A 72,089-nucleotide genomic window follows, 5' to 3' on the forward strand; every position below is an offset into this window, starting at 1 on the left:
GCGGGGCAATGCGAACCTCTAAACTCCACCTGAGTCCGTTTTGTCCGATGCCGTTATGTCTGATGCCTTTGTGTCTGAGGCTGTTTTGTCTGATGCCTTTTTGTCTGATGCCGTTTCGTCTGATGCCTAATTGTACGAGACCTAGGCTACCTGACACCTGACATTGTTTTTATGAAAAAAATAAAAAATATGCACCAAACAAGCCACTTTGAAATTTTGCTGTTTTCATGCATAGGGCCTACAAAAGTTGGGTGACCCTCCCCCTAGACTTATAACGAGATTCTTACGAGATTCTCCGCCTCTTTTGTTGCATAGCTTGGAGATCAACCTCCTGTACAGCCACGAATTTTCGTGAGTGTTGCTTCCAGTAAAATGACCCTAAATGAGTACACAAATAACGTATGAATAAGAGCTAATTCGTGAGATTGACATGTGAATGCATATTAATTTAGCAGCAAAGTTTGACATTGTTTATGGTTATAGTTTGAAATGTGGGACTTCATAAATGTTGATGCAGCAATTTAAAGCCCACTATATTTGCAGCCTAATTGTGTAGCAACATAAACGTTCATCATCTAATTAGCACCGGTGTTGGGAGTAACGCGTTACAAAAGTAATGCATTACAGTAACATATTACTTTTTGCTGTAACGCAGTAATGTAAGGCATTACTAATCAATTTCCAGTCATATTTTACTCGGTACATGTTCAGTAACGCTTGCGTTACAACACACTTTTGAAAAATCAAGTATTACCTGTTCATCAGTCAATAGCCGCGTGTGGTGCACAAGTTTTTGATTTATTTAATTCATCTGAAAAATGAATGCCATTTTACAGTATTTTATTTTACTTTTTGTTTTTAAAGATATGGAATGAGAAATTTTAACTGTTTTTGAGATTATTATTTCAGCATAAAACAATTGTAGTAAAGTAAAGTGAATTTGGTGTTGTTCACATAAACACACTGACACAGGCACTGAGGGTTTGAATATTGAGTTTACTGAGGAATAAAACAGTTTTCACAGTTCCTCTATAGGCTACAGTATGGCAGCTCATTGTGTGTCTGTTATTATATCAGACAAACTATTTTCTGCATGCGGTCGGTTAGTGTTTAATTTTAAAGGGTTCCAGAGGGTCACTGGCGGTTTTAGGGTACTGGACTCCGAGCACAGTCAGTTTCTCTCCATGGCAGGAGAGAGCTTGAAATATCATCACATGAAGGTACTTCTCTACTCCGACCTTCACCTGAGAGAGAGAGAGAGAGAGAGAGAGAGAGAGAGAGAGAGAGAGAGAGAGAGAGAGAGAGAGAGAGAGAGAGAGAGAGAGAGAGAGAGAGAGAGAGAGAGAGAGAGAGAGAGAGAGAGAGAGAATACACATGCATTTATGTGATCTCTTCCAAGTAAAACTGTAGTCTGTTCACATTGATCCATGACACCGCGAACATATTTCTACGAGTTCTGCTACAGTGACCATTGCAAACTAGATTTGAGTGTCCAGCAACGCTACACAGTTGAGAAAAGTTTTCTGTTATACAAATGCAGAGAAACTTTATACAGTGAAGTTTTTTACAGTGAAGAAATTGTATCTTTCAGAGAGGACGGAAAAATGACACATCACACCCGTTTAGGACACACTGTCTGCCATAGTTCGCTTGTTGATATTAGAAACATACAAATTTTGCTGAAAGTATTTCTGTGAAACAATACAAAACACTCATTTACCTTGACCAGATAGTTTTTTCCTGCCACAATCTGATGCCTGAAGGTTTTAGGAATGCAAACATCAAAATGGACTCCAGCCTGCTTCCCTGCCTGAATAAACAAATACACATTTTAGGCCCTGTCCGCACGGAGACGCGTTTAGCTGTATACGTACAAATTTTTTTATCGGATCGGCGTTTCGTCCAGACGGATCCGGCGTTTTGGGACATATTCATCTAAATTATTATTTTAAAAAGATTTCGTTTATTGGTCTCTAGGGAGGTACGTCTAGCAGTCAGATATCATAAAACTCAAGTGAAATGTTTTGTGATTTGAAGTGAAAAGGAAAACATTTTTTTTTTAAATAACACATTTTACAGCATCAAAATAGATAATTTTACTTGGCTGTGTTTTAACAAAAACACATTTACTACAAGAGTGATTTTCTGTCTCTTACCTCAGTGCAGATGTTCTCCACATCTGCATTGACAGGCTCCTCTGTGCTCCATCCTCCCAAAATTTGCTTTGCATCAGTCATTGTGCTGGTGATCAAATCTGGATAATAAACTGTATTATCAGGCAGTTTGTCTCACAGATTGATTCTGATCCACTATTTATGCTGCCAAAATCGCATGACGTCACATTGTAATTCCATGTGTTCACATCAAAGGGAGTGAATGAATAGGCGGAGTTTCTCTTTGGGGTGTTGTGTAATATTCAGTTCCTGTGAAACAGAAAAGAAGATACTCTGAAGAACATTGGGAACCATTTAAACTAATATTGGTGCTGATTGACTTCCATTGTATGTACAAACAACATAACTGACGCATTTTTCAAAATATGTTCCAGAGAAGAATGAGTCACACAACTTTGAAACAACATGAGTGCGACAGAATTGTTATTTTTGAACGAACTATCCCTTTAAAATTGACCCACAAAAGGATAATGTTTTTTTTTAATTTAGTTAACAAAATACAGAGCAATGTTTAACAGTTTAGAGAATCTGAGATAACATGTTTTCTATTTGAATATTTTGTAAAATGTAATTTATTCCTGTGATAATAGCTGAAAGTTCACCATCATTACTCCAGTCTTCAAAGAATTGATGAATAAATTTTTTTTTTTTTTAAATAATCAGTATCTTCTACAGAGTACAAATTTTTAGAGTAAGAAAAGAAAAACATTAAAAAATGTGTTTTTGTGTACAGATACAGTATGTGTGCGGATCATCTGATCATGTCTTCTCGCTTAAATGTCATTATCAAATACAAATGTGGTTTGCATGATCTCTGTCAACATGAGCGCTTTACTCTTCAAAATAAAGCTTCTTTATTGGCATCGATGGTTCATGAAGAAACTTGAACATCCATGAACCTTTCTATTAACAAAAAGTTATTTATAGTGGATTTTTTTAAAAGATTTTTTTTAAATGTTTTTCACTCTAAAAGAAGGTTCTTTTAAAAACTGTTCACTAAACAAAAATAGTTCTTCTATCCGGCATCGCTGTAAAAAAAAACATTTTGGAAGCTTTATTTTTAAGAGTACAAGATGTTATAATTTGAGAAATGTTTCAGATGCTTCAGAAATAATTCTAATATGCGTAAAAGTGCGTATCTATACCACGAATTTAATTTCTCCATATATACGCCAAAAATGGTTTTTGCGTGCATATGCTACGCACTGTAAACCCCTTGGGTAGGATTAGGGTGTGAGTGCGTCTTACACGCCATAAAGTGCGTATCATATACACGCAAAAACTATTTTTAGCGTATAAATGACACGAGAAATTAAATTCGTGGTATAGATGAAATTGTTTACACACACATGACTATGTTGTTGTTGCCGTAGAATAAATAATCAATGTACAAATGAAACAAACTGGCACATTATTATCAGTGTGAATCATTGACGGTGACGAACGCAGCATTCATATAAATAATAATGTTAGGACTGTTTCAAAAAAATCATTTTATGACTGTATCATTTATCTCTTAATTCCTTTCATAACTTTTTTAATTTCCCTTGCTTTTATTTTGTGTTTATTTTCTATGCAAAGCTCTTTGAATTGCCATAGTGTGATTATTTTAATTCCTTTCTATGTAAAGAATTTTGAATTGCCACAGTGTATGAAATGTGCTATATAAATAAACTTGCCTTGCCTAATGGTGCGTTCACACCGGACGCGAATAGCGCGTCAGGCGCGAGTGATTTCAATGTATGTTAACGGTACTGATCCACTTGTCCGTGCGACACTTCAGTCGCGCCGCACTCCACTTTATTCCTATGGGTGACGTCACGCGACTTTAACGCGCCCGCAAAGCATCCCGGGAAGGCGGCGCTTCATTGTGAAAAATGCTGCGCGTCAAAAAGCTGGCCGATGCCCATCTTTATGCAAATGAATCCGTCAAACGCGACGCGTCTATCCAATAGAAGTAGTCTCTCGAGGGGCCTTTGTTCTAGACTGGCTGCTGGGTCAAAACCACGCCCATAGCGGTAAACTTGAGGAACGCCCATCAACTAACAAATGTGGAGAGGCGTGCGACACCACGCTTCAGTCGTGTCGCAAAAGTGGATCAGTACTGTTAAGTCAATGCAAAGACGCGTTACGCGCGTAAAAAATTCCTGCGGCGCGAATGAGGCGTAGAGCGCGGCAGACGCGAATACGCCTCGTTCGCGCGAATGGCGCGAATTGAGCGTATGGCGCGTTAAGCACGTTACGCGCGAATGATTTACGGTACTGATCCACTTTTGCGACACGACTGAAGCGTGGTGTCGCACGCCTCTCCACATTTGTAAGTTGATGGGCGTTCCTCAACTTTACAGCTATGGGCGTGGTTTTGACCCAGCGGCCAGTCTAGAACAAAGGCCCCTCGAGAGACTACTTCTATTGGATAGACGCGTCGCGTTTGACGGATTCATTTGCATAAAGATGGGCATCGGCCAGCTTTTTGACGCGCAGCATTTTTCACAATGAAGCACCGCCTTCCCGGGATGCTTTGCGGGCGCGTTAAAGTCGCGTGACGTCACCCATAGGAATAAAGTGGAGTGCGTCTTTGCATTGACTTAACATTGAAATCACTCGCGCCTGACGCGCTATTCGCGTCCGGTGTGAACGCACCATAAGCGTGCATTTCTGAGCGTTATTCCCTGTTCTGTTTCTCCGTTTCCCTGGACTCTCGACCTTTGCCTGTATCCTGGACTGTTTGCGAACCTGTGCTGCCTGTCTCGACCTACGCCTGTTTACACCATGAGTTATTGGATTGCCCTTGTTTATTTGTGTACCTGGTTTATTTCTGTTTATGTTCAAGTTATAATAAATTTCTGCACATGGATCCGACCGCCTCTGTCCGTACGTTACAACCAAAGTGAATGAATACATCTTATATATATATATATATATATATATATATATAGGTTTTCTTGTTTTTCCAGAAAAACAAAGCAAAAACGTTTTGACATATATTTCACAACATATGCATTTTGTGTGGGCTGCGCTTCAGTGAAGTTTCATCAGAAACATTTTGAAATCCATCATCCGTGACACTGTAGGCCTACATGTCAACCATGATGTCAACTGGCAAATGCAACTCCAAAGAAAAATATAAAACTGAAGATACTGAAAACAGCCGCATGACGTCTCATAAACAGCTTTCAGTTCACATAATCACAGGCTTTACAGGTAAAAAAAAATGCAATTTGGGACTTTATGTTTAGGAACATTTTGTCCCAATCTTCAAGCAGATCCTTAAAAAAGTAAAAAAAAGATGAAAGAAAAATATCAATAATTTCCTAACAATACTTAGAGTAAACCTCTAAAAAACATTGCTCAAAATATTTATTTTTTAAATAATATTTTTAAGTTCAACACATTTCACCACAGCAAACACTGCCTGAGACATAGTAAAGGGGGAACAATAAATAATACAAAAATCAAGTATGACAACACAATATAAATAGATGTATATATAAAAAAAAATGAAAAATACAATTGAACCAACAAAAAATGACAGGAAAAAAAAAAAAAAAATTATACCATTATCACTAATCCAAGCTATCAATTGTTTTTTTTTTTTTTACGAATAGTTAACAAGTAAAAAAGTCTTTTTTTACAAAAGGCTTTTTAATTTACATGTGACTTTAAATTACAATATGTGACTCAATTCAACAGCTTTATTATGTGACGGTCTCATAAACAACCGGTGTAATCTCCTGCATTTGAAGAAGAGATGAGAATAAACTGAATTAATAAGGTGTGATATGTAAGCTGTGTAAGATCTTTAGCTGAATCACTCTTGTCCTTTTGCACAGAGCAAGTCAGGATCTGAGGGGAAAAAGTTTTGCTTCTATATGGGTTGTATTTAAACATTACAGGCTCAAACATGTAAGTTATACATGAACAGAACAATTTACATATGAAATGTATGAACATTTAAATCACTTTATGCACAATGTTCAATTTATCCTGCCATTCGCACCAAAACTCCTGGGCCCGGTTCCCCAAAACGTTCTTATCGCTAAGTAGCCTAGTTCTTAACCTATTCCTTAACCTCTCTCTTAACCTGATGGCACGATTCCCGACACGTTCGTACGCTAAGTATATCTTCTGTAAGTCACACTTTCGTAAGGTTGGTCTGGACCATTCGTAAGCTCTCTCTTAGCGTTGTTTGAGCTCAAGACGCTAGTCGCCGCCACTGTGCAGCAGTCTTTAGAAATCAGCGCAGCGCAGTACAAGTCAAACTATGGTATGTTGACAATGTTGTGGCTCAACAATGATTTTATGTTACGGACATTTTAAGACTAATAATAAAATATGTTTGCAATGGATACAGGCCTATTTATGAAGTTGACTTTATTTGGTATCAGAACTAATATGGTGGTAATTAGCCTAGGCTATTTCGCAATGTCACTAAAGCATTTAAATTGGCAATCACTTTTGATAATTAAAATCTGGCAAACAATTTAGCTCTAAATGGCTAAGATCTATAAATGGGTAAGCATGGTGGCGTCCAGTAAGCGATCAACTATGGCAGCGATCCAACATGTCCTTGTATTGAATCAAAGACGGCGCCGGCCGCGGAGCCGTTTAGTCCACGGATGTCAATTTTTTTATTCGGCAAAACTTAAGCCCTTTTGACATTTTGCCTGACGTGGCTATATTAAAAAAAAATTCGCCTCCCAAGACAACTCATTATGCAGCTGCTGGACCTTCTCAGACCTGCGCTTACCACCATATTCTGTATCTAACTCTCTCTCTCTGTTCATGTAGACCAATGGCAATCAATAGGCCTACCGCATTAAACAACTGTAGTAAGTAACTGCAGCTGCTTGCCAATCAATTCTGATTGTAAAGTACCTTACCATTAATATAAAAGTGTATTACATAATTTTTGGAAGTCGTTAAACCCATGTCAAGCGGCACAAGTGGCACAACGGGATAAGGAGGGTGGATGATTAGCGAGGGATACCCGGTTCGTCTACCCGTCACAACATATCGTGTGAACATATACTGACAATTTGATAATTTAATTAATAGTCTATATTTTACTGATAACTTAAACTATGTTAAAATAAATGTTACTGGAATAATTTGAGGAATGTTTCATTTGCATAGAACGTGTTGTCTTTCTTAACGCCGTATTGCTCCTTCGCGTGAATTGGAAAATCGATTCCTGAGCAATCGATGCCAACTAATTCAGCACCTTCACTTGGGACAGCGCCTTTGTAACGTCGAACGTAAGAGGCAGCGTCTTAAGAAGCTTCCTAAGGGACACTTCGGGGAACACACATAAACAACTTTGGTATAATATATATTTTCGAGTCTTCTTAGCGCGCTAAGATTGAGCGTTATCGGGGAACCGGGCCCAGATTAGTAGTAGATTTTACTGAGACCTGTTCTGAGGCTGATTGGTGTATTCATCTGCATACTGCTGTAAGGATTGATTTTCCTGCTTAAATAAAATAACAAAGACATTTGTTTTATTGTTTTCCACCCCCTCTTTCTTCCACAAGGAACATTTGGAATTCCTAAAGACACAGGGGTGCTGACTGCTGATAAGACTCAAGGCCAAACTGGGTGTACTTCGGGGGTCTATGAAATTGTCCCACCTTTTTTACGTTGGGGGAAGTTGTATTTATCTGATTGGTCAGTTTAAATGTCTCACATTTGGGTTATAGTCACATGGTCAGAGAAAGGATAAAAGGGGACTCTTTCTATGCTCTGTCTTTTTCTATGCTCTGCTCTCTTCTGACTCTCTGGGTCCCTTTCTTGGGTCTCTCTCTCTCTCTCTCGCTAGGGATTGTGGGTAGTGGGAAGAATTAGAGTTCGGGAGCACATGAGAGTTTGTTTACTTTAATCTTGTTTTTTCGTTTTCTTTTTTATAAGATTTCGTTAAAGAGTTTAGTTTATTTAACAAACTTATTTTTGAACGCCGACTGAGGTCGGCAAACCTAGATAAATGGGGTCAAGCGGAGATTTCTCACGCTTGACTCTTAGACACGGTTTGAAATGCACACCTGATGATTCAATATCTGTGGAAGATGTGGTGGTTGCAGTCAGCGAACAGGTTGGTGGGTTAAATATCAAGTCAGCTTCAAGGATGAACAAATTGTTGTTGTTTTTCTTGCCGATGTTCAGATGGTTGATGGTTTGGTTGAACGCGGAATTACGATTAACGATATGTTTGTGCCAGTACTGCCGTTATCGAGTCCATCTAAGAAAATCGTACTGTTGGAGCTACATTAGTTTGCTTTCAGTAGTGGTAATTTTGTTAATTAATTAATTTGTTTATTATTATTATTTTGTTCACATTAGTAATATATATTTTGGTAATGTTCTTTTGTTTGTTTGTTTAGTTAATTGTTTTTATTTATATGTTTAGTCTTTATTTTTGGTTAGTTTAATAATTGCAATGTTGATTTAGACACCTGAGGGCAGTATTGGGCACAGGTGAGGGTAAATATAGGTAGGAAGTAGGAGGTGGCCTGTAGCACCTGGGTGATGGGCACATGGTTTTTTACCAGCGCGAGAGATGCTGTATTGCTTGCTCAGTTGGATCAAATAAACCACCCACAAACCCTGAATCCAGCCTTGAATTTGATTTATTTCTTGCCTGCGTACATCACCTGCCCAGAGTGCTAGAAGTTGTCGTTTGAAGGTTTGATTTAAGTTTAATTTCCTTTTGTTTGTTGACAAACGGCCACTACAACAAGTAAAAAACCCGCTCATTGATTAAAGAAAGAAGAAGAACTTTCCTTGGAATTAGCTTCGGATATTATTGGGATACCCGATGGAAAATCAGTATGGATTGTTTTATTTACCATTTATGGATTATCTGCTGGCATGAGACAGAGGCCTTGCCCGAGCTAAGAAATCTCCAGTTGGTATGTACTGCAAGAAATGCCGTATAGGAAAACGGTTTCATGAAGAGGTACGTGATCTTGAACTGCTTTAATTGGCTGTGCGCTTGTTGAATTATCAACCCACTGGGTGGCCTATACATTCATAAAAGGGTAAAGCCAGTGCTGTGTGTGCTTGTGTGGATGAAGAGGATTTGTTGTATAAAACAAAGTTGTTTCGATAAAGATCGCCATCTTTGCTAACCTTGTTGCCCGATTGTGAACATTCACTGATATTGTCAACAATTAGGCTACAAGTTTGCAACAAAATGACTGATGTGGAGAGGCCGGAATCAAAGCGGTCAATCAAATTGACTTCTAAAGGAATGTGCTTTTACATACAAACTTGTCAAGAAAAACGCACTGCAAAAACTAACCAGGCTAAGAAGCTTATGGATAAAATCCGTGCCTTAATGGAATTAACTGAAAATGCCGACGTGGTGAACACTCAGCTCGCTTTGTTCATTAAGTGTTATGAAGAAGCACTCGATATACATGAAACATTTATGGAATTGCCTCTACCAGATGATGAAATACTCACCACTAAAACTAAAACCTTTGAGGAGAAGATGAAATCATGTCATGCATTTGTTGAAGATGTGAAGGAGTGGCTGTCTAAAGCTGGTTATCCATACTCGCAGCCAAAAGAACCTATCGACGCAGGATGTGTTGACGATGGAATACAACCTGAAGACAGTATTTCTAACGTCTCAAGTGTAGGAGCAAGTTCTGTAAAATCACGCACCACCGGCATATCAAAGATTTCTGCAACATCCACGGCGCGCATTAATGCGGAGGCCGAGAGAGCAGCTCTTCTTAAACGCTCCGAAGCTTTAAAAAGGAAACATCATATAGAAGCGCAGGAGGAAAGGCTTCGTAGAGAAAAAGAGCAATTAGCGCTTGAAACAGATTTGGCAGCTACAACTGCAAGGCTTCAAGTTTTTGAAATTAATTCATCACAGTGCGGTTCAAGACGATCTGATGGAATGAACTCTTATTTGGAGAGGAGCAAAGCTCAAAGATCCATCTGTTTAGATCCTCTTGTCAAAGCTTTTGTCCCACATGAAAATGATGTTCTTGCTGTACCTGATCCTGCAACAGTTGTTAGGCCAAGACAAGGATTTGCTGAGCAAATGTATGGAAGGCCGTTTGGGCCAGAAGCTCCGTATCAAGAAGTACAGACTGCAAATGGACGTCAAATGGGACATATGTTAAACTCTCAAACTCAAAGCGGTAACAACAAAAATGACATGGTGGGCATTATGCAAAAACAAAACGAAATCACTGCACTGTTGGTTCAGCAAAATATATCCTCTGTTCTTCCTCCAAGAAATCTGCAAGTTTTTGATGGAGACCCTCTTCAATATAAATCCTTCATTAGAGCCTTTGAAAATGTAGTGGAGAAGAAAACGAATAATCCCAGCGACTGTTTGAGCTTCCTTGAACAATACACTAGGGGGCAGCCAAAGGATCTTGTGCATAGTTGTCAGCATATGCCTCCAGATCAAGGCTATCACAGAGCCAAGAGTCTTCTTGCTCAGCACTTTGGAGATGAACATAAAATTGCATCTGCCTACATGGAAAAAATATTTAACTGGACACCCGTTAAAGGTGAAGATGTAAAAGGATTACAATCATTCTCTCTGTTTCTCAGAGGATGTTCAAACCTAACAGAACAAGTAATGTATATGAGGGAACTGGACTTACCAGCTAACATGTGGAGTATCATTTTAAAACTTCCTTACAAACTAAGAGAAAACTGGAGGAATATTGCATGTGATCTGCAAGAAAGAAGTGGACAGAGGGCTACATTCATTGATCTTGTAAATTTTATTGAGAGACAAGTGAAAATTGTTACAGATCCAGTTTTTGGAAACATTCAAGATCCTCAACATCCTAATGTCAAGGCCTCCTGTAGCAGTCAGCTACGACAAAGAAGGAAGGAAAGCAGCTACGTTACGAATGTCACTCCTGTGAGGGAAGAAGCTATGGCACGGCCTGCAGAACATGGCACACCCTCCACTCATTGCTGTCTTTTCTGCCTGCAGAGAAACCACACACTAGGTCAGTGCTCACAGTTTAAGGCCAAGGCACACCGGGACAAGATCAACTTCATTAAGGACAAGGGTATTTGTTTTGGTTGCCTGAAGGTAGGCCACACGAGCAAGGACTGCAGGAGTCGATTGGATTGCCATGTATGTCATCAGAAACACCCCGGGGTCCTTCATATAGAAAGACAGGATAAAGGCACATCTGTAAGACAAGCCAAACTACCTGTGAGCCTTTCAAGTGATTCAATCGTAACCTTTCAGACGTGTGGCCATATTGGGGCCGGTGTGGAAGATGATTCTACCTTCTCTATTGTTGCAGTAAAGGTTAGAAGCAAACTGACTAATAAGATCATGCAGACATATGCTTTTCTGGATCCTGGCAGTTCCGGCACATTCTGTACAGAAACCATGGCGAAAAGGTTAAATTTGCGAGGTAAGAAGACAAGCATTTTGTTGAGAACAATGGGCCAACGAAAGGTTGTGAATGCTCATGTTTTGTCAGGTCTTGAAGTGTCTGGCATGGGTGTTGAAGATTTCATAGAGCTTCCTGATGTTTTGACTCAAAGAACTATACCTGTGTCTACACTTAATATTCCACGACAAGCAGATATTGATCCATGGCCGTATTTGAAGGATGTAACACTCTATGACATTCATGCAAATGTAGATCTGCTTATTGGAACTGACGCCCCTAAGGTTTTGGAGCCGTGGGAAGTAATAAATAGCCTAGATGAGGGCCCATACGCTGTCAGAACCAGGGTTGGCTGGGTCATTAATGGTCCTCTTCATGGTGGAAGCTGTAGAGGTAAGAGTGGTTATTCTGCTGTAACAGCAAATCGCATCTCTGTTGAACATCTGCAAGAAATGCTTGTTAAGCAGTATCACCATGACTTTAATGAGAAATCATCAGAAGAGCAGATTGAAATGTCCAGAGAAGATATTAAGTTCATGGATATTGTCAGTAGCACAGCAAAGCTAATTGGAGGTCATTACTGTATTGATTTGCCATTCAGAAAGGAAAATGTAACCCTGCCGGATAATCGTTATATAGCAGAACAGCGCTTATGTAGCCTGAAAAGAAAGTTTGACAGGAACAGTGTTTTTAAGGAGGAATATATCACGTTCCTAAATGCAATAATATCACAGCGACATGCTGAGCCAGTTCCTCTTGACCAGCTGACACAGAACAATGGGAAAGTGTGGTATATACCTCACCACGGTGTGTATCATCCTCAGAAGGGCAAGCTAAGAGTTGTTTTTGACTGTGCAGCCTCATACAAAGGAACATCGCTCAATAGTCAGCTTTTGCAAGGCCCCGATTTCACCAACAGCCTCATTGGAGTTTTAGTCCGATTTAGGCAGGAGCCTATTGCAATAGTGGCTGATATCCAATCTATGTTTCACCAGGTTCATGTCTCAAATAAGCACGTTAACTTTCTCCGCTTCCTCTGGTGGCCAGGTGGTGACACTGCACAGGCTTCGCAGGAATATCGCATGAAGGTACATCTATTTGGAGCTGCATCATCGCCAAGCTGTGCCAATTATGCCTTAAGGAGAACTGCAGATGACAACGCAGAACACTTCCCTCCAGAGGTTGTGAGTACAGTGAAAAACAATTTTTATGTTGATGATTGCCTCCGTTCAATGGCCTCAGAAGAGGAAGCTAGGAAAATGATCGAGGATTTAACTGCACTTTGTCAGAAAGGAGGATTCACTCTGTCAAAGTGGGTCAGCAATAGTCGTGCAGTGTTGCGCTCTGTCAGCGAAGTCCACAGAGCAAAAGACATGATGGAGCTAGATTTGGATACAGATCAACTTCCTGTTGAACGTACATTAGGACTACAAAGGTACGTTGAGACTGACCAATTTGGATTTAAGGCCTCAGCACACGAGCAACCACGGACGAGAAGAGGAATTCTTTCGGTGGTCAGCTCCCTTTATGACCCATTGGGCTTCCTTGCTCCATTCAGCATGATGGCTAAGTTGTTACTGCAGGAACTCTGTAAAAGAAACCTAGGATGGGATGAAGATATTCCCCATGTTCTCGCTAAGCAATGGGCTGGTTGGTTGGAAGATCTCCGCAAGGTGGCAAAGTTTAAGATCGATCGTTGCATTAAGCCTAACGACTTTGGCAACCCTGTCACTATACAGCTTCACCACTTCTCTGATGCCAGTGAGGTTGGGTATGGAGCTGTCTCTTACTTAAGACTGGAAAGGGATAATAAAGTGCATGTTGCATTTATGATGGGGAAGGCCAGAGTTGCTCCGCTGAAGCAGATGACAATTCCTCGCCTGGAGCTAACAGCTGCAGTCCTCGCTGTAAGAGTAGACCGCATGCTACGGAAGGAGTTGCAACTTAGGCTGGAGAAGTCAGTTTTCTGGACCGACAGCACAACAGTCCTTAAATATATATCAAATGAAAACCGGCGATTCTATACCTTTGTGGCCAACAGAATTGCAGTCATCAGGGAGGCAACTGATATTGATCAGTGGAGGTATGTGGGGACAAAGGAAAACCCAGCAGATGAAGCGTCAAGAGGAATGAGGGCAGAAGATCTCCTGAATGGAAGGAGATGGATAATGGGACCTGATTTCCTTTATAAGTCCAAGGATGGGTGGCCTAAATTAGATGTAGACCTTCAGGTGATTCCTGGCGCTGACCCTGAGATCAAAAGGGTCTTGACAGTGAATGCTGTTGTTAAAGACACAGACAATGCTATGGGCCACCTGATTCATTACTTTTCATCTTGGAAGAGATTGCAGGTAGCTGTAGCTTGGCTTCTTAAGATCAAAGATACTCTTGTGTTATTGGGACATAGGAGAAAGGAGCTTTATGCCTCTGCTGACCTCAGTATGGACACTACAGACTGTCATCAACAGGTGGAAAGCCAAATGCAGAGCTTTAAGGCTACGCTCAAAGGACAGAGTCTGACGCCTCAAGATGTGACCAGGGCAGAGCTGTCAATCATCCGGTATGTACAACATCAACGGTTTAAGGATGAAATTACCTCGCTGCAGAGTGGTGTGAAATCCATATCCAAGGACAGTCCACTGTATAGATTGGACCCAGTGATGGATGGTGAGATTCTCAGAGTGGGTGGTCGGTTAAGCAAAGCCTCACTGCCAGTGGAATCCAAGCGTCCTGCTATTCTGTCAAAAGACCTGCATGTATCAACATTAATTCTGCGCCATATTCATCAGCAGATAGGTCATACTGGAAGAAATTATATGTTGTCCAGTTTAATGCGGAAGTATTGGATTATAAATGCAAACTCTGCTGCAAGAAAGGTTATATCAGATTGTGTTGTTTGCAGACGCAACAGAGGAAGACTCCTTGAACAAAAAATGGCGGACTTACCAGCTGAAAGAGTGTTGCCTGATGAAGCCCCTTTCACTCATGTTGGCATTGATTATTTTGGGCCCATTGAAGTTAAAAGAAGCAGAAGTCTTCTCAAAAGATACGGAGTGCTCTTCACCTGTATGACCAGTCGTGCTGTACACTTGGAAGTAGCATACACGTTGGATACAGACTCCTGTATAAATTCTGTGAGAAGGTTCATCTGCAGACGAGGCCCAGTTTCAACTCTCAGGTCTGACAACGGAACTAACTTTGTTGGAGCCAGCCGTGAACTCAAGGAGAGTCTGACTGCTCTGAATCATGGTAAAATTCAAGGAGCCTTTCTTCAGGATGGTATAGAATGGAGATTTAACACCCCATCAGCTTCCCATCAAGGCGGCGTTTGGGAGCGCTTGATTCGCTCAGTGAAGAGTGTTCTTACCTCAGTCCTTAAACAGCAGACCCTGGATGATGAAGCGCTCCAAACAGTTTTTTGCGAAGTTGAAGCAATATTGAATGATAGGCCTATTACAAGGGCCTCAGATGATTCAAATGACCTGGAAGCTTTGACGCCGAATCACATTCTGTTGTTGAAAGGTAAACCAATTATGCCACCAGGATTGTTTGACAGAAATGATCTGTATGTCAGAAAAAGATGGAAGCAGATACAGTACATGGCGGAACTCTTCTGGAAGAGATGGATTCTTGAGTACCTGCCATTGATGCAACAGAGACAAAAATGGACAGCACTAAGAAGAAACCTTACACCTGGAGATGTTGTTCTTGTGGCAGATGCTACAGCTTCAAGAGGCTCTTGGATGATGGGGAAAGTTTTGGATGTCAGATCAGATGTGAATGGGCTTGTGCGCTCTGTCCGCCTCCAAACGAAGACCAGCATCTTAGAGAGGCCTGTGACGAAGCTGTGCCTGCTGCTGGAGGCGGCAGTATGAACACATGAAGTTACTCTCTCTCTTTCTCCTTGTCTGCCTCTATTATTCTCTTTCTTTCTCTTTTCCTTGCAGGTGCGGCAAGACGTCTGCGCCTTATATATTTAAAATACATAGTGCGTAGCTCCGTTTTTGAGAGTTCAGTAATTGTGATAATGCACAATTAGGGGCCGGAGTGTTGGAGCTACATTAGTTTGCTTTCAGTAGTGGTAATTTTGTTAATTAATTTGTTTATTATTATTATTTTGTTCACATTAGTAATATATATTTTGGTAATGTTCTTTTGTTTGTTTGTTTAGTTAATTGTTTTTATTTATATGTTTAGTCTTTATTTTTGGTTAGTTTAATAATTGCAATGTTTGATTTAGACACCTGAGGGCAGTATTGGGCACAGGTGAGGGTAAATATAGGTAGGAAGTAGGAGGTGGCCTGTAGCACCTGGGTGATGGGCACATGGTTTTTTACCAGCGCGAGAGATGCTGTATTGCTTGCTCAGTTGGATCAAATAAACCACCCACAAACCCTGAATCCAGCCTTGAATTTGATTTATTTCTTGCCTGCGTACATCACCTGCCCAGAGTGCTAGAAGTTGTCGTTTGAAGGTTTGATTTAAGTTTAATTTTCTTTTGTTTGTTGACAAACGGCCACTACACGTACTATCGAACGTTCCTCCGTTCATAAAGAACGAAACTATCCAAGGCGTTCTTGAAATATATGGCAGATTAACAGCACCTATAAAAATGATTCCGTTGGGTCTGAAAAATCCGAATATCAAGCACGTTATGTCTTTTAGACGCTTTACGTACATGATATTGAATGAGCAACAAGATCCGCTCAATTTAGCAGTAAAACTCAAAAACGAAGGCAAAGATTATAGGCTACAATCTTTATTAGCTCAGATCACATCCGGTGTTTTGCGTGCGGAGGACACGGGCATGTTAGGCAAACATGTCCAAATAAACAAACAGATAAGTCATCTAATCCGCAAATAATTGAGCAACACGTTGGACAAGATAATGTTCTTGTTCCTGCTGTTGAAACAGCACCTAAAGAAAACACTGATGTAGGCTTAATAAGAGACGTAGAAAATCATGATACGGGTGAGGAGATTGTAAATCTAGCAAGTGTAGAAAAATCCACTCTGATTATAAATGAAGAGGACAAACAATTAGAAAAAGAGCAAACAGTTATAGAAGATGATAAAACAGAAGGTGAAAGAGAGGAAGCTGAGGAAGAAAGCTATACCCAGATGTCCAATGTGAGTTCTGGATATGCTATTTCTGAAAATGATTCAGATCAGGATCTTGAGAGTACAGATAGTCTTTCTGATGTAAATGATGCTGAAAGATCGGAGTCGCTTGGCTCTAGATTGTACACAGTAAAGCAAATCAATGACTTTCTAGATAGTACTAAGGGAGTTCGCAAACCACAAATAGAGACGTTTTTCCCTGATTTGAGGCGATTTTTGGTGACATGTAAAATGGCAATGAACAAAGCAACCTTTGAGGAACTAAGTAGACAGAAGCGTTATCGCCTTAAGAAAATAATAACAAAGGTAAAAAACACGGTAAAACATAATGTAAAGAAGGTTTGAATATTCTTTTCTTTTTTTTTAAATGGAGAGAAGAGAATTTATAGCCTGTGTTTGGACGCTTTTTGTCTCTTTATTAATAGTCAGCATCATGGCATCCTTAAACTTTGGATCTTTGAATGTTAATGGGTGTCGTGGTGCTGAAAAAAGGTGTGCTTTGTTTGATTTTTTTTAATTGGAAAAAATCTGGTATAGTTTTTCTGCAAGAAACACACACAGATTTGAATAATCAGGTGCAATGGCTAAGTGAGTGGAAAGGTAAAACTTTCGTTAGCCATGGTTCAAATGTTAGTGCCGGTGTAGCAGTTCTTATTTCTTCAGATGTACAAGTACAAGATAGCAGAGCTGAAGAAGTTATACCTGGCAGAATGCAAATTATAGAATTTAAGTTATATGAGTTATTTTTTTCTCTTATTAACATTTATGATCCTAATGACGGTGTAGAAAGAGTTTCTTTTTTCAAAAAATTAAAAAATGTTATTTCAAAAATTCCAAATAATAGAATAATAATTTTAGCTGGTGATTTTAATTGTACTCTTGATTATACTATGGATCGGAATCATGTTGAACCTAATCTCAATTCGTCTGAAACTCTCAAAACTGTTATTCGTTTTCACAATCTTGTAGACGTTTGGAGAGAAGCCTTCCCTAGAGATAGAATATACATGGTTGAAAATTAATTCTGACACAGTCTCTGGTGCAAGACTTGATAGATTTTACGTTCAAAAGAATAATAGAGGAAGGTTTTTTAATAGTAAAATTTTGCCAACATCATTTTCTGATCATCATTATATTGCGGTAACTATGACCATAAAACAGAGCACTTCCCACCATCATATTGGGCGTTTTAACAATAGATTATTGCAAGATAAGTCTTTTGTACAATATTTTACTTTGTTTTGGAGAGAGTGGAGAGAGAGAAAGTTACAGTATAAAAATTTAGGCCAGTGGTGGGATACTGGAAAAGTACAGATCCAGCTTTTTTGTCAGCAATATACAAGGAGCCGTATGATGGAACTGAAAGAAAAGGTCCTGTTCTTGGAAGAGCAAATTCTCCAGTTAAGCAGTTCCATCAGTGATGGTGAAGAGACAGAAACTGCAAAAATGCTTAAAGAGTACAATTTGATTTTAAAGAATTTGTATGAAGAAAGAAGTCGCTGTGCGTCGATACGGGGAGAATATCTTCAGCTAAACAGCATGGATTCTTCAACAACTTTCTTTTTTTCATTGGAGAGGAATATTAGAGAAAAGAAAAATATAAATTATCTTAAATTGCCAAATGGAAAAGAAATAATGGAAAAGAAAGAAATAATTTCACAAACTTTACTTTTTTATGAAGATTTATATACAACACAACCTTGTGACCTTGAAGCAACAAATCAGCTTTTAGATGGACTTCCACATCTTACAAAAGAAGATAAAGCTGAATTAGACAAAGCCTTGTCATTTCACGAGCTAACTGAGGCTGTTCAGCAGCAATCCTCAGGGAAATCTCCAGGGTTAGATGGTTTGACTTCTGATTTCTACAAAGCCTTCTGGTCCCTCATCGGACAGGATCTGTATGCTGTATTTTGTGAAAGTTTTGAATCAAAAATCTTACCCCTGAGTTGCAGAAGAGCTGTAATCACTCTTTTACCCAAGAAAGGAGATCTTGGCCTATTAAAGAACTGGTGACCAGTTTCTCTTTTGGGAACTGATTATAAAATATTATCTAAAGCTCTGACAAATCGTCTCAAGGAATTTTTAGCATCCATTATTCACGAAGATCAGTCCTATTGTGTACCAAAGCTGTCTATATTTGACAATCTTTTTCTTGTGCGGGACATGTTGTATTTAACCGAACTGCATAAGTTTGATCTTGGTCTTGTTTGTTTGGACCAGGAGAAGGCCTTCGATAAAGTTGATCATGAATATCTGTTCAAAATACTTGAAGGCTTTGGCTTTGGAAAGCAGTTTACTTCATGGATTAGACTTCTGTATGAAGATGTTTATAGCATGTTGAAAATTAATGGAATTCTGACAAGACCTTTTTCTGTACATAGAGGAGTGAGACAAGGTTGTAGTTTATCTGGCCTCTTGTACACAATTTCCATTGAACCAATGTTGAGGATGTTGAGGGAGAAGCTGCAAGGATTGACGGTTCCATCATCTTGCCTCTCGAATACTCTATCAGTTAAACTAACAGCTTATGCCGACGACATCACAGTGGTCATTAGATCTGAAGACGATGTTAAACATCTAATCTCATGTCTCAACACCTATGAGAGTGCTTCTTCGGCACGTGTCAATTGGGAAAAAACAGACACTTTATTATTAGGTCATTGGTTGAATCAGAATCTACCGCAACTTCCACATCAGTGCCTTTGGAATAAAGAAGGTGTAAAGATACTTGGACTGTTCTTTGGGACTGAACAGTTTATGGAAAATAATTGGGAAGGACTTCTAGAAAAAGTGACAGGCAAGCTCCAGAGATGGAAATGGATTCAAGCCCAGCTTTCTTACAGAGGCAGAGTGTTAGTAGTGAACAATCTAGCCGCCTCAATGCTGTGGCATCGTCTAACAGTGTTGGACCCTCCCAAAGAGCTTTTATTGCAACTTCAAAAAGCCTTTGTTGACTTTTTTTGGGGAGGCCATTATTGGCTCCCTCCAGGAGTTCTGTGTCTTCCAGTTATTGAGGGCGGTCAAGGACTAATTCATCTATCCTCTAGGGTGAAAGCCATGAGGTTACAGACTGCCCAAAAACTGCTTTATTCTTCTGACTCTATACCATGGATCAGTTTTGGTCTTGCCATTCTACGAGAGAAAAACAACATCGGTTTTGATAAACAAATATTTCTGAGCTCAGTAAATGTTGTAAAGGACATGTTTAAGATCAAGTTTTATGGATCTGTGTTTGAAGTTTGGAGTTATTTTAAGTTGGAGCGAAAAGGACATTTCGGCTTTAATGAACCACTTTTCACAATCCCTGGTTTTCCCATACTTTTATGCCTAACATTGATTTTTCCAGCTTTGGTTTAGCTGGTGTAACTAAAGTTGGAGATTTGATTGATTTGACTGATAGAGAGTGGGTTTCAGTACAACATTTAACTACAAAGATTGGAGGTAGATCAGAGAGAATTGTTGGGAATATATTGAAGAATCTGAAAACATCTTTTCCTACGTCTTTGTGGGAATATATAACCAATTTTATGTCTGGTAATAATTATTCAGAAGTTCTTTTTCCTGAAGTGTATATAACACCACAGGTAGACCAACATGAGAATGATAATGACGATAATGTGAACTTGTTGCTCTCTTTTAAAGGTTTACAAAGCCTTCCTTTTTCTGTTGTGAACAAGCAAAATTTATATAATGTTTGTGTAAAGTCTTTCTTTGCTGGACAATTAAGAGAGAGGAGAGATACAAAATGGAGATCTCATCTCTCATTGACAGAGAATAAATCACCTTCATGGCGGTTACTGTATAAAAACCCCCTACAAAAAATGTCTGGTGATTTACAGTGGCGGATTTTACATTGTGCATTACCAATAAAAGTTTTTTTGTTTAAATGTGAATATTCAGATTCTTCTTTCTGTACTTTGTGTAATGAACTTGACACAGTTTTTCATGTTTTCTGTGAATGTTGTAAATTATCTCCACTTTTTAATATTTTGGATAGAATTTTGAGCAGTTTAGGGATAATTTTTTCAAATACAGTGTTTATTTTTGGTTGTAAGTATTCTCGCGATAAGTGGGAAATCTGTACTTTTTCTAATTTTTTGGTTGGTCAAGCAAAATTAGCCATTTGGAAAGCGTATAGAATTGAAATGGAAGGACAAAAAGTTAATATGGTTAATTTATTCAAGGCCTTGGTTGAATCCAGGATAAGATTAGAATATGAATTTAATAAAATGAATTGTAATCTCCTAATGTTTGAGAAGAAATGGTGTGTAAACAAAAGTTTAATTTTTATAGAAGGTGAAGATCTTTTTTTTAAATGGTAATGTTTTGATAAAAAATTATGTTTTTTAGATGTTAAAAAAGTTTTTTAATGATGGAATAAATTGCTTTAAAAAGTCAAAAAGTATCTCTCTCTCTCTCTCTCTCTCTCTCTCTCTCTCTCTCTCTCTCTCTCTCTCTCTCTCTCTCTCTCTCTCTCTCTCTCACACACACTATTTTTAGTGTAACCATTACCATATTTTGTCATTAAACCTTTTCAATAATGTGCTAACTAGTTTTGATTTGGTATTGACTTTGAAGTGCTACTTATTGCAATACAATATTGTCACTCTATATAGCAACGCTCTCCCATATATTAAGCTATTGTAACTGCGCTTATTTCCGTCGTTGGTATAAGTGGCAGTGGGTGGAATAGACAAGAAATATACAGTTTTCTTCCATCTTGCTGACAACGTTTCTTTAGTCATTCGGCAGTCTTGCAGCCTTAACCCCTGCAGGATACCCACCCTTACAGTGGTGAAATAAAAACTGATATAAAATAAACTGTATTTTCTTTTGAAATATCTTTAGATGACAGATTTACGCTTTTGGGGAAATAATGTTTCTGTTGCTCAAACAGTAGAGCAAAGGCAAAGTCATGCAATTCCCAGGGAATTCATGATCTGATCAAATGTGTAGCTTGAATATTAATAATGCGTTAGTATTGTAATATTATTTTTTATTTTTTTTTATTTGTATTTTTTATTTTTAGGAATGACGCATACAGAGACACAAAAGACACTTTGAGAGAATAATTAAAGATGTGTCAGGCCACTTGCATTGATTGAAGACTGCTGGCCACTTCATTTAAAACGTCACTGTTGGTCGTAATACTCTGCATGTACAAACGACATTATGGGCTCGTTTTTCAGAGGAAGACAGTCTAAAAAATTCAAAAACACAATAATTTAGAAAGTATTTAATTTGGACATAATCTTCCTTGAATGTACAGTAACTGACTTTCATATTCAATCCATGAAGAGCAGCTGAATGGAGTCAGATATATTAAAATGAAAAAAAGAAAAGAAAATTCAGAAAGTTACACTTTTATGTATTTCGTAGAAAAAATGCACCCAACAACGTGTGGCAATTTAGATTACAGAAATACACCTTATGGTGAATAGTGTAGAGTTCCTGTTGCTCAAACAGTAAAGGCAAAGTCATGGGTTCAATTCCCAGGAAATTCATGGACTGGAATTTATAAAATGTATAGGCTTCCCTGAATATTAATAATGCAAGTCACTGAGCAAAAGTGTTTATCAAATGCATAAATGTAAATGGTCATTCAAAGGCACTGATTCATACTTACCTGACAAATAGATACATAAACCAACTGTGAACATAAACTGGCCAACTGGAACAACTGGTTATGGTGAAATAAAATAAACTGTAATTTATTTTGAAATATCTTTAGATGACAGATATACGCTTTTGGGGTAATAATGTTTCTGTTGCTCAAACAAAAAAGGCAAAGTCATTGCAATTCCCAGGGAATTCATGATCTGATCAAATGTGTACCTTGAATATTAATAATGCATTAGTATTGTAATATTATTGTTTTTTGTTTGTTTGTTTGTTTTTGTTTTTTTAAGGAATGACGCGTACAGAGACACAAAAGACACTTTGAGAGAATAATTAAAGATGTGTCAAGCCACTTGCATTAATTCGACAGTATCAAATTCCTAATTTATCTTTGTAAACAATCAAGAACTTTTGTTGGCCAGAAACTGATACAACAACATAAAACAGTCTGAAGTGATTAAAAACTCACAAACAACAAGTGGAGATACTGAGACCAGCAGGTAAGTGATGAAGTTCCACACACACACATTTTGTTATATATATATATATATATAATACTGTTTGAGACTATAAGACTGCTAGAGGCCACTTCATTTAAAACGTCACTGTTGGTCGTAATTCTCTGCATGTACAAACGACATATGGGCTTGTTTTTCAGAGGAAGACAGTCTCAAAAATTCAAAAACACAATAATTTAGAAAGTATTTAATTTGGACATAATCTTCCTTGAATGTACAGTAACTGACTTTCATATTCAATCCATGAAAAGCAGCTGAATGGAGTCAGATATATTAAAATGAATGATAATAGAAGCAAAACTTTTTCCCCTCAGATCCTGACTTGCTCTGTGCAAAAGGACAAGAGTGATTCAGCTAAAGATCTTACACAGCTTACATATCACACCTTATTAATTCAGTTTATTCTCATCTCTTCTTCAAATGCAGGAGATTACACCGGTTGTTTATGAGACCGTCACATAATAAAGCTGTTGAATTGAGTCACATATTGTAATTTAAAGTCACATGTAAATTAAAAAGCAACGACTTTTTTACTTTTTAACTATTAGTAAAAAAAAAATTATATCTTGGATTAGTGATAAGTCACCCACTCTAAAAGGTTGGCATACAATTTTTTTTGTATTTTTTTTCCTGTAATTATTTTCCATTTATATTGTGTTGTCATATTTGATTTTTGTATTATTTATTGTTCCCCCTTTACTATGTCTCAGGCAGTGTTTGCTGTGGTGAAATGTGTTGAACTTAAAAATATTATTTAAAAAATAAATATTTTGAGCAATGTTTTTTAGAGGTTTACTCTAAGTATTGTTAGGAAATTATTAATATTTTTCTTTAATCTTTTTTTTTACTTTTTTAAGGATCTGCTTGAAGATTGGGACAAAATGTTCCTAAAAACATAAAGTCCGAAATTGCATTTTTTTTTTTTACCTGTAATCCTGTGATTATGTGAACTGAAAGCTGTTTATGAGACGTCATGCGGCTGTCTTCAGTATTTTCAGTTTTATATATTTTTTTGGAGTTGCATTTGCCGGTTGACATGTACAGTGTCACGGATGATGGATTTCAAACTGTATCTGATGAAACTTCACTGAAGCGCAGCACACACAAAATGCATATGTTGAGAGATATAATAAAGAAAAACATTATGCTTTTGTGGGTCAATTTTAAAGGTATAGTTCAACATACAACATGAGTGCGAATTGTAAATAACAATTCGCACTCATGTTGTTTCAAAGTTGTGTTACTCGGGGCACCAATGTTCGTTCAACTGGTTCCCAATGTTTTTCAGAATATCTTCTTTTCTGTTCCACAGAAGAATGAACAGTTTTTCTGAATATTACACAACACCCCAAAGAGAAACTCCGCCTATTCATTCAGTCTCTTTTATGTGATTACATGGAATTACAATGACGACTGACGTCATGCGATTTTGGCAGCATAAATAGTGGATCAGAATCAATCTGTGAGACAAACTGCCTGATAATACAGTTTATTATCCAGATTTGATCACCAGCACAATGACTGATGCAAAGCAAATTTTGGGAGGATGGAGCACAGAGGAGCCTGTCAATGGAGAGGTGGAGAACATCTGCATTGAGGTAAGAGACAGAAAATCACTCATATAGAAAATGTGTTTTTGTTAAAACAGATTAGTAAAGTTATCTATTCTGATGCTGTAAAATGTGTTAGCGAAAATATTTTTTATTTTTTATTGTACTTGTACTTAAAGTCACAAAACAGTTTTCTGATATCTGACTGATAGACGTACCTCACTAGAGACCAATAAACAAAATATTTTTTAAATAATAATAATATAATAATAATATAGATGAATATAAAAGGTGCATTTGTTTATTCAGGCAGGGAAGCAGGCTGGAGTCCGTTTTGATGTTTGCATTCCTAAAACCTATAGGGTTCAGACAATGTGTGGTGGAACAAACTATCTGGTCAAGGTAAATTAGTATTTTTTTGGTTTTTATGGATTTTGAGCTTGATGTTTTCATCACTTAAATACTTCTGGCACAATTTGTATTTTTCCCATACCAACAAGCAAACTGTGACAGTGTGTCCTAAACGGGTGTGATGTGTCCAGTAATTTTTCAGTCCTCTCTGAAAAGGTTAAGTGAATCAAGTCACTGTATAAAGTTCCTCTGCATTTGTATAAGAGAAAACTTCTCAACTGTGTAGCGTTTCTGGACACTCACATCTAGTCTGCAATGGTCACTGTAGCAGAACTCATAGAAATTTGTTTGCTGTCATGGAGAATGAATGTGTTTAGGTTGATATCAATGTGAACAGAGTTTTACATGGAAGAGATCACTTAAAATTCAAGTGTGAAAATATCTCTCTCTCTCTCTCTCTCTCAGGTGAAGGTCGGAGTAGATAAGTACCTTCATGTGAAGATAAATCGAGCTTTATTCTGCGGCGATAAAGTGACTGAAAACAGTGACCCAGCTGTGACTGGAGTCCAGTACCCTAAAACCAAAAGTGACCCTCTGAAACCCGAACATTTCTAACCGCACGCAGAAAATAGTCTGATATAATAACAGACACACAATGAGCTGCCATACTGTATAGAGGAACTATTGAAAACTGTTTTATTCCTCAATAAACTCAATAACTCAAAAACTCAGTGCCTGTGTCAGTGTGTTTATATGAACAACACCCAATTCACTTCACTTTACTAAAATGGTTTTATGCTGAAACAATAAACATTAAAACATTAACATAAAAAACAGTAAAGAGTGAATTACATTAATTTCATAATTTTAAGACTAAGATCTAAATTAATGTAATTTTAAAACATTTCTTAACATACAGACTGTATTTTTACATTATTATATGAACTGAAATCTTGTTCATCTCAAACTCACTTCATTACAAACCTGTACAGTTTCTCTTCTTCACTCAGTGTTCATGAGAGGAGCATTTTGAAAATTAAATTAATAAAACCCATAAACACTTAAAATATTTCACATGATATTGTATTTTTTATTTCCACTAAAAGAGAAGCGTTTAGCTCTGATCTGCCCTAGGAAGTGCAAATGTATGTCCAGGTATAACCATAAAAATATGACATTTATTTTTATGAGAGAGAGAGAGAGAGAGAGAGAGAGCTGTGGTTAATTTGTGGTTATCATGGTTTAACTACAATATCCATGTTTTATTTTTTATTTGTAGTAAAACCATGGTACATTTTTGTAAGGGGAGAGAGACAGGGCCAGCGTGTGTGCATTACCACAACCTTTATCTGAGAAGTTCACTAAATTCCCACTGTCTGGGAGTCACCATAGTATACAACTCATAGCTACCAGCATGCATTGCGGCATGAAGCATGTCACCATTGTTGAGATCCATATGCTGATTCTTGATGTCCCTGTATAAAAAAAAAATAAAAAATCCTATAACGTATTTAAAAATCTAAATGTAGAGTGATCTGTGCCAAAAAAATGATATTGGTGAAAGTCGATTAATATCAAATAAGTTTTGATCAATCAAAAGACTTAGCATCTATTTTTCTTTACAATGTTTAAAACTTTATCATTTGATCGCCTTTGTTTATGGTTTTCTTTGCAGCAATTTAAATGCTTTGGCAAACACCATTACAAAAACCACAAACTGACATAAAAAGTCTGAGTCAAACTGTCCAACTACATGAAACACCGATCTCCATAATGGTGAACAAATATTTTCAATAAACCGTTAACATCTAAACTTCTGTTAATTTTCAAAAAGAACTAGACAAATGACAGAAATAAAGTCAGCCTGGTTAGTAATAAGAGATAGTTGTGTCTTTCAGTTAATTTCATCTTAGGCTGAAGTCAGTTGTAGTTCTTGTGTTTCTCTTTCCTTCAGTGATTCTGCTTGTTATCAGCTTATTATCAGCAATAAAAAATAAAGAGTTCTAAATTCATCTTTAACGTCTGTCTGTTATTCAGATATTTTTGTTTAAATGTTACTCATTTTCAACCCATTCTCACTCCAGAGCCGTCAACAACTGAAGCATGGTCAAGCGCCCGAGGTGTCACATGTCGGGCCAGTGCGAGCCAGGGCTTTAAACCGGCCGAAACGGGCCGTGCCGGGCTAATAGCCTCGGGCCAGTGCGAGCCAGGGCTTTAAACGGGCCGTGCCGGGCTAATAGCCTCGGGCCAGTGCGAGCCAGGGCTTTAAACGGGCCGTGCCGGGCTAATAGCCCCGGGCCAGTGCGAGCCAGGGCTTTAAATGGGCCGTGCCGGGCTAATAGCCTCGGGCCAGTGCGGGCCAGGGCTTTAAACGGGCCTTAAACGGGCCGTGCCAGGCTAATAGCTTTGGGCCAGTGCGGGCCAGTGCGAGCCAGGGCTTTAAACGGGCCGTGCCGGGCTAATAGCCTCGGGCCAGTGCGAGCCAGGGCTTTAAACGGGCCGTGCCGGGCTAATAACCTCGGGCCAGTGCGAGCCAGGGCTTTAAACGGCCCGTGCCGGGCTAACAGCCTCGGGCCAGTGCGAGCCAGGGCTTTAAACGGGCCGTGCTGGGCTAATAGCCCCAGGCCAGTGCGAGCCAGGGCTTTAAATGGGCCCTGCCGGGCTAATAGCCTCGGGCCAGTGCGGGCCAGTGCGAGCCAGGGCTTTAAACGGGCCGTGCCGGGCTAATAGCCTCGGGCCAGTGCGAGCCAGGGCTTTAAACGGGCCGTGCCGGGCTAATAACCTCGGGCCAGTGCGGGCCAGTGCGAGCCAGGGCTTTAAACGGGCCGTGCCGGGCTAATAGCCTCGGGCCAGTGCGAGCCAGGGCTTTAAACGGGCCGTGCCGGGCTAATAACCTCGGGCCAGTGCGGGCCAGTGTGAGCCAGGACTTTAAACGGGCCTTAAACGGGCCGTGCCAGGCTAATAGCTTCGGGCCAGTGCGGGCCAGTGAGAGCCAGGGCTTTAAACGGGCCGTGCCGGGCTAATAGCCTTGGGCCAGTGCAAGCCAGGGCTTTAAACGGGCCGTGCCGGGCTAATAGCCTCGGGCCAGTGCGAGCCAGGGCTTTAAACGAGCTGTGCCGGGCTAATAGCCCCGGGCCATTAGCACCTGGCCTGCGTTTCCACTGTCGGGCCAGAAGCTCCACAGCGCTTCACTAAAACACGCCTCTCTGGAACAACGTCACACTAACCCATCATTTCACCAATGGAAGTTTTATCAGAAAACTACTCAGAAAGAAATCACTGGAAACGCGTGCATTGCAAAACAAACATGATAAAAGCGACCGTTTGCTGGCATTTTTGTTGTTTATGTGATGTATGGTAATTGTATTATCATTCCTTACCTGAGGATGGCGCTAGCAGTCTAAAGATGTGTTGAGTTGTAACCTGTAAAAGAACAGAATAACACCGTTCAGTAAAAACCAACAAGTCACATGAAACCAGTGTCTCCGTGATTATTCAAACTTGCATCCACTAAACATTACATGGTGTCAGAAGAAAACTATGGATCAGTTGAAACCTCCTAACAGTTTGGATTTCGAAGGAAATCTGGCGGAAAACTGGCGAACGTGGATTCAAAAGTTTGATCTGTATCTCATTGCAACTGGCATTGCAGAAAAGAGTGACAAGGTAAAATGTGCGACATTTCTTCACGTGGCGGGAGATGATGCCATAAAGGTATTTAATTCCATGGACTTTGATGATGATGTGGATGATTTTGAAGTGCTCAAAGAGAAGTTTAGAGAATATTGTGAGCCTACACAGTGAGAGCTAGGCTTCTCAGGGAAACAGATTTGAACCTAGCAAAGGCTGTGGATATCTGTCGTGCAAACGAAATAACACAAGGCCATCTGAAAGTGCTGCATGAAGAAGCAGAAGTGGCTGTGAACAAAATCACAAAAACAAAGTCAACTGTCAGACAGGCGAATTTCAAGCACACAGAGAAAGAGAAGGAAGAATGCACGAGATGTGGTTATGTACACGAGCCAAGGAAGTGTCCGGCATATGGCAAAATTTGTAACGAGTGCTCACGGATGAACCATTTTAGCCGCATGTGCAAAACACCACAACAAAAAGGCAAACCTAGAAGATTTGAGAAAAAAGTCCATGAGATAGAACAACAAGAAGATGCTGAATTGTTTATAGGTACTATCGAAATTGAACGAAGTGAGCAAACAGCTAGCAAATGGCTGACACAAATGAATACAGTCTCTACCTTGGAAAGGGAAAACCAGAAATGGACTCAAGAATTCAGAATAAACAACTGCATACTTACCTTTAAGCTAGATACAGGAGCAGAGTGCAACGTGTTGTCATTTAAAGATTTTGAGAAAACCTCTAACAAGACAACAACGCTAAAGAAGTCAAACTGCACGTTAGTTACATATTCTGGCCACACGATGGAGACAAAGGGTAAAGTAAGGCTTAAATGTGGTTACAAAGTCACTGAGTTTGATCTAGACTTCCAAGTTGTAGATGAAGATTCACCAGCAATTCTGGGAAGAGAAGCATGCTCAAAACTTGGACTGATTAAAAGAGTGTACAAAGTAGAGAACAAAGAACAAACTTGCATTCTGAGTGAATATCAAGATGTGTTTACTGGTTTAGGATGTGTACCAGGACTGCATCACATACAGCTCAATCCAGATGTTGCTCCAGTCATTCACGCACCACGAAAAGTACCCATAGCGTTAAAGGACAGGGTCAAAATGGAACTGAAACGAATGGAAGATCTTGGAGTCATAGTAAAGCAAACCGAGCCCACTGATTGGGTTAATAGTATGGTTACAGTCGTGAAGCCAGAGAAACTCAGGATCTGCATCGATCCACAAGATCTTAACAAAGCCATCAAGAGAGAACACGATCCATTGCGTACAATTGAAGAAATAGTAGCTGAGATGCCAAATGCTAAAGTCTTCTCAGTGCTTGATGCCAATCATGGATTCTGGCAAGTACCCCTGGATGATGAGAGCTCCAAACTATGTACGTTCAACACTCCTTTTGGAAGATACCGTTTTTTGAGACTTCCATTTGGCATAGTGTCAGCTCCAGAAGTGTTTCAAAAATGCATTGCACAAAGACTAGAAGGTTTAGAAGGAGTCGTGAGCATAGTGGATGATATTCTGGTGTGGGGTGAAGACATGGAACAACACGATAAGAGACTAAGACAACTGTTAGACAGAATCAGAAACATCAACCTAAAGTTGAACAAAAACAAGTGCAAGATCAGGATGACCGAAGTCTGCTATGTAGGACACATTCTGACTGCAGAAGGGTTAAGGCCTGACAAAGAGAAAGTCAGAGCGATACAGAACATGCCAGAGCCAGAGGACAAAGCTGCACTAATGAGGTTCTTAGGCCTGCTTCAGTATCTGTCCAAGTTCGTTCCAAACATGTCAGACATCAATGCTCCATTGAGGAAACTGCTAGAGGGAGATGTAGCATGGCATTGGGAGTCAGAACAACAGAAGAGCTTTGAAAGACTGAAGTCACTTGTGAGCAACGCCCCAGTGTTAAAGTACTTTGATGTCAACAAAGAGATAATGCTGTCAGTGGACGCAAGCGCTGAAGGTCTGGGAGCAGTGTTGCTGCAAGGAGGACATCCAGTGGCATTCGGCTCAAGGTCTCTCACTGAGTGTCAGAAAAGATATGCCCAAATAGAAAAAGAGCTCTTGGCGATTGTCTATGGCTGCGAGAAGTTCCATCAGTATGTGTATGGTAAGACAGTACAAGTGGAGACGGATCATAAGCCCTTGGAGACGGTGTTCAAAAAGTCTCTCCAAAAAGCTCCTCCGAGACTGCAGAGAATGCTGATGAGATTGCAGCTATATGATTTGCGTGTTAGTTACAAGCCTGGAAAGGAGTTGTACATCGCAGACACTCTGAGTCGTGCCTACCTAAAAGAACAAACGGAACCACTTCTGGAAGATGAGTTACAAGTTCATACTTTGTCAGTTTGTCTGCCAATCTCAAAGGAAAAGCAGAATACATTCAGAACAGCAACAGCAGAAGATGAAGAGTTGCAAAAAGTCGTGGAAGTAGTTCAGTCAGGATGGCCTGCAGACATAAGACAAGTTCCCAAAGACATAAGAAAGTATTGGACTTACAGAGAAGAACTTACCTGTTCCGATGGGTTACTCTTCAAGAACTGGAGAATAGTAGTTCCACAAAGCTTGAGAACTGACATGCTAAAAAGAGTTCATGAATCACATCTGGGTATTGTCAAATGCAAAGAGAGGGCAAGAGATGTGATGTTTTGGCCCAGCATGGCAAAACAAATTGAGGATGTTGTGTTGAAGTGTGCTATCTGTAATACTTTCAGACGGAGTAACACCAAAGAGCCACTCATCTGCCATGACATTCCAGACAGAGCATGGGCAAAAGTAGGAGTAGACTTGTTCCACTTCGACAGAGGTGAATATTTGATGTGTGTGGATTACTTTTCGAAGTTTCCGGAGATTGCTAAACTCACACAGACAACAAGCAAACATGTGGTGACAACCCTTAAATCCATCTTTGCGAGACATGGGATCCCGGATGAAGTGGTGTCGGATAATGGTCCACAATTCTCGAGTGCAGAATTCAAAGCATTTGCAGAAAACTGGGAGTTTGGACATACCACCTCAAGTCCTGGATTTCCACAGGCAAATGGACAAAGTGAAAGAGCAATCCAGACAGTCAAGAACCTGTTGAAGAAAGCACAGGAGAGCCAAAGAGATCCTTATACTGCACTATTGGAGTACAGAAATGCTCCTATGAATGGTGTGAAACTATCTCCTGCACAGATGCTTATGGGTCGAAGACTGAAAACAAAATTGCCTACATCAACACAGCTGTTGAGACCACAACTGTAGAGAAATGTACATAAAGACATCAAGGACAGACAGCTTAAACAAAAAAGTTACTTTGACTGTGGAGCAAAACAGTTACCACCTATAGCAGATGGAGAGAAAGTGAGAGTAAAAGTCAAAAACAACTGGCAACCAGCAATTGTGTTGAGGAGTCATGAAAATCCGAGATCATATGTGATTCAAAGGCCTGATGGAAACACCTTCAGAAGAAATCGACGACACCTGCTGAAAACCAGAGAAATGACTTTTCCACAACCAAGCTCTATAGAGTTGGAGGAATGTTCTTCAGCAAACGGAGAGCTGGCAGAGAGTAGCACTCCAGTGCAATCACCTGCACTTTCACCAGTGAAAAGACCTGTAACACCAATTGTGGACAAGGAAGAACAGGTCAAAAGGTCAAGATGGGGTAGACTGATTAGACCACCAAAACTCTATTCTCCATGAAAGCATTAAAGAGGAGTTAAAGAGTAAAGAAATGTTTATAGTTAATGGGTTATGGGAACAACACTGATTAAAGTTATAGAGTGTAATTGAGAAAATAATAATAATACTAGATGTGTTAACTATTTAGTAAGGGAATTTATTTCTTAAGAGGGGAGATGTGATGTATGGTAATTGTATTATCATTCCTTACCTGAGGATGGCGCTAGCAGTCTAAAGATGTGTTGAGTTGTAACCTGTAAAAGAACAGAATAACACGGTTCAGTAAAAACCAACAAGTCGCATGAAACCAGTGTCTCCGTGATTATTCAAACTTGCATCCACTAAACATTACAGTTTAGGCCTACTTGAATATTTAAAACCCAAGCATCGATCTTTTACCACAGGTTTACAATAAAAAGTGATACATTGATCATGAATTGATGTATGTCGAAATTGCACATTAGTCACACAGAAATAAATTACCGTTAGTTTTCACGAAAGAAAGAGGACACACTTACTTCTTCGGTCACGTCTGTTTCTGTTTATTTGGTAGTTATGCTACAGGACATATTTACATCACATTTAGAAATAATGATAATTTCTACAAATATATGCCACCAAAAATACGACCTGAGGAGCTTTAGCACTCTCTCGACTCCCAGTAGGCTATTTTCAGTCAGAGAAGCTCCCGAAAAGAAAGTTGCTTTATTTTATGATAGCCTAGTCCGGTATAAAGAGACGAGACGTAGGCTACTGACAGATAAAATAAAAACATGATTGTGATAGCCTTTATGATTGGTCTGATTTCTTCAAGCGTTCACCATGTTTTTTTACTATGCGTAGGCCTATCTTCAAGCGTCTATGGTAATGGTTAGCGCGCATGGTCTTTTGCATCGCGTATAAATATTTCTATCCACATCGAATGAAAAACAGAAGGCATTCAAACATGAAAGTGAGTTAAATTATTTTAAAAGTATTTAATGCTGACAGAATCATCTGGCGCTGTCGTCTCCAGACTCAGGTAAACCTCGCCTCTGTTCATAACCACTCCTCTAGCCCGAGGCTCAAGTTTTTTTTTTTTTTTATTGCTTAAAGAAACATACAAAATACCAAACAAACCTCAAGATACAAATCTTAACCGATTACAAAGAAGTCTAAATAGCAGCACAAAATATAAATAAACACCATAAATCTGAACAAGAAAAAAAAAAAAAAAAAAAAGAACTTAACAAATAAAATATTACACAAGGGGGTAATCATCAAAAAATACCTTCAAAAGATTATACAATTTAAGGGCTTTTTTGTTATGCACAAGTCTTAAAGATTTAAAGAAGATCATTAAATCTTTATGGAAAAGTAAGAAAATGGGAGGGCATTTGTGTAACTGGCCAACAGCACAATATTGTTCACCAAAAACTCATGATCGTAATTCAAAGAAAAAAACAAATATTTTAGGGATGCACCGATATGAACATTTTGGCCGATACCGATAACCGATAATTCTTTACATTTGAAAGCCGATAACCGATATATTGGCCGATAAATCTAAATAAAAAAAATTATATACTTTGATAGCCTGTATAACAAAATGCTCACCATTAAAAGCCTTGTCTCAAACACTTTTAACATAAATCAAACATATACAATACAGTATAGCCTAGTTTGAACCAGTGTAAGATTCCTTAAATTTTAAAATTAATTTTACACTCATATGGACAACTTTCTTTATTAAAAAATGGTAACACTTTATAATAAGGTTTAATTTTGTTAGCATTAGTTAGCATGAACCAACAATTTTATAAAACATTTTTAAGAAAGTTGTATCTGTTAACATTAGTCAATGCACTGTGAACTAACATGAACACACATATTTTATTAACTAACAATAACACAGGCTATTGCTCTCTGTTAGTTAATGCATTAACAAATTAGACCTTATTGTAAAGTGTTATCAAAAAATCTATTGCCTAACAAAAAATTAAATACATAAATAATGCAAACAAGTCATTGGATAACATTGGGCTGCATATAAAGAAACAAAATGCATGTGGCATTGATCAATAAAATGGAATCGCCTCCGCACGGACAATAAGAAAAATATATTTTAATCAAACCATATCGTTGATGAAAATAATACGAGAACAAAATAATGTTAGTTATTAATTATACGAGAACAAAATAATGTTAGTTATTAATTATAACGCAATGTTTTTGAAAAAAATAAACATTTTTAATATTACATTGATAGTAAACATCTTTAATAGCTTAGTTACTGTTTCAAATGACATTGCTGTGTGAGCTGCGCGCTGAAGCTGAAGAGAACGAACGTTAAAACCGAATCGCTTTGCTAGAAGGTTAATCAACTCGACGGTTGCTGAAGAATGCAAACCCAAAGAATTTACAAATGTATTACAATAGTGAATACAATTATAATTGTATGACAGTCCCAATCATAGCTTTTAATGTTTTGCATTGTTGTTTAATCTGAAGCTGAAGAGAACGAGCACCGGGAAACTGAAGAACTTTTCTAGCAGGTTGTTTAAATCCACGAAACGCATCATATGTGAGATTAATCAGATATTTATATTACATCAACTTTATATTACGACTTATCTGCGCAAAATGACGTGAATGCACAATCGAACTTGTGCTGGTCATAATGTGTAATATCCCTGTTCTGGACGCGCTATTCCCACAACAACGCGCTGAAACGGCAACTAAACAGAGAATTCACAACGTTTTATTACAATAGTGTTCTCATTATAATGGCATCTATGACAGTCCCAATTATAGTTATAAATGTGTATTGCTGTTTGAGCTGCGCGCACGCTAAAGATAAAGATGATCACCGGTACAATGAAGCGCTACTGCATCGTTCATTAACAAAACCAAACGCATCCTATATTAGATTAATCAGATATATATACACAAATTAAACATATTATAACTTACAATGGCACAGAATGCTGCGAATGCTCAAGAGAACTTGACTGTGCTTGTCATGAAGGCTTAACTCCATAGACGCGCTCTTTCCGCCGCAACGCGCTCGACGCGCTGAAACACGTGGGCGAACAAGAATTCACAACATTCTTTTGCAGGTTTGTTTTTATTATAATGTTATGAAGCCTATGTGACAGATTTGTGCTGCACATGTTGCACTGAACTGTATCTTCCTTTTCGAAGTGAATCCAATCATTCAGAACCATCATGGCGAACAGCGCGCGTCTCTCAACTGAAGTAAATAATCTATTATCTATCGGCTTTGATATATCGGCCCAATTTTCTTATCGGACCGATAACGATAACATCAAAAAAGACCATTTATCGGCCGATATCGATATGTGGTCGATATATCGTGCATCCCTAAAATATTTTATAGTTTTAAAATTAAAATTAAAGTCAGGTATTTCATATTTCAATCTTAACCAACCATAAAGGTCATCCCAGAATTTCTTTGAGAATTTGCATAAATAAAATAAATGTTCCAACGACTCTATATCTGCTTCACAAAAGGTGCACTCATTACAATCCATATTAAATCTGTGTCTGAGGAAATCATTACAAGGATAAATATCATTAATAATTTTAAACTGAACCTCTTTTACCTTTGGAAAAAGTGAGAAATCTTGTTCTAATTTGACCCACTTTGTCTTTCGGGAAATCAAATATAAGAGGTCTCTTTTTAACTTTACAAGGGAAAGTCTCTATATTTACCAATGTTCTTAAAACTTTAATCTTACAGCCCTCCTCTGTAAAATTAAGACCAGAAATTATTAAACTTTTCAATCTCGAAATCACAGGTGAATAACACAATGCACCTTTAACCATCTGAACCAAACCACCAGGAACAGCTTTTAACAAAGTCACATATAATTTCTGAGTGCAAATAAAATTATATCTTTCACAAAAATTGTCATAACTAAGGAAATTTCCTTCCCCATCCATAATGTGTACAATGGACCAGACACCTTTATCCATCCAGTCTTGAAAGAACACAGATTTCCTATTAATAAGGGTACATTTATTATTCCACAAAGAACAACTATGTGGGGAAAAATTGTGTTTGTATATCAGTTTCCAATACAATAATACCTGACTATGAAAAGATGACAGTTCACACTTTAGTTTTGATGGCTCAAAATCACACCTCAAAAGAAAATCAATGCCCCCCAAAACATCAAAGATTTTTGAAGAAAAACTAGACCAAACAGAACGTTTATTCCTAAGGAAAGCTTGAAGCATCTCAATTTAAGAGTGCCATTCATAACATCGAAATCAATAATATTCAAACCTCCCTCACTGACTTCACTACATCTGATTTTCTTATGTAATGGTGTTTGTTTTTCCAAAGAAATTTATACTGAATTTAATTAGAGCTGATCATACCATTGATCAGCTCTACCAAACTTGGATGTCTTTTTTCCAGTAATAAACAAACATTAAGTTGTTTTGATTGATACTGTGAAGCAGCTTTGATACAATCTGTATTGTGAAAAGCGCTATATAAATATATTTGACTTGACTTGACTTGATTAATATCCTTTATCCACCTGTCAGAGATAGCTAAAGAATATGCAGGATAAATCAGCCTAGAAAGTATCTCAGTTTTCTGTAATAAAATTCTGCCAAAAATGGAAATATCCCTTTGTAACCACACATCTAACATATTTTGACTTTTTGTTATATTGTCAGCCAAATTAAAATTTTCTTTAGTTTTAGTGTCTTTAGTAATAACAATACCTAAATATTTTACCTCATTTTTTAATGGAATATTAAATAATTGAGATTCAGTCCGATTATGCACTGCCATCAACTCACACTTTTTTAAATTTAATTTCAAACCAGAAGCTTTGGAAAAATGTGACACCAAATGAATGGCTGGGATCTGCTCTGCATCCCTAAGAAACAGAGTAGTATCGTCTGCTAGTTGACTTATTAATAGCTGACTCCCCAAAACATTCAACGGCTTAACCTCTTTACTATTTTTCACATAAATTGCCAAAAGTTCAGCTATTAAAATAAACAAATACGGACTTGTCGGATCTCCTTGTCTAATTCCTCTGTTTATGTTAAAACACTTAGAAGTCCCACCTGGAAGTGATACTGAACTATTAATATCATTATACAACATCTCTATCAATTTAACAAATTTAGAACCAAATCCAAAAGATGTAAGTGCATGTAAAATAAACGTATGTTCTACAGTAGGCTATCGAATAGCTAGAAATCAAGAAACAAAATAAACCCATCATCCTTAATCAAATGTGCATAATCATTAATTCCAAAACAAGTCTAATATTGTTGTGTATTAACCTTCCTTTAAACGCACAGTATGTAACTTTTGGCCACCAGGGGTCACTCAATCAAAATGATAACAAAAGACGTACTTTGATGACGTCGGGAAAGTGCGTGGGCTCATGGGAGTTGTTGTCAATATGCGCGCGCAAGATGGCGGCCGTGACAGTTGGCAATATGCAAGGCTAAGGAAATATAAATGATTTTCTCACCTTAAACGTTAAGTCTGATTAGTGCAAACATCTGGAAATATATCTTTATATTGCTGTAGTTGAATAAGAGGACGATTTGGAAGAGGACCAAAAAATAAGAGGACGATTTGGACTCCTTTTCAAGCGTGACTATTTAGCACAGTTGCTTAAAAAAAGATGACAGACAAAAGACAAAGAGATCAAGGTAAAAAGACAAACAAGACGCTTTCATTCAACTCTGAGCACAGAGATGTGACTGAGGATGTTATGGAAGTTGTCAAAGCAGGTGATATACACACCTACACTAATTCTGACGGAGGAATTGTCCATCTTCCTGAGTCAACTCCGTGCACTCCAGTCGCAAAGAAAGGTAAAGTTGAACCTACACTCTCCGAACTTCAAGATAACATCGTGAGGCTTGTAGCTGAAAAAATAAAAGAGAACGCGGACAATCTTGCAGGCCTGATAAAGAAAAATGCAGACACTATCGAAGCGTTAAAGGAATCATCGGAGTTTCTCTTCAACGAAGTTCAAGATATGAAAACAGAAATAAAAACGGTTAAAATTGCAAGTGATGACCATCAGAAGAAAATTACAGGCCTTGAAGATAGAGTGAATGAAATGGAACGCTATCACAGAAGATGGAACTTGAGGCTGTATGGCTTGCCCGAGCAGGAAGGAGAAGACGTTAAACAGCGTGTGATTGACATCTGCAAGGCAGTCATTCAAGACCCTGATGAGGATCTCCGCTCCCAAATTGATGTGAGCCATAGGATCGGGAGGAGAGAGGATGGTAAAACTCGACCGGTGATTACAAGATTTGCATTAAGATCGGTTAAAGAAAAGGTTTGGAAATGCGCGAAGAATTCGGAATTCCTCAAAATAAAGAAGTTAAAATTCGGCGAAGATTTGACTACGAAAGACAAAGAGACTCGCACTAAACTGTGGCCACAGATTGAAGAGGCGCGGAAGCAAGGGAGAAGAGCCTTCTTCGTCGGAGCCAGAGCCATAATTGAGGGTAAAGAAATACAAATGTAACTAGAAAAAGTTCGTCGAGACAAACTTTAAGTTGGCTTGTGAAAGTTTGGACCAATAAGTTTGAAGAAGTTTAAATTAGTTTAAAGTTTAAATTAGTTTGAATTTTAAAGTAGTTTGAAGTTGAAATTAGTTTAAAGTTTAAAGTAGTTTGAAGTTTAAATTAGTTTATAGTTTAAATTAGTTTAAAGTTTAAATAAGTTTAAATTAGTTTAAAGTTAAAAGTAGTTAGAAGTTTAAATTAGTTTAAAGTTTAAAGAAGTTTGAAGTTTAAAGTAGTTTGAAGTTTGAAGTAGTTTAAAGTTTAAATAAGTTTTAATGTTCTGGGTGGTTGCTAAGCAGTTGCTAGGGTGTTCTGGGTGGTTTCTATGGTGTTGCTAGGGTGTTTAACGCCTTTTGGGTGGTTGTTAGGGTGTTCTGGGTGGTTGCTATGGTGTTGCTAGGGTGTTTTAAGGTATTTTGTGTGGTTGCTAGGGTGTTATGGGTGGTTGCTAGGCAGTTGTTAGGGTGTTCTGGGTGGTTGCTATGGTGTTGCTAGGGTGTTCTAGGCTATTTTGGGTGGTTGCTATGGTGTTGCTAGGGTGTTTTAAGGTATTTTGGGTGGTTGCTAGGGTGTTATGGGTGGTTGCATTGGCAGTTGCTAGGGTATTCTGGGTGGTTGCTATCGTGTTGCTAGGGTGTTTTAAGGTATTTTGGGTGGTTGCTAGGGTGTTCTGGGTGGTTGCTAGGGTGTTCTGGGTGGTTGCTATGGTGTTGCTAGGGTGTTTTAAGGTATTTTGGATGGTTGCCATGGTGTTCTGGGTGGTTGCTATGGTGTTGCTAGGGTGATTTAAGGTATTTTGGGTGGTTGCTAGGGTGTTCTGGGTGGTTGCTAGGCAGTTGCTAGGGTGTTCTGGTGGTTGCTAGGGTGTTGCTAGGGTGTTCTAGGGTATTTTGGGTGGTTGCTATGGTGTTGCTAGGGTGATTTAAGGTATTTTGGGTGGTTGCTAGGGTGTTCTGGGTGGCTGCTAGGGTGTTCTAGAGCATTTTGGGTGGTTGCTATGGTGTTGCTAGGGTGTTTTAAGGTATTTTGGGTGGTTGCTAAAAAGAAAGAAAGATTGAAAGAAAGATTAGAAAGAAATAAAGATAGATAGAAAGATTAGTTAGAAAGAAAGAGAGAAAGAAAGAAAGAGGGATAGAAAGATTAGTTAGAAAGAAAGAAAGATTAGTTAGAAAGAAAGATTAGTTAGAATGAAAGAAAAAAAGAAAGATTGAAAGAAAGATTAGAAAGAAAGAAAGAAAGATAGAAAGATTAGTTAGAAAGAAAGAAAGAAAGATTAGTTAGAAAGAAATAGATTAGTTAGAAAAGAAAGAAAGAAAGAAAGAAAGAAAGAAAGAAAGATTAGTTAGAAAGAAAGATTAGAAAGAAAGAAAGAAAGAAAGAAAGATAGAAAGATTAGTTAGAAAGAAAGAAAGAAAGATTAGTTAGAAAGAAATAGATTAGTTAGAAAAGAAAGAAAGAAAGAAAGATTAGTTAGAAAGAAAGATTAGAAAGAGAGATAGAAAGAAAGATAGAAAGATTAGTTAGAAAGAAAGAAAGATTAGTTAGAAAGAAAGAAAGATAGAAAGTAAAATTAGTTAGAAAGAAAGAAAGAAAGAAAGATAGAAAGATTAGTTAGAAAGAAAGATTAGTTAGAAAGAAAGAAAGATAGAAAGATTATTTAGAAAGAAAGAGAGAAAGAAAGAAAGAGAGATAGAAAGATTGTGTTCATAAGTGTATGAATTCATGAGTTCATAAGTGTATGAGTTTATAAGTTTATGAATTCATGAGTTCATAAGTGTATGAATTCATGAGTTTATAAGTGTACGAGTTTATGAGTTTAGAGTTTATAAGTTTAAATGAGTAAGAGTTCAGAGTTTATTAATTTATGAGTTTGAGTTCATAAGAGTTTGAATTCATGAGTTTATAAGTGTATGAGTTTATAAGTGTATGAGTTTATGAGTTTAGAGTTTATAAGTTTAAATTAGTCTAAGAGTTCAAGTTTAGAGAGAACTCTTAGGGTGTTCTGGGTGGTTGCTAGGCAGTTGCTAGGGTGTTCTGGTGGTTGCTAGGGTGTTGCTAGGGTGTTCTAGGGTATTTTGGGTGGTTGCTATGGTGTTGCTAGGGTGATTTAAGGTATTTTGGGTGGTTGCTAGGGTGTTCTGGGTGGTTGCTAGGCAGTTGCTAGGGTGTTCTGGTGGTTGCTAGGGTGTTGCTAGGGTGTTCTAGGGTATTTTGGGTGGTTGCTATGGTGTTGCTAGGGTGATTTAAGGTATTTTGGGTGGTTGCTAGGGTGTTCTGGGTGGTTGCTAGGCAGTTGCTAGGGTGTTCTGGTGGTTGCTAGGGTGTTGCTAGGGTGTTCTAGGGTATTTTGGGTGGTTGCTATGGTGTTGCTAGGGTGATTTAAGGTATTTTGGGTGGTTGCTAGGGTGTTCTGGGTGGTTGCTAGGGTGTTCTAGAGCATTTTGGGTGGTTGCTATGGGGTTGCTAGGGTGTTTTAAGGTATTTTGGGTGGTTGCTAAAAAGAAAGAAAGATTGAAAGAAAGATTAGAAAGAAATAAAGATAGATAGAAAGATTAGTTAGAAAGAAAGAGAGAAAGAAAGAAAGAGAGATAGAAAGATTAGTTAGAAAGAAAGAAAGATTAGTTAGAAAGAAAGATTAGTTAGAATGAAAGAAAGTTAGAAAGTAAGATTAGTTAGAAAGAAAGAAAAAAAGAAAGATTGAAAGAAAGATTAGAAAGAAAGAAAGATAGAAAGATTAGTTAGAAAGAAAGAAAGAAAGATTAGTTAGAAAGAAATAGATTAGTTAGAAAAGAAAGAAAGAAAGAAAGAAAGATTAGTTAGAAAGAAAGATTAGAAAGAAAGAAAGAAAGAAAGAAAGAAAGAAAGAAAGATAGAAAGATTAGTTAGAAAGAAAGAAAGAAAGATTAGTTAGAAAGAAATAGATTAGTTAGAAAAGAAAGAAAGAAAGAAAGAAAGAAACATAGAAAGATTAGTTAGAAAGAAAGAAAGATTAGTTAGAAAGAAAGATTAGTTAGAATGAAAGAAAGTTAGAAAGTAAGATTAGTTAGAAAGAAAGAAAAAAAGAAAGATTGAAAGAAAGATTAGAAAGAAAGAAAGAAAGAAAGATAGAAAGATTAGTTAGAAAGAAAGAAAGAAAGATTAGTTAGAAAGAAATAGATTAGTTAGAAAAGAAAGAAAGAAAGAAAGAAAGAAAGAAAGATTAGTTAGAAAGAAAGATTAGAAAGAAAGAAAGAAAGAAAGAAAGATAGAAAGATTAGTTAGAAAGAAAGAAAGAAAGATTAGTTAGAAAGAAATAGATTAGTTAGAAAAGAAAGAAAGAAAGAAAGATTAGTTAGAAAGAAAGATTAGAAAGAGAGATAGAAAGAAAGATAGAAAGATTAGTTAGAAAGAAAGAAAGATAGAAAGTAAAATTAGTTAGAAAGAAAGAAAGAAAGATAGAAAGATTAGTTAGAAAGATTAGTTAGAAAGAAAGAAAGATAGAAAGATTATTTAGAAAGAAAGAGAGAAAGAAAGAAAGAGAGATAGAAAGATTGTGTTCATAAGTGTATGAATTCATGAGTTCATAAGTGTATGAGTTTATAAGTTTATGAATTCATGAGTTCATAAGTGTATGAATTCATGAGTTTATAAGTGTACGAGTTTATGAGTTTAGAGTTTATAAGTTTAAATGAGTAAGAGTTCAGAGTTTATTAATTTATGAGTTTGAGTTCATAAGAGTTTGAATTCATGAGTTTATAAGTGTATGAGTTTATAAGTGTATGAGTTTATGAGTTTAGAGTTTAGTTAGAAAGTCGAGACAAACTTTAAGTTGGCTTGTGAAAGTTTGGACCAGAAAGTTTGAAGAAGTTCAAAGTAGTTTGAAGTTAAAAGTAGTTTAAAGTTTAAAGTAGTTTAAAGTTTAATTTAGTTTGAATTTTAAAGAAGTTTGAAGTTTAAATTAGTTTAAAGTTTAAAGTAGTTTAAAGTAGTTTAAAGTTTTAAATAGTTGAAAGTGGTTTAAAGTTTAAAGTATAGTTTGAAGTAATTTAAAGTTGATAGGGTGTTTCTAGTGGGTTGCTAATGTGTTCTGGGTGGTTGCTAGGTGGTTGCTAAGGTATTTTGGGTGGTTGTTAGGGTGTTCTGGGTGGTTGCTAGGTGGTTTCTAGGGTGTTCTGGTTGGTTGCTATGGTGTTGCTAGGGTGTTCTATGCTATTTTGGGTGGTTGCTATGGTGTTGCTAGGGTGTTTTAAGGTATTTTGTATGGTTGCTAGGGTGTTCTGGGTGGTTGCTAGGCAGTTGCTAGGGTGTTCTGGGTGGTTGCTATGGTGTTGCTAGGGTGTTCTGGTGGTTGCTAGGGTGTTGCTAGGGTGTTCTAGGGTATTTTGGGTGGTTGCTATGGTGTTGCTGGGGTGATTTAAGGTATTTTGGGTGGTTGCTAGGGTGTTCTGGGTGGTTGCTAGGCAGTTGCTAGGGTGTTCTGGGGTTGCTAGGCAGTTGCTAGGGTGTTCTGGTGGTTGCTAGGGTGTTGCTAGGGTGTTCTAGGGTATTTTGGGTGGTTGCTATGGTGTTGCTAGGGTGATTTAAGGTATTTTGGGTGGTTGCTAGGGTGTTCTGGGTGGTTGCTAGGCAGTTGCTAGGGTGTTCTGGTGGTTGCTAGGGTGTTGCTAGGGTGTTCTATGCTATTTTGGGTGGTTGCTATGGTGTTGCTAGGGTGTTTTAAGGTATTTTGTATGGTTGCTAGGGTGTTCTGGGTGGTTGCTAGGCAGTTGCTAGGGTGTTCTGGGTGGTTGCTATGGTGTTGCTAGGGTGTTCTGGTGGTTGCTAGGGTGTTGCTAGGGTGTTCTAGGGTATTTTGGGTGGTTGCTATGGTGTTGCTAGGGTGATTTAAGGTATTTTGGGTGGTTGCTAGGGTGTTCTGGGTGGTTGCTAGGCAGTTGCTAGGGTGTTCTGGGGTTGCTAGGCAGTTGCTAGGGTGTTCTGGTGGTTGCTAGGGTGTTGCTAGGGTGTTCTAGGGTATTTTGGGTGGTTGCTATGGTGTTGCTAGGGTGATTTAAGGTATTTTGGGTGGTTGCTAGGGTGTTCTGGGTGGTTGCTAGGCAGTTGCTAGGGTGTTCTGGTGGTTGCTAGGGTGTTGCTAGGGTGTTCTAGGGTATTTTGGGTGGTTGCTATGGTGTTGCTAGGGTGATTTAAGGTATTTTGGGTGGTTGCTAGGGTGTTCTGGGTGGTTGCTAGGCAGTTGCTACGGTGTTCTGGGGGTTGCTAGGTAGTTGCTAGGGTGTTCTAGGGTATTTTGGGTGGTTGCTATGGTGTTGCTAGGGTGTTTTAAGGTATTTTGGGTGGTTGTTAGGGTGTTCTGGGTTGTTGCTAGGGTGTTCTAGGGTATTTTGGGTGGTTGCTATGGTGTTGCTAGGGTGTTTTAAGGTATTTTGGGTGGTTGTTAGGGTGTTCTGGGTTGTTGCTAGGGTGTTCTAGAGCATTTTGGGTGGTTGCTATGGTGTTGCTAGGGTGTTTTAAGGTATTTTGGGTGGTTGCTAAAAAGAAAGAAAGATTGAAAGAAAGATTAGAAAGAAATAAAGATAGATAGAAAGATTAGTTAGAAAGAAAGAGAGAAAGAAAGAAAGAGAGATAGAAAGATTAGTTAGAAAGAAAGAAAGATTAGTTAGAAAGAAAGATTAGTTAGAATGAAAGAAAGTTAGAAAGTAAGATTAGTTAGAAAGAAAGAAAAAAAGAAAGATTGAAAGAAAGATTAGAAAGAAAGAAAGAAAGATAGAAAGATTAGTTAGAAAGAAATAGATTAGTTAGAAAAGAAAGAAAGAAAGAAAGATTAGTTAGAAAGAAAGATTAGAAAGAGAGATAGAAAGAAAGATAGAAAGATTAGTTAGAAAGAAAGAAAGATTAGTTAGAAAGAAAGAAAGATAGAAAGTAAAATTAGTTAGAAAGAAAGAAAGAAAGAAAGATAGAAAGATTAGTTAGAAAGAAAGATTAGTTAGAAAGAAAGAAAGAAATATAGAAAGATTATTTAGAAAGAAAGAGAGAAAGAAAGAAAGAGAGATAGAAAGATTGTGTTCATAAGTGTATGAATTCATGAGTTCATAAGTGTATGAGTTTATAAGTTTATGAATTCATGAGTTCATAAGTGTATGAATTCATGAGTTTATAAGTGTACGAGTTTATGAGTTTAGAGTTTATAAGTTTAAATGAGTAAGAGTTCAGAGTTTATTAATTTATGAGTTTGAGTTCATAAGAGTTTGAATTCATGAGTTTATAAGTGTATGAGTTTATAAGTGTATGAGTTTATGAGTTTAGAGTTTATAAGTTTAAATTAGTCTAAGAGTTCAAGTTTAGAGTTTATTAATTTATTATGAGTTTAAGAGTTTAAGTGTAGATAGATAAGTGTCATAGATATATGAGTTTATTAGTTTAAATGAGTCTCAATGGCTCATATAGTATATAGAATGGCAGTTTGATTCAGTCTAGGGCTTCAAGGTATTTAGATTTGAATTTTTGACAGTTGGGGAGTTTGAAAATCTGAACATTCCGCCATGTTAAGTCAATGGGAGTTTTTTCCGACTTTGATCATCATTTTTAGGAAAACTGTAAGTCCGATCAGTTAGAAAAGATATAGCATACCGAGTCAGAACAGTCTGAGTGTCTGTGCCGAGTTTGGAGTATGTGGAGTTAAAGCTCTAGGAGGAGATAGAGTTGTAAATTTTTGACAGAATAATAATAATAACTAGAAAAAGTTCGTCGAGACAAACTTTAAGTTGGCTTGTGAAAGTTTGGACCAGAAAATTTAAAGTAGTTTGAAGTTTACATTAGTTTAATATGTAAATTAGTTTAAAGTGTAAATTAGTTTGAAGTTTAAAGTAGTTTGAAGTTTAAATTAGTTTATAGTTTAAATTAGTTTGAATTTTAAAGTAGTTTGAAGTTTATATTAGTTGCTAGGGTGTTCTGGGTGGTTGCTAGGGTGTACTGGGTGGTTGCTAGGGAGTTGCTAGGGTGTTCTGGGTGGTTGCTATGGTGTTGCTATGGTGTTCTATGCTTTTTTTGGGTGGTTGCTATGGTGTTGCTAGGATGTTTTAAGGTATTTTGGGTGGTTGCTAGGGTGTTCTGGGTGGTTGCTATGGTGTTAATAGGGTGTTCTAAGGTATTTTGGGTGGTTGCTATGGTGTTGCTAGGGTGATTTAAGGTATTTTGGGTGGTTGCTAGGGTGTTCTGGATGGTTGCTATGGTGTTGCTAGGGTGTTCTAGGGTATTTTCGGTGGTTGCTATGGTGTTGCTAGGGTGATTTAAGGTATTTTGGGTGGTTGCTAGGGTGTTCTGGGTGGTTGCTAGGCAGTTGCTAGGGTGTTCTGGTGGTTGCTAGGGTGTTCTAGGGTATTTTGGGTGGTTGCTATGGTGTTGCTAGGGTGATTTAAGGTATTTTGGGTGGTTGCTAGGGTGTTCTGGGTGGTTGCTATGGTGTTCTAGGGTATTTTGGGTGGTTGCTATGGTGTTGCTAGGGTGATTTAAGGTATTTTGGGTGGTTGCTAGGGTGTTCTGGGTGGTTGCTAGGCAGTTGCTAGGTTGTTCTGGTGGTTGCTAGGGTGTTGCTAGGGTGATTTAAGGTATTTTGGGTGGTTGCTAGGGTGTTTTAAGGTATTTTGGGTGGTTGTTAGGGTGTTCTGGGTGGTTGCTATGGTGTTGCTAGGGTGTTCTATGGTATTTTGGGTGGTTGCTATGGTGTTGCTAGAGTGTTTTAAGGTATTTTGGGTGGTTGCTAGGGTGTTCTGGGTGGTTGCTAGGGTGTTCTAGGGTATTTTGGGTGGTTGCTAAGGTGTTTTGAGCCTTTTGGGTGGTTGCTAGGGTGTTTTGGGTTGTTGCTAGGCAGTTGCTAGGGTGTTCTGGGTGGTTGCTATGGCGTTGCTATGGTGTTCTAGGCTTTTTTGGGTGGTTGCTATGGTGTTACTAGGATGTTTTAAGGTATTTTGGGTGGTTGCTAGGATGTTCTGGGTGGTTGCTAGGCAGTTGCTAGGGTGTTCTGGTGGTTGCTAGGGTGTTCTAGGGTATTTTGGGTGGTTGCTATGGTGTTGCTAGGGTGATTTAAGGTATTTTGGGTGGTTGCTAGGGTGTTCTAAGTGGTTACTAGGCAGTTGCTAGGGTGTTCTGGGGGTTGCTAGGCAGTTGCTAGGGTGTTCTAGGGTATTTTGGGTGGTTGCTATGGTGTTGCTATGGTGTTTTAAGGTATGTTGGGTGGTTGTTAGGGTGTTCTGGGTGGTTGCTAGGCAGTTGCTAGGGTGTTCTATGGTATTTTGGGTAGTTGCTATGGTGTTGTTAGGGTGTTTTAAGGTATTTTGGGTGGTTGCTTGGGTGTTCTGGGTGGTTGCTATGGTGTTGCTAGGGTTTTCTACGCTATTTAGGATGGTTGCTAGGGTGTTCTAGGCTATTTTGGGTGGTTGCTATGGTGTTGCTAGGGTGTTTTAAGGTATTTTGGGTGGTTGCTAGGCAGTTGCTAGGGTGTTCTGGGTGGTTGCTATGGTGTTGCTAGGGTATTCTAGGGTGTTGTATGGTATTTTGGGTGGTTGCTAGGCAGTTGCTAGGGTGTTCTGGGTGGTTGCTATGGTGAACTATTTGTGAATTTAAAAGTTCATAAGTGTATGAATTTATGAAAATTCATAAGTGTATGAATTCATGAGTTTATAAGTTTATGAGTTTATGAGTTTAGAGTTTATAAGTTTAAATGAGTAAGAGTTCAGAGTTTATTAATTTATGAGTTTGAGTTCATAAGTGTATGAATTCATGAGTTTATAAGTGGACGAGTTTATGAGTTTATGATTTCATGAGTTCATAAATTTATGAATTCATGAGTTTATAAGTGTACGAGTTTAAGAGTTTATAAGTTTAAATGAGTAAGAGTTCAGAGTTTATTCATTCATGAGTTTGTGTTCATAAGTGTATGAATTCATGAGTTCATAAGTGTATGAGTTTATAAGTTTATGAATTCATGAGTTCATAAGTGTATGAATTCATGAGTTTATAAGTGTACGAGTTTATGAGTTTAGAGTTTATAAGTTTAAATGAGTAAGAGTTCAGAGTTTATTAATTTATGAGTTTGAGTTCATAAGAGTTTGAATTCATGAGTTTATAAGTGTATGAGTTTATAAGTGTATGAGTTTATGAGTTTAGAGTTTATAAGTTTAAATGAGTCTAAGAGTTCAAGTTTAGAGTTTATTAATTTATTATGAGTTTAAGAGTTTAAGTGTAGATAGAAAAGTGTCATGATAGATGAGTTTATTAGTTTAAATTAATCTCAATGGCTCATATAGTATATAGAATGGCAGTTTGATTCAGTCTAGGGCTTCAAGGAGTTTAGATTTGAATTTTTGGCAGTTGGCCAGTTTGAAAATCTGAACATTCCGCAATGTTAAGTCAATGGGAGTTTTTTCCGACTTTGATCGTCATTTTTAGGAAAACCGTAAGTCTGATCAGTTAGAAAAGATATAGCATACCGAGTCAGAACAGTTTGAGTGTCTGAGCCGAGTTTGGAGTATGTGGAGTTAAAGCTCTAGGAGGAGATAGAGTTGTAAATTTTTGTAAGAATAATAATAATAATAATAAGTTTAAGTACAATATCAGTAAGTTGGCTCTCACAAGCCAACTTAACTAGAATGTACATTTCCAGAAGAAAATGTGAAGTGGTGCTTGCAGTGGCAAAACTCGCCACTCGGTTGCTAGGGTGTGGTACATGATTGCATACGAGGCAACAAACATGTCTGTACTATGTTCTGGTGCTGAGATATGGCTTATTCATGTTGTTCAGGTGGTTGCTAGGTGGTTGCTAGGGTGTTCTGAGTGGTTGCTATGCGGTTGCTAGGGTGTTTTGGGTGGTTGCTAGGGCATTCTGGGTGGTTGCTAGGGCGTTGCTAGGGTGTTCTGGGTGGTTGCTGGGCGGTTGCTAGGGTGTTTTGAGTGGTTGTTATGGTGTTGCTAAGCGGTTGCTAGGGTATTCTGGGTGGTTGCTAGGGTGTTCTGGGTGGTTACTATGAGGTTGCTAGGTGGTTGCTATGAGGTTGCTAGGTGGTTGCTAGGGTATTCTACTGGTTGCTAGGGTGTTGCTAGGCGGTTGCTAGGGTATTCTGGTTGGTTGCTAGGGTGTTGCTAGGGTATTCTGGGTGGTTGCTAGGCGGTTGCTAGGGTGATGCTAGTTGGTTGCTAAGGTGTTGCTAGGCGGTTGCTAGGGTGTTGCTAGGCAGTTATGGGTGGTTGCTAGGCGGTTGCTAAGGTATTGTGGGGGGTTGCTAGGCGGTTGCTAGGGTGTTTTGGGTGGTTGCTAGGGTATTCTGGGTGGTTGCTAGGGTGTTCTGGTTGGTTGCTAGGGTATTTTGGGTGGTTGCTAGGGCATTGCTAGGGTGTTCTGGGTGGTTGCTAGGTGGTTGCTAGGGTGTTCTGGGTGGTTGCTATGGTGTTGCTAGGCGGTTGCTAGGGTATTCTGGGTGGTTGCTAGGGCGTTGCTAGGCGGTTGCTAGGGTATCCTGGGTGGTTGCTAGGCGGTTGCTAGGGTGTTCTGTGTGGTGTCTAGGGCGTTGCTAGGCAGTTGCTAGGGTGTTCTGGGTGGTTGCTAGGGTGTTGCTAGGGTAATTTGGGTGGTTGCTATGGTGTTACTAGGTGGTTGGTAGTTGTCAAAGATGGTTACTGTTGAGTTTGTAGCATTTTATTGGCATGATTTAGCACTTAGCTAATCAATATTAGCATGTAGCTATTCACTGCTAGCATGTTTAGCATGTAGCAAGTCCTGTTTGCTAGCATGAGTAAAAAGAGCCAACCCCCATCTCTATACGATGTTTTGATGCAGAGATATAGGTCTTGCAAAACGGTTGCTAGGGTACTATGTTTGGTTGCTAGGGAGTGGCTTGGCAGCTGCCAATCATGCAGCTCCAAAGTCAATGTGAATGTATAAACCAACCCCCATCTCTATACGATGTTTTGATGCAGAGATATAGGTCTTGCAAAATGGTTGCTAGGGTACTCTGTTTGGTTGCTAGGGAGTGGCTTGGCAGCTGCCAATCATGAAACTCCAAAGGCTGCTTGTCAGTATGAATGATATAAACCAACTCCCATGCCTCTGTGACATTCAGAATGGAAGATATCCCTCTTTGGATTTTGGTTGCTAAGGTGCTCGACAATGGTTGCTAGGGCGTGGCTAGGAAGTGTTGAGGTGATTCATGATTGGCTGTTTGCTGCCCCGAGTCAAACGAGACCACCCTCATGTTTCTATGACAATTCAGTCCAGAGATATCCCTTCGATCTCTTTCAATGGAAGTCTATGGGAGTTGTTGCTAAGGTGCTCTAAATGGTTGCTAGGGCGTGGCTTGATAGCTTCACAATGATCCTGAGAGACTGATTGGTTGTCTGAGTAAAATGAGCCCGCCCCTTTGTCTCTACGACACTGTGATCCAGAGTTATGTTCAATATAAAAGCGGTTTCTATGGTGTAGGACGGCCCATTTCATGGGCCGTCCTACACCATAGTAAGTCAATGGGGAAACTTTGGGCAGCTCCTGCCCCCCAGGGGTGCAACTTTTACCCCATTGTGTGGTATGTTCTTACAGAGTCTGTCAGCCTCTTCAAATGTGGTAAATTACACGTTTCTGCGACATCCTCGTTCCGAGCTACGACTCGTCAAAGTTTGACGCAATGTTAAGTCTATGGGATTTTTCGGGCGGTTTTTCGCCCCTGGGGCGAACATCGTACCCCCGATCCCTTATAAAAGTCATAGCACACCATTCCCGAACAGGCCGCACGTTTTGACGCCTCATTCGTGGGTCTGTGACAAAAACTGCGGGAGGAGTAGCGCGTCAAAAAGTGGCCAGAAGAATAAGAAGAATAAGAATAAGAATAATAAGTATGTGAGATAACAATAGTGTTGCTTTGCCATAGGCAAGCACCACTAATAAGAATAATAAGTATGTGAGATAACAATAGTGTTGCTTTGCCATAGGCAAGCACCACTAATAAGAATAAGAATAAGAATAAGAATAAGAATAAGAATAATAAGTATGTGAGATAACAATAGTGTTGCTTTGCCATAGGCAAGCACCACTAATAATAAGTATGTGAGATAACAATAGTGTTGCTTTGCCATAGGCAAGCACCACTAACTAGAAAAAGTTTGTCGAGACTAGTGATCGACCGATATTGATTTTTTATAACCGATACCGATACAGATTATTTGCATGTGTATGTGCCCGATAACCGATATGCAGAACCGATATTTATTTACTGTTATACTTCTGTTTTTGGCACAATTATTACAACACAAATGCACTGAACAAACCATTTTATTTATAACAATCACTCCCTCCTTGCATACAAAAAAAAAAACCTTTATATTTATACACAAATAAATAGAGGGGTCTGAGTCCACAAAATAAAGTGCACTGTTACTAAGTGTCTTTGTTTAAAAATAAAAGCTTTGATGAGGTAAAAAATAAAGCACAAAAACTATTCTAACATATTTGGATATGTTTATTTGTTTTCATAAATGGTAAACTAATCAAATTACAATAAAAACATTTATATTATTACATTATATAATTTATATCTAAATTATACATATCATTTATAAGCATCAGCAGCAACAATGTTAACAATAGGCAAAATAAATGTTAAAAGTCTAATGTTTTCATATGGAAAAAATAATTGACAGGGGAGTCATATCACCTTTGCTGAAATGTAATTCATTTTAAACAGTTTTAGAAGGTTTATGTGCCGTTTAATAGGTTTAAACTAAGAGTGAGGAATAATTCACAGGGTAATATTAATTCACTGCATAATATTAGCTGGAATAGCCTATAACATCAGGAAAGTAACAAACAAAACAGCATATACATCATTGCATTTTCCAACTAGTATGTTATTAATTATTATTAATATTTTTGTCGGTCTAGATCATGAAATGCTTTATGACAAAGTGCTGTTTATCTATGCATTTACACATAACTATAACATTAGGCTATACGTTACTCAACCGCGATCGCGCGTGCAGATAATAAATAATTAATTTCCACAAAGCGGTATATTTAGATGTGTATTAGCGAAATAATTGCTATGTAGTAAATGATAATATAATCTAGGGTGTTTAAACAAGATAATCTTGTCAAAAGTTTCATTCAGTGGCCGTGCTTGAGCATTCCTGATCATCAACCTAGTGAGTGCTCAGCAATATGAACGAACTTTTTTTTCGAGACTAATGGTGAGCAAATACAACAGATAGAGAATTAAATTCAGCGCTTTTATTTTCAACATGCACTCATTCATGTCTGTTTTATTTAATTCATGTAAAGTTACGTCTTTATTGGGGAAGGACATGACGGATTACGTGGCTCAATGAGTTCGTCTCAATTTTTTAGAACCAAGCTGCATAAATAAACTATATCAGGCATTTATGTCTCAAATCTCATTTCTGCATGTCTGTTATGTTAAATAAAGTTGAATAATTAAAGCAAAGCAAGTAGAACATATACTTTACCTGTGCACAGAGTTGTTATTGACTGATCTCCTCAGACGCGGGCTGCAATGGCGGAATTCTCAAAACGGCCACAAGATGGCGCCGTTTATCGGAAAATCCGATATTACAAAACCGATTCCCGATTATGGGAAAATGCTTAAATATCGGGAAAAATATCGGTAAACCGATACATCGGTCGATCACTAGTCGAGACAAACTTTAAGTTGGCTTGTGAAAGTTTGGACCAAAAAGTTTAAAGAAGTTTAAAGTAGTTTGAAGTTTACATTAGTTTAATATGTAAATTAGTTTAAAGTGTAAATTAGTTTGAAGTTTAAAGTAGTTCGAAGTTTAAAGTAGTTTGAAGTTTAAATTAGTTTAAAGTTTAAATAAGTTTAAATTAGTTTAAAGGTTAAAGTAGTTAGAAGTTTAAATTAGTTTAAAGTTTAAAGTAGTTTGACGTTTGAAGTAGTTTGAAGTTTAAATTAGTTTATAGTTTAAAGTAGTTAGAAGTTTAAAGTAGTTTGAATTTTAAAGTAGTTTGAAGTTTATATTAGTTGCTAGGGTGTTCTGGGTGGTTGCTAGGGTGTTCTGGGTGGTTGCTAGGCAGTTGCTAGGGTGTTCTGGGTGGTTGCTATGGTGTTGCTAGGGTGTTGTAAGGTATTTTGGGTGGTTGCCAGGGTGTTCTGGGTGGCTGCTAGGCAGTTGCTAGGGTGTTCTGGGTGGTTGCTATGGTGTTGCTAGGGTGTTCTAACGCCTTTTGGGTGGTTGCTAGGGTGTTCTGGGTTGTTGCTAGGCAGTTGCTAGGGTGTTCTGGGTGGTTGCTATGGTGTTGCTATGGTGTTCTAGGCTTTTTTGGGTGGTTGCTATGGTGTTACTAGGATGTTTTAAGGTATTTTGGGTGGTTGCTAGGATGTTCTGGGTGGTTGCTATGGTGTTGCTAGGGTGTTCTAGGGTATTTTGGGTGGTTGCTATGGTGTTGCTAGGGTGATTTAAGGTATTTTGGGTGGTTGCTAGGGTGTTCTGGGTGGTTGCTAGGCAGTTGCTAGGGTGTTCTGGTGGTTGCTAGGGTTTTCTAGGGTGTTCTAGGGTATTTTGGGTGGTTGCTATGGTGTTGCTAGGGTGATTTAAGGTATTTTGGGTGGTTGCTAGGGTGTTCTAGGTGGTTGCTAGGCAGTTGCTATGGTGTTCTGGGGGTTGCTAGGCAGTTGCTAGGGTGTTCTAGGGTATTTTGGGTGGTTGCTATGGTGTTGCTATGGTGTTTTAAGGTATGTTGGGTGGTTGTTAGGGTGTTCTGGGTGGTTGCTAGGCAGTTGCTAGGGTGTTCTATGGTATTTTGGGTAGTTGCTATGGTGTTGCCAGGGTGTTTTAAGGTATTTTGGGTGGTTGCTAGGGTGTTGCCAGGGTGTTTTAAGGTATTTTGGGTGGTTGCTAGGGTGTGCTGGATGGTTGCTATGTTGTTGTTAGGGTGTTCATTCATAAGTGTATGAATTCATGAGTTTATAAGTTTATGAGTTTATGTGTACGAGTTTATGAGTTTAGAGTTTATAAGTTTAAATGAGTAAGAGTTCAGAGTTTATTAATTTATGAGTTTGAGTTTATAAGTGTACGAGTTTATGAGTTTATGATTTCATGAGTTCATAAGTTTATGAATTCATGAGTTTATAAGTGTACGAGTTTATGAGTTTATAAGTTTAAATGAGTAAGAGTTCAGAGTTTATTAATTTATGAGTTTGAGTTTATAAGTGTACGAGTTTATGAGTTTATGATTTCATGAGTTCATAAGTTTATGAATTCATGAGTTTATAAGTGTACGAGTTTATGAGTTTATAAGTTTAAATGAGTGAGAGTTCAGAGTTTATTCATTCATGAGTTTGAGTTCATAAGTGTATGAATTCATGAGTTCATAAGTGTACGAGTTTATGAGTTTATGATTTCATGAGTTCATAAGTTTATGAATTCATGAGTTTATAAGTGTACGAGTTTATGAGTTTATAAGTTTAAATGAGTGAGAGTTCAGAGTTTATTCATTCATGAGTTTGAGTTCATAAGTGTATGAATTCATGAGTTCATAAGTGTATGAGTTTATAAGTTTATGAATTCATGAGTTCATAAGTGTATGAATTCATGAGTTTATAAGTGTACGAGTTTATGAGTTTATAAGTTTAAATGAGTAAGAGTTCAGAGTTTATTAATTTATGAGTTTGAGTTCATAAGAGTTTGAATTCATGAGTTTATAAGTGTATGAGTTTATAAGTGTACGAGTTTATGAGTTTAGAGTTTATAAGTTTAAATGAGTCTAAGAGTTCAAGTTTAGAGTTTATTAATTTATTATGAGTTTAAGAGTTTAAGTGTAGATAGAAAAGTGTCATAGATAGATGAGTTTATTAGTTTAAATGAGTCTCAATGGCTCATATAGTATATAGAATGGCAGTTTGATTCAGTCTAGGGCTTCAAGGAGTTTAGATTTGAATTTTTGACAGTTGGGGAGTTTGAAAATCTGAACATTCCGCCATGTTAAGTCAATGGGATTTTTTCCGAGTTTGATCGTCATTTTTAGGAAAACCGTAAGTCCGATCAGTTAGAAAAGATATAGCATACCGAGTCAGAACAGTTTGAGTGTCTGAGCCGAGTTTGGAGTATGTGGAGTTAAAGCTCTAGGAGGAGATTGAGTTGTAAATTTTAGTAAGAATAATAATAATAATAATAAGTTTAAGTACAATATCAGTAAGTTGGCTCTCACAAGCCAACTTAATAATAAGTTTAAGTACAATATCAGTAAGTTGGCTCTCACAAGCCAACTTAATAATAAGTTTAAGTACAATATCAGTAAGTTGGCTCTCACAAGCCAACTTAATAATAGCTCTGATGCGTTCTAAAAGTGGAGTTGCCATGGACTTTCGTTGAGAAGTTCAGTTGTATTCTAAATGCATCTAGTGATGTGCTGTTATATTTAATGTTTGAAAGTTAAAAGGTCAGATTTATAATCCCAAGTTTGCTTGTTCAGATCAATATTTAAAAAGGTGAAGAAAATCATTTTCCCTCTTGTTACATTTAAAACTCAAGTTTTTCTTTTTTCTTTTAGTTAACTTGTTCTACTTTTCAATTTGTCTTTGTCATTTTATTCACTTAATGTGAGGGGTATACGAGAACAGACTAAGAGGAAAGCTGTATTTTTATTTTGTAAAACTTTCAAGGCAGATTTTTATTTTCTACAAGAAACACATGCCTTAGCTTCAGATTTTAATTTCTGGAAAAATCAGTGGGGAGACAATATTTGGATGGCTTATGGAAACAGTAAATCTGCTGGCACTGCCATATTAAAGGGCTCCTTTCAGGGAAAAATCCTTAAAAATGTTGTTCATGATTCAGGAAGATGGGTTATTCTAGTTATTGAATTTATGGAGAATCTTTTCATTTTGGGTAATATATATGGTCATAATAATAGTCATAGAAACACACTCCTTTTTGCAGAATTTGATGAACAAATAAATACCTTATTAAATTCCTTTATGAACGCTAAATTAATTTTGGGGGGGGACTGGAACTGCATAAGTGACCCCATCAAAGACTGTCAACCTCAAAGATCCTTAGGAAGTAATTATGGAGAGTTTAATAATCTGTGTATGCATTTAAACTGTTGTGACATATGGAGACTTAAAAATCCACAGCAAATCCAGTTCACTTGGAATAACAAAAATTTATCTAAGAGATCCAGGATTGACTTCTGGCTTATTTCAAATGAGTTGCTAGACAATGTGGAAGAAACCAAAATAGAGCCCTCAGTTTTTTCTGATCATAATTTGATAACTTTAGTACTATGTATAAGGGATCAATCAATAAAATATAAACCAAATTATTGGAAATTAAATAATACACTTTTGAGTGATAGAATCTTCAAAGAAAAAGCCAAAAAAAATTATAAATGAAAATTTGATAGAAGCAAAAAAAGACAAAATATATGGCAAACATTGGGAATATACAAAATTTCAGATTCGTAATATGGCCATTGAAAGGGCTAAAGAATTATCTAAGGAAAAAAGAATGAGACAAGATAAAATACTCAAGGGAATAATTTCTATCTATGAAAAAGATGAGCAATCACAAGCTGACATCAATATTTTATTCGAATTACAAGCTGAATTGGACAATATCTATCAAAATCTGGCACAGGGAGCCTTTATTCGTTCTAGACGAAAATGGATAGAGCATGGTGAAAGGAATACGAAATATTTTCATAATTTAGAAAAGAGAAATGTTAGTGTTAACAGTATATATAAACTCAAAATAAATGATCAGATCTCTGAAGACCCCTCAAAAATTTCTAATTTTGTGGAAGATTTTTATAAAAAACTATACTCCGAACACAACAGTTGTCAGAGCTCATATTTTCTCTCCTGTATAAAAAGTGTGGCTCAAGGTCTTGATGAAACTCAGAAGGACATTTGTGATCAAGACATATCCCTAGAAGAATTAAAAAAGAACATTAGTAAGCTTAAAGATAATAAATCCCCAGGGAATGATGGCCTAACAGGTGAATTTTATAAAGCATTCCAAGATTACATTTCTGAATTCTTATTATTAGTTTTTAAGGAGGCTATAGAAACTTGTAGACTTCCCCCAACTTTGTGTCAAGGCTTAATTACATTGTTACCTAAACCCAATAAGGACTGTTTGCTTCTTGACAATTGGAGGCCTATAACCTTAATTAATAATGATGCGAAATTGTTGTCTCATATTTTTGCGCAAAGAATAAAATTATGTTTAGATACAATAATAGATGACAGTCAGTCTGGTTTTATGCAAGGACGACATATTAGTAACAATATTAGATTAATCTTAGATTTAATTGATTATAAGGATTACATAACCAATAATAGTTACATTTTATTTATAGATATATACAAAGCCTTTGATACTGTAAAACATGAATTTTTATTTGACGTTTTAGAATTTTTTGGTTTTGGTCAACACTTTAAAAGGGCAATACAAACTTTATATAGTGATTGCAATAGTTCAGTTAAACTTCCATGGGGAACTACTCGTAGATTTAGCATTTCCAGGGGCATAAAACAAGGAGATCCGGCAGCTCCTTTCTTATTCCTTCTGATTATGCAAACTTTGGCTCTATATATACACAATGACTCGTTTGAAGGCATCAAAATTATGGATAAAGAAATTAAATGTTGTCAGCTAGCTGATGATACAGCTATTTTTTTAAAAGACATATCACAGGTTAAAAAAGTTATGGAATGTCTCAATATATTTTCTAAAGCTTCAGGTTTATCTTTAAATGTTAAAAAATGTATTCTTTTCCCACTTAAAAACAATGATATTCCTTTAACTGAATTTGAAGGTATACCAGTTAGGGAGGAAGTTACGTACCTTGGTATCAATATATGTAAAAATCAATTAGACAGAGTGCAATCTAATTTCCAACCTCTTATGGTGAAAATGAAAAAGAGATTTGATATGTGGCTCATGAGGGATTTATCACTCAAAGGTAGAGTTCTTTTGTCCAAAACTGAGGGGCTGTCTCGTTTAGTATATCCTGCAAAAGTGTTAGATATACCAACATCTTTTATTAAAAAAGTTGATTCGACCTTATTCAACTTTATATGGAAAAACAAGTCACACTATTTAAATAAAAATATTTTATGTAATTCTTACAATCAAGGAGGTTTAAATGTGCTCGATTTTGGTACTTCTAATACAATTTTCAAGTTGAACTGGATTAAACATTATATTAAGCATACTGATAAACTATGGTATATAATTCCAAATCTTATTTTTGAAAAAGTTGGTGGTATAGAGTTTCTTTTAAAATGCGACTTTGAGGTTAATAAGCTCCCCATTCAGTTATCCAATTTTCACAGACAGGCTCTTTTATGTTGGCTTCTTATATACAAACATAACTTTTCCCCCCACAAACACTTAATTTGGAACAATAAATTGGTTAAATATAAGAATAAATCAATCTTTTACGACAATTGGGTTAAAAATGATATTCTAATGGTCTCACAATTGGTAAATAACAAGGGTTTCTTACTTACATATACTGAATTTTTAAACATATTTGAGATTCCAATATCTCCACGAGAATACAGTATTGTTTTTGATGCTATACCAGTAGGTTTTTTGAGACTCTTGAGAGGCAGTAGTGAACCACATAAGCAATCAATGGATAAAAAACAGGTTTTGTTAAACGGTGTTGATATAAAATGACCTTTCTGAATCCTGTACATTCTGTAAAAAGGATACTGAAACTCTCTTACATCTTTTCTTTGAATGTATGTATGTGAAGTTTTTCTGGATTGATGTGGAATATTTATTTAATATGTTGAGTGGAATTAAGATAAGTTTAGAGAAAAGAGATGTTTTTTTTTATTATGAAAAAAAAAGATTTAGACAAGAGTCACGATTTTATGTTAAATTTGATCTTATTACTTGGTAAGTTTTACATACATAAATGTAAATGGTCTGAAAGGATGCCTAACATCTACCATTTTAAAGCTGAAATGAAGATTTATTTTGAAACACTGAAAGGACTCTCAAACCGCAAAGCAACCAGAACGATGGACATCCTCAAAGATTTAAACTCCTCTTCTTTATTTTAAGTATACATGTATACCTCCTTTACATTGTTGTTGATTCTTTTTTTTCTTTCTTTTATTTTTCTAATGTGTGATTGAGTGTTCTTTAATTTCATTGATATGAATGTTATCTTTAATGCTTTTCATATCTGATGATGATTTGTAATCATTTAGTACAGTATATGTGAAATATCTGTATCTACTGTATTTTGATACAATCTTGGAAATAAAAAATAAAAAATAAAAAAAATAAAAAAAAGTTGTTGTCATTGTCACTGTCAAGCAGCGAATCTGGCATCTCCAGCAGAAAACATGTTCACTGACGAGGTAATGTGTTATATTACATCTCTATTGTTGTTACGTTTAGTTACGGCTTTTCACTTTATATAATGTCAATCTAATGAAATAGCCGCGAGCTACAGTTAGTTAACAGTCATTCTAATCTAGTATTCTAATAAACATGTATTTTGGAACTCAGAGATATATGAATTACCAGACCATTATTAAATCAATATTATATTATATTTAGCTCGTATTAACAGGTGATAAAAGTGACGGTCACCTTACATTAATTGAACAAGAGACATGTTACCATGAAGCTAACGTTACTTTCTCCAGCTAGATATAAAAACCAATCCATCTGCGTTTTACACATCATCGTGTCACCAAATATAGGGATAGAAATATACTTTTAAATCAGTTTTTATAAAATAGTTTCAGTCTCCCAAAACAAATGGATCTGCCTGTTTGAAACGCCCATACAATACAAAATGTATAGCCTACGTATTCAGCTAAACGCGTCTCAATGTGGTCAAGATCGCTATGCAATATGCAAACATACAGCATGCTATGATTATACGATTATTATGTTAGCTGAATGGTTACTTAACTTACCTGTTTATTAAAACGCAAGCGAGATCAGCATCTCTCTGCAGTGCGAGCTTGTCACGAAGCTTTCGCCATCTTTCAAAGGCTTCTCCAAGGTTTACACGTCTCTTGCTTCTTCTATGGTCCCAAAATCTTCTCGGGTCATTTTTTTCACCCGTACGTTTGCGCTTTGTTGAGCTGGCAGAACGTACAGCCAAAGAGTAGTCATGATCCATTATCATACAGACTTTTCTTCTTCTTCTTCTTCTTCTTCTTCTTCTTCTTCTTGTTTTTATGGCGGTTGGCAAATAACGTCTGGTTGCATTACCGCCACCTTCTGAAATGGAGTGTAGGTCTGGATAAATTATTTCCCTACACTTAAATTATCTTTATTAAACCTGTTCTTCTAAAAAAGGAAAATAAAAGCCCAAAATAAAAATCTCCCGAATTCCTTAGCAAAATATATCTTACTTTCAAAGGTATCTCTTCATCTTCTAGCTGCTGAATTAACTGTTGTCTCTCATTACTATATCTAGTACATTCTTCAATAGCATGTTCTATGGTATCCTGTGTGTTACATACACTACACCTCCCATCAGCATGTTTTTCCATTAAAAATAATGTACTGTTTAAGCCTGTATGCCCAAGTCTCATTCTTGAAATGATGTTCTCCTCCTGTGTATTTCTGCAAGTACTTCTACTCACCCCCACTCTTTTTTGGATATTATATAGTCTCCTACCAGTCTGACCATTATCCCACAACACTTGCCACTTCTCCTTTATCTTTCTTTTAATGATTGATTTCACCTCTTCTTTACTATATTTAATGCTTAAACTTATATACTCCATTTCTGTTGCCTTTTTTGCATACTTATCAGCCAACTCATTCCCTATTACTCCTTTGTGGGCAGGAACCCATACAAGTCCAACATTGACTCCAGTTTTAATTAATGTACTAGCCATTTGGACAATTTCTACAACAATGTCTTGTCTAGATTGTGAATTTATGTTCTGAATACTCATCAGAGCTGACGCTGAGTCTGAAGCAACTACTAAACTTCTTGGCTTGTTACTCACAGCCCAAGAGAGTGCCATTAAAATAGCAATTAGTTCTGCTGTATAAACTGCTAAATTATCATTAATTCTTTTTTGTGTTGCTACTTTTAATTTTGGAATAACAAAAGCCACCCCCACTCTCCCATCCCTTTTGGACCCATCTGTGTACATTATAATCCTATCCCCATATCTTTCAACTAAATACCCCTGCACCATATTACTATCTATATCCCCATTCTTAGTTTCCTCCAAAAGACTGAGGTCAACTGAAAGATCTTCAAGAGTCCATAAAGGAACTCTTGAAAATACTACTGTGGGACTTATATCCAACAAGGCTATTTCCATCTCATTTATTTTCTGTCCAATAGTCCATCCAAAACTACTTTTTCTACCATTCTGTCTCTCTTGACACTCTACCAATGTAGATTGACTCAAATGGTCTTCCCTATGACCTTTAAGGTTTGCCCAAAAAACCAGGCTAAGCTGGTCTCTTCTGAGATCTAAAGGCAACTCCCCCATCTCTACTTGGATGGCTGCCACTGGAGTTGTCTTCATGGCTCCACAACATAATCTTAAACCTCGACTCTGCACTCTGTCTAGTTTATTTAAAGCTGTCTTAGCAGCAGACCCATATACAACACACCCATAATCAAAAACTGATCTAATCAGTCCAGTATATATTGTATGCATAGCACTCCTAGTTGCACCCCATTCCACCCCATGCAAACACCTCATTACATTCAATACCTTTTTACACTTTTCTTCCATCTTCTGAATATGAACTGCCCATGTTAATCTTTTGTCAAACCATATACCTAGATATTTAAAGCTCTCTACTCTTTCCAATTCCTTACCTGATATTTGAATCTGTAACTCCTGACTTATTTTCTTCCTTGTGAAGAAAATGACCTTAGTTTTTTCCACAGATATCCTAAATCCCCATTCAATTGTCCATGTGTGTACTGTATCCACTGCTTGTTGTATCTTATTTACAATGTGATTGATATTTCTTCCCCTTTTCCACATTGCTCCATCATCTGCAAATAAAGCTACACCAATAGACCTTTCTACATTTATAAATATCTCATTTATCATTACTGAAAAAAATAATGGGCTAATAATACTCCCTTGAGGAGTACCATTGTCTACCTCATACACTTCACTCAAAACCCCATTTACTTTAACTCTAATTTTCCTCCCAGATAAAAAGGATTTTACCCACACTAACACTCTCCCCTTTACTCCCAACTGATATAATTTGATAAGAAGCCCCTCCTTCCACATCATGTCGTATGCTTTCTCTATATCAAAAAATAAAGCTAAAACTGTTTCTTTGTTTACCTGAGCTTTTCTGATGTCATCTTCAAGTAACACAGTTGGGTCCATAGTCCCCCTACCTTTCCTAAAACCACTCTGGTAATTCCTCAATGCATTTTTAGTTTCTAAATAGAATGCTAATCTATCATTTACCATTCGTTCCATGGTCTTACCCAACTGAGATGTCAGTGCAATAGGCCTATAACTACTAGGCAATTTAGCGTCTTTACCAGGTTTCCTAATAGGAATAATAATTGACTCCTTCCAAGTGCAAGGGATTACCCCTTCTACCCATATTTTATTAAAAAGAGCCAATATTACTTCCTTACTTTTATCAGTTAGATTTCCTATCATTGCATAGCAAATCTTGTCATTCCCTGGTGTAGATTTCCCCACCTTCTTCAAAGCACAATTCAGTTCCTTCATTGTAAATAGAACCTCCATCACACCACCTTCCTCCTTATCATTACCCAACTCAGCACTATATCTTAATTTAGTAGCTTCTCTTCCTTCCCTTTCTATCTGATCTAAATTTGCTTCACTATGTACCTTTACTAATGTCTTTGCTATAACTTCAGCCTTGTCCCTGCTATTAGTAATAATCCTATTATCATCTAACATTATTGGATATTCATATTCTCTCCCATTACCCCTCATTTTCTTTATCATACCCCACACTTGTTGTATTGGTGTAGTTCTACCAATAGATTCACAAAACTTTTCCCAGTATATTTTTTTTGCCTTCCTTATTGTCTGTCTCACTATTGCTTGCAATCTTTTATATTCAATCATTTTCTGAAAGTTGTGTGATCTTTTCAAAATTCTAAAAGCTCTATTTCTATGCTTTATACTCTCACTGCAATCCTTAGTCCACCAAGGAACAATTTTGATGACATTTTTATTCTTTGTTTTAGGTACAGCTACTTCTGCTGCTTCTATTACACTGCTGCTGATTTCCCTACATAAATTCTCAACACTTTGATCCTTATTTACACCTACCAATCTGTATTCACTCAACTCTCTAAATGTGTCCCAATCAGCTCTTTCTAACATCCACCTACCTTCCCTCATTACACTCTCTCTTATCACCTCCACTCCTACCTTAATTGTAATTAAAAAATGATCACTGCCTATATTACTTTCCCTCAATACTTCCCAGCTACATTTATCAGCTACTGTCTTTGTAACCAAAGTCAGATCTATTGCAGATTCATATCCCCTAGCTATATCTATTCTCGTACCTGATCCATCATTCAAGCATACTAGCCCCTTCACACCCAAATATTCCTCAATAACTTTTCCATTAGAATCATCCCTATCCCCCCAAAGAGTACTATGCGCATTAAAATCACCACACCAAATACCTTTACCATTTAAGTTATCCCACATTTCATCCAGATTCTCATCTTCTAGTTGTCTGCATGGATTGTAAAAATTAATGATACCCATACTACCACTATCTGTCCATATTTCTATTACAATATATTCTAAATCCACACCCTTCTTAACCTCTCTAAACTGCATCCCTCTTTTAACAAATGTTGCACACCCTCCACCACTTCCCTCCACTCTATCCCTTCTTATACTTATGTACCCCTTTATAACAAAATCTAATGACTGTTTAAGCCATGTCTCCTGAATGCAAATTACATCTGGTTTAACCTCTAAATTATTAATAAAACCTTTTAACTCCTGCCCATTTGCTATAAGACTTCTTGCATTCCACTGTAAAATCAATAAGTTCTTAGAGGTGTTAATGATGGATCATTTGTTTCACCCTGCATAAGATCAGCTTGTATTTTTTCCCATGATAAATTATCCACATTCAAGAACTTTGCAGCAGCTTTAACAATTATTTTTATTTTCTCAGTTCTCGTTTTAGCTTGATCAGAACAATTAACCACGTACGCAATGAACAGTATCAATTTCTCTGAGCTTAACACATCCTCCTTTGGCCTTCTGCATTCAGCACCACCTTGTGTTGCATTTATCTCCTGTGTCTCTTTCCTTTCCATATTGACGACCTTTACCGCCTCAGCATATGTAATTTTTTTTGTTGTCCGTATCTGTTGTACCACCACTGCCCTTTTGCTTACAGGACATCCCCCATACGCAGCCGTATGATCCCCACCACAGTTACAACATCTCCTCTCAACCCCCTCTCCACATTTCCCATATTCATGCTCTCCTCCGCACTTCCCACATCTTAATTTCCCTTTGCATACATTTGCTATATGACCAAACCTTTGGCATTTATAGCATCGAGTTGGTGGAGGGATGTACTCCCGCACCCTGAAACTCAAATAGCCCACCATCACTTTATCTGGCAACACTTGCTCCTTGAACTCCAAAAGTACTGTAGTGCTATCTACTTTCTCTCCATTACGGTTTGCTTTAAGTCTTTTTATGTCCACTACAGTTCCTCCCTTAATGTTCTTTTTAAGATCGTCCAATTTTTCCCCAATCGGTATACCTGTGATCACTCCCTTTGTTCTTATACCTACAAACCTTCGTACTTAACTCACTTCTTTCTTACACACCGACTGTAATCTCTCAGCCTTCTCTCTTTGCTCAATGTTCCTGCATTTAATTAGTAATCTGCCATCTCGTAACACTTTTGCCATTTCTATGTCTCCTACTACCTTTTTCAATCCACTCGTCAATGTAAACAAACCAATTTCGTTTATATCATGCCCCTCTTTAAATTTAACGATTACTTTCAAATCATCTTCCTGACTTACCTTCCTTCTCACATCTCTACCTACTTCATCAGATACATCTTCAATACTCCTCTTCGATGGTCCTTTCCCCATTCCCTCAGCCCCATTAGACCTAGTATAATTTCCTCCTCTCCCTCTACCGATTACATAACCTTGATTTTTCCAATCTTCTTGACCTTTTAACCAATCCCCACTCTCATCATCTTCCTCCATTATACTATCCAGACCCAGTCACAAATCAGATTATGCCAAACCGCCAAATAAAAATAAACAAAACAAACCAAAACAAACAACAAAAGAAAAAAGCAAAGAAAATATCTCTTGGAGATACAAACAAACCGCCACCGCCGTCTTCCGGAAACCGCCCGATCCACACCCATACAGACTTTTTTATAAGGGTGTTCCCCTTATACCGTCAGTGTTCCTCTTTGAGTTTGGCGGTTCCGCCGAGTTCCGCAGGAAGGAAGACGCAAACGCGGATATGACGTGATAGACGGGCGACATAACGGAAATAAAGACACGGTCCGTGTCTTCGAATTAAAATATTAATTTCTCTGAATTTAGAAGTTGATTGGAACTGTCGGGATAATGTAAATACACAACTTTAAAAAATATATATAACATAGATATAGTGATTTCTTATATTTTTAAAGCAAAAAAAATTACATATTGTGCCTTTAATAAAACCAGATTGTGTTTCACTTATAACTTCACTCTTAAAAAAAAGGGTTCCTCGGGGTTCTATATAGAACCCTGGGGTTCCGTACTTGGCCAATAGAACCCTTTACCGACAAAATGGTTCTATGTAGAACCCTTGGAGAGCAAAGAACCTTTTTTATTAAAATGGTTCTATAATTCATGTTTTATGACTGAAGTGTAAACTAAAGATTCACGTTTCACAATAATTATACACAACACATTCACAAAGCTTTTTGAGTCAAGAAGACCCATGATAATGACTGTAGTCAAAAACCAGAGTTAACAAAATGTTAATATCTAGTCAATGTATGATTTGAGATTTCTTTATGCACGTTTGTACATTAGCATGAAACTTATATTTCCTAATACATTATAGTTTGCCTTTTTGACCAATCATTTTGTAATAAAACATTATAGGAAACACTTTAAAAAATAAAGAAAACACTTTGTTAGTTTATTATGTGTATCATATAGTGATGGTTTTAATCTATCGAAGGGAACATTAAAAATATTAATCGTAAAAATGCCCTCTGGTGGCGTATATGCGTTGCATCATCCTTGAATTCCTATTGGTGGATTGGCGAAGATGAACCTACAAGTGACAGTTAATTTTTCAAACTGTGGAGTCTAGGGATGGGCGATACCAGTTATTTTCTTTTCGATCCGATACCAAGTACTTTCAAGACAAGTATCGCCGATACCGATACCGATACCGATACTTCTATGAAATATTTTTATGTAAGTGATTTTATAGAGTATTTTGATAGCAACATTATTAATAATAAATAAAATGGACATGAAAACGTTTTGCTTATGTTTATTAACAAACACTGAACACTTTTACCACATTTCTTCCCTTTATAGGTTTTTGAGATGAAACAAGTTGACATTAACATTTTCCTCTTGAGCCTGTTTTTTCTATGACTGATAAACTCTACGGCTTAAAAATAAAATAAAATAAACCCCTGATAAAAGACTGGAATGCACTGAAAATCAAACCAGGGATGACTGTTAGGCTGAGAACACTTCAAATTATTTAAATGTCAAACTTGAACCTGAACTTCAGGCAGAATTTTAAGTTGGAATCTTCATATGTGCATGTACTGATATACACAGCCAGCATATGTAAACCATTAAATGATTTAGAACTGATTTAAAGGTTTTTGTTAAGGAACAAGAGAATGTTGACATTTTTCCCCTTTAGTCTGTTTCTTCTTTGACTGATCAACTCCCCTGCTTTGGAAAAAATTCTCTCAGAAGGGACAGATGATGCAGTGACCCCAAGATATTTTTTTGCTAGTTTGCTGAGAGCTGGGAAGGTTTGTTCGTGATTTCTCCACCAAACTAATGGGTCTTGGTTTCGGGGAAGTACTTTTTCCTCTGCATAGCGACGCATTTCAATTATGGAATCGCTGCTTCCTGATTGTTGTTGTTGTGCTGATAGAACCTGTGAGTCAAAATCCCCCCATATGCCTCCTTTAGCTGTAGATGATGCAGTACATGGGGTCATTGGAGGAGTCTCTGATGATGCAGAGTTTGCTCTAGGTACTGACACAGACCTTAGGGTAGATGTTGAGGTAGCTTGTGGTGCAGCCGCCAAGTGGACATCCCGCATTTCAGATAGGAGTCGCTTTTTTACAGCTTCTACATGATCCTTGTCACGAAATGCCAGGTGCTTAAACCTTATGTCAAGAAAGGTGCTGGCACCAAGACTGTGTATGGTTTCAATTCCACGGAATCTCCGCTGACATTGCTGTGCCAGTTCTGTGGCAAAAGAGCTTCCTTGACGCTCAGTGGCAGCAGATGCTCTAAGCAGCAGTGATACTAGGGGAATGACCTTTGAGACAGAAGTGTATTTTTCTGCTGATACTTCACGTGTTGCCTCCTCAAAAGGTTTCAGGGCCTCAATGGTTAGGTGGATAACAGACCGCTCTTCAGTTGTAAAGCACAGGTCACTCTTTCCAAGTAAACAGAGGGCTGTGGTAACTGGATCTATTTGTTCATGTAGCCTCTCCAACATGTAGAAAGCTGAATTCCACCTGGTTTCAACTGAAATTATCAGTTTATGTTCTGCCACTTTCAGTTGATTTTGTATCTGTTTAAGCTTCTCTGTGGCTTTTGTGCTGTGGTGGAAAAAGGATACAATGCTTCTGCATTTTTCCAGCAGATGAACGGTCTCCGGAGATGCCTTTATTGCATCTTTGACCACCAAGTTTAATGTGTGGGCAAAACATGGATAATGCATCCACCCAGCCTTATGCACTGCAGCAACCATATTTGCACCGTTGTCTGTGACAACTGCAAGCACCTTTTGAGTTATGCCCCATTCTTCAGCTATTCTTTTCAGCTCTGCACTAATATTGTCAGCTGTGTGCTGTACACTGAAATGGCAGGTTTCTAGCACAAAATTCTCCATTTGCCAGTTGTCAATAAAATGACAGGTCACAGTTAAATATGCCTCTGTGGACCTTGAGGTCCACATATCTGTTGTGAGAATGACATGGTTTGCATGTTGTAATGTTGTCATTACGTTGGCTTTACATTCACCATACATATTGTTAATTGTACACTCCATCAGCTTTTTCCGGGAAGGGATTTGGTAACGTGGATCAAGAATCTTGACAAGAGCAATAAATCCCCTGTCTTCTACAAGTGAGATTGGCTGGAGGTCCCTTGCAATCATCTCTCCTATCCCTCTTGTAATTTCTGATGCTCTCTGCGAGTCATCTATAAAATATAATACAGAAATTATGTTCTTAAAGCTGTGTTACAGGCATTAAGAATTTATAATGATAGTAAATCTCTCCCGTATTACTGGACATTTAAACTGTCATTTGTTTAATAAACATTTTTTAAATGATAAATATATAAATGATTTAATTAAGAATATCCACCAGATAGCCTATCAGATAACAGAAATAGATATAGCTAATGAAAAATGTTTAAAGCAAAATATCCAGTTTAATATTCTGCTCCACATAAAATACTGTAATTAATATCTTCATATCTGAAACAGTATATATTGTACAAAGTAGCCTATAGCTATAAATAACTTGACTTTTTGTATTCAAATAATCTAACCACCACTTGATACCTGGATAACGTTGACCTCTCTGAAACCATTCTGCTAATGCACTCTGCCTCGAGCCAGAAGATGGGGGTCGTGTCTGTGTTACCTCCTCTGCTCGCTTCAGCTGCACTTCGTCGTGCTCTGTAGGGTGTTTTGCTTTAAGATGTTTTGTCAAATTTGTGGTATTGCCACAGTGGCGTATGTTTTTTTTACAAATGTCACACGAGGCTTCAGTGAAATAACTCCAAATTACGCTTCTTTTTCTTTCACTCATCGCAGTCATGCACTCGAACACCTTTTTAAACCTGTCTGCGGGACTCTGCGCTGACTGAGTGTGCTGATGTGCTCCTGCTGGACTGGTAGTGAGAGTGAGAGTGTGCGCGCGCGGTGATACAGCGGAAGGAGACGTAACGTGAGCGAACGCGGTGATACAGCGGAAGAAGATATAGTTCCCATTGACGTTATGCTTTAAGTGTATTTATATACAATAGGGTGTACTACTAATTTTAAAAATTAAAAAAAATAAACGTAATAAAAAAATAAACAAACAGATAGTATCGATACTTGTTTTTGAGGATCGATCCTTTTGATACAAAAGCAGTATCGAAAATATCGATACTTAAGGATCGATCCGCCCATCCCTAGTGGAGTCCGCCATTTCTGCCCGTTCATACCCTCAGGTAAGTTAAGTTTTTACATTTTTGAAATCATTTTACTGAAATATTTCTATTGGTTAGAGCAGTGGTTCTCAAACCTGTCCTAGGGACCCCTCACCACTGCACATTTTGTATGTCTCCCTCATCAGACACACCTAATTCAAGTCTTGCAGTCTGTACTAATGAGCTGATAAGTTGAATCAGGTGTGTTAGGTGAGGGAGACATGCAAAATGTGCAGTGGCGAGGGGTCCCTAGGACAGGTTTGAGAACCACTGGGTTAGAGTATAGTCCTTGTGTTAAATACTGATACTAGAAGCAAAATGGATTATATTTACCTCAGTTAAAAGCACTGCTGTGTAACTTAGCCTAATGGTTAGCACGCATAGTCTTTTGCATCGCGTATAAATATTTCTATACGGTGATCAGAATCCACATCGGATCACAAACAGAAGGCATTCAAACATGAAAGTGAGTTAAGTTATTTTAAAAGTCTTTAATGCTGACAGAATCATCCGGCGCTGCAGTCTCCCGACCTAGGTAAACCCCGCCTCTGTTCATAACCACTCCTCTAGCCCGAGCTGGCCCGCTTTGGCCCAAGGTATTCGACGGGCCAGAAATCCTGGCCGCTGGTCCCGAGTAATCCCCGGAAGTGACAGTGGAAACGCGACTGGTCCTGGCCCGACAGTTGAAACGCGGCTAATGTTGATTATAAAATTCTTACAGCTGCTATTGCAAACGGGCTCAAATTTGGGTTGAGTCAACACTCTTAAAAGAAATGGTTCTATTTAGAACCAGAAATGGTTCTATCACCCGCTTCATATATGGAACTCCAAAATGGTTCTATATAGAACCATTTTAATGGGTTCCATAAAAAGAACCCCAAATGGTTCTTTAAATCCAAGTTAGATGGTTCTATTTAGAACCATTTAAGGGTTCTATATTATTAAACCAGTTAATTATATGAATACAAAAATATAACCAATCCAGAAAATTCCAAAAGTTTAAATTTATTCAATTGATTATACAAAAATATTGGTGTCATATTTAAAATTGCACATCCGTATACTCGGTATTATACTGCAAAACTTTTTTTACATTTAAGATGTTAAATTACATTCAACCATTTAGTTTGAATTATTTAATTTAAGCATTTTCACTTAGCAATAAACATACATAAGCTTGTTTATGTACTGTATGTACATGTACAGTACTTAACTTTTACATGCATCTCTGAAATGAGGAAAAACAAATCTTTGATTTAATATTTTTGATATTTGACAATGCAGATAAAAAACAATACATGAACAATTAAAACATCTAATCAATAGCACTACAACTTACACAAGTTGACAGTACATTTTTAGTACAGGTATTGGTGTTCTTGTGTCATGCTCTTGTTTAAGTTTATGCATGTATTTTTGAATAAAAGTCATTGTGCGACTGCAAAATAGACTGCAAACAGGCATTCCACAGCCTTTGTCATGTCAATGTCTGCCTCCATTATAATGCTGACACTTTCAGTCTTGAGGGGATCAGGAGAGCCGTTAAACACTGGTTGGTGTAGGACCTTTGGGTTCCTGTAAAACGTACTCGGTTACTAACGTAACCCCGGTTCTCTCTAGAGAGGGAACGAGTACTGCGTAATATCTTACGCTATGGGGAAAACCTCTTTTTGAAGCCAAAAATTATCCTTAATTTTGAATTAATGTAAAATGCTGTGCAGCAGCATGCAGACATAGGCAAGGCGGCTTGCGCGCCTATTGGCTGCCCTGCGGCAACAGCAGCAGCCTATCGAGGGTGGCCCTGCGTGACACATATCCAATGGGGGCATTTCGCGCCCATTTCGTCACGTCCCGCCAGAAAGGGTGTGGTCTCGCCCTATAAATATAGCTCGATTAGGCTGGTACAACTGGTTTTCATCGCAGAAGCGAACCAGAGCTGTGTATGCACGGCAAGATACGCAGTACTCATTCCCTCTCTAGAGAGAACCGAGGTTACGTTAGTAACCGAGTACGTTCTCTTACGAGAGTATCTCTCGTACTGCGTAATATCTTACGCTATGGGGAACACAATGCAAAACGCCGTGCGTACTGGGATCCGACACCAAAGTCCCAAGGGCAGTAGCCCGGGGCTCATATAGTGCATAATCACCATAGACTCACAGAGAGTCGGAGAAGAGAGGCTGCAAGCATCATTCCCCATGAAATAGCATCCTACAGGAGCTAGTTATGTTAACAGTGTTTCACGCAGACAGGGTGAACGTGTTCAGCCTGAACTGGGTAATAGTACGGGTTATTCAACAACCTATATAACATCCTCCTCCTCATCATGAACCGAGAGAGCGCACAGGGAAATAACCTGGGCCCTGAACGGTGTGTTGAGGGATTTGGGCACGTACCCGTGCCTTGGTTTGAGTATGACCTTTGAGTCATTAGGCCCAAACTCCATACATGACGCGCTTACTGAAAGCGCTTGTAAGTCCCCTATGCGCTTCACTGAAGCGAGAGCCAAAAGAAACACCGTTTTGAAAGACAGATGCTTCATGTCTGACAAATGGATTGGCTCGAATGGGGCCCCTTTCATGGCTTCCAAAACCGTAGAAAGGTCCCACACCGGGACTGAAGGAGGTCTGGGAGGGTTCAGCCTCCGAGCTCCCTTGAGGAATCGCACGACTAGGTCGTTTTTCCCCAGTGACTGGCCAGACACAGGTTTTGTAAACGTTGCTATGGCCGCCACGTACACTTTGAGCGTGGATGGGGTCCTGCCCTTATCCAGCAGCTCTTGAAGGAAGGAGAGTACTTCCGTGACCCCGCAGTCTACGGGTGAAAAGCCCTGAGCTTGACACCAGGCAGAGAACACAGACCATTTTGAGGAATAGAGCCGTCTAGTAGACGGGGCCCTCGCCTGCGTGATCGTGTTTAACACTTCCTCCGGGAGGTTAGCGGGTACCCGTTGATGGCCCATGCATGTAGGGACCATAGTTGCGGGCGAGGATGCCAAATCGAGCCCTTGGCCTGAGAGAGGAGGTCTTTCCTCAACGGTATTGGCCACGGGGC

General features: G+C 37.9%; 1 protein-coding gene and 2 long non-coding RNA genes across 4 annotated transcripts in view; 1 reads left to right on the plus strand and 2 right to left on the minus strand.

Annotated features, from left to right (window-relative positions):
* Positions 1-976: 976 nt before the first annotated feature.
* Positions 977-59,929, minus strand: LOC143738846 (uncharacterized). 2 transcript variants are annotated; one of them, XR_013204053.1, is made up of 7 exons: positions 59,542-59,929; positions 32,241-32,283; positions 28,100-28,142; positions 26,130-26,194; positions 2,157-2,423; positions 1,721-1,810; positions 977-1,244 (listed from the first exon to the last, which is right to left on the minus strand). It is a non-coding gene; the product is annotated as an uncharacterized LOC143738846 (long non-coding RNA). The 2 variants fall into 2 exon arrangements; XR_013204054.1 differs by lacking the exon at positions 26,130-26,194.
* LOC143738845 (cystatin-B-like) lies at positions 22,494-25,430 on the plus strand. Its single transcript, XM_077230915.1, has 4 exons — positions 22,494-22,800; positions 24,131-24,416; positions 24,678-24,770; positions 25,185-25,430. The coding sequence occupies exons 2-4, from the start codon at positions 24,336-24,338 to the stop codon at positions 25,332-25,334; spliced, it is 324 nt and encodes a 107-aa protein (XP_077087030.1). The 5' UTR covers positions 22,494-22,800; positions 24,131-24,335; the 3' UTR covers positions 25,335-25,430.
* Positions 59,930-70,080: 10,151 nt separating the features above from the next.
* LOC143738843 (uncharacterized) overlaps positions 70,081-72,089 on the minus strand; it is a 7,711-nt gene continuing 5,702 nt past the window's right edge. Inside the window, exon 4 of the long non-coding RNA XR_013204051.1 lies at positions 70,081-70,610. This is a non-coding gene — a long non-coding RNA (uncharacterized LOC143738843). The remainder of the gene's footprint in view (positions 70,611-72,089) is intronic.

The sequence above is a fragment of the Siphateles boraxobius genome, unplaced genomic scaffold (genome assembly GCF_051911475.1).
Source record: "Siphateles boraxobius isolate OS27281-9 unplaced genomic scaffold, OSU_SipBor_1 155, whole genome shotgun sequence".
NCBI classification, from domain to species: Eukaryota; Metazoa; Chordata; class Actinopteri; order Cypriniformes; family Leuciscidae; genus Siphateles; species Siphateles boraxobius.

Coding starts and splice junctions, on each gene's coding strand:
- LOC143738845 (XM_077230915.1), top strand. CDS start 24,336: ATGACTGATGCAAAGCAAATTTTGGGAGGATGGAGCACAGAGGAGCCT. Junction 24,417..24,677: donor TGGAGAACATCTGCATTGAG/GTAAGAGACAGA, acceptor TTGTTTATTCAG/GCAGGGAAGCAGGCTGGAGT. Junction 24,771..25,184: donor GAACAAACTATCTGGTCAAG/GTAAATTAGTAT, acceptor TCTCTCTCTCAG/GTGAAGGTCGGAGTAGATAA.